General features: G+C 36.7%; 5 protein-coding genes across 5 annotated transcripts; 3 read left to right on the forward strand and 2 right to left on the reverse strand.

Annotated features, from left to right (window-relative positions):
• Positions 1–9,038: 9,038 nt before the first annotated feature.
• Positions 9,039–9,889, forward strand: LOC145005454 (RING zinc finger protein). The gene is given in 2 exon segments (XM_078964538.1): positions 9,039–9,396; positions 9,398–9,889. Coding segments are annotated over 2 exon segments (504 nt in total). The 5' UTR covers positions 9,039–9,210; the 3' UTR covers positions 9,716–9,889.
• Positions 9,890–10,600: 711 nt separating this feature from the next.
• Positions 10,601–13,448, forward strand: LOC145004989 (putative lactoylglutathione lyase, chloroplastic). The gene is made up of 9 exons (XM_078964019.1): positions 10,601–10,936; positions 11,446–11,650; positions 11,755–11,879; positions 11,964–12,028; positions 12,144–12,356; positions 12,447–12,494; positions 12,578–12,685; positions 12,769–12,909; positions 13,149–13,448. The coding sequence occupies exons 1-9, from the start codon at positions 10,804–10,806 to the stop codon at positions 13,188–13,190; spliced, it is 1,080 nt and encodes a 359-aa protein (XP_078820145.1). The 5' UTR covers positions 10,601–10,803; the 3' UTR covers positions 13,191–13,448.
• A 4,669-nt stretch (positions 13,449–18,117) lies between these two features.
• On the forward strand, positions 18,118–20,282 carry LOC145005222 (S-adenosyl-L-methionine-dependent methyltransferases superfamily protein). The gene is made up of 7 exons (XM_078964283.1): positions 18,118–18,357; positions 18,861–18,975; positions 19,067–19,286; positions 19,495–19,582; positions 19,678–19,743; positions 19,860–19,928; positions 20,041–20,282. Exons 1-7 carry the CDS (start codon positions 18,223–18,225, stop codon positions 20,128–20,130), a joined length of 783 nt encoding a protein of 260 aa, XP_078820409.1. The 5' UTR covers positions 18,118–18,222; the 3' UTR covers positions 20,131–20,282.
• Positions 20,283–20,634: 352 nt separating this feature from the next.
• On the reverse strand, positions 20,635–23,643 carry LOC145006458 (putative aldehyde oxidase Art an 7). Its single transcript, XM_078965541.1, has 3 exons — positions 23,052–23,643; positions 22,105–22,268; positions 20,635–21,995 (listed from the first exon to the last, which is right to left on the reverse strand). The coding sequence occupies exons 1-3, from the start codon at positions 23,496–23,498 to the stop codon at positions 20,801–20,803; spliced, it is 1,806 nt and encodes a 601-aa protein (XP_078821667.1). The 5' UTR covers positions 23,499–23,643; the 3' UTR covers positions 20,635–20,800.
• A 589-nt stretch (positions 23,644–24,232) lies between these two features.
• LOC145006459 (auxin-induced protein 22E-like) lies at positions 24,233–27,297 on the reverse strand. The gene is made up of 5 exons (XM_078965542.1): positions 26,760–27,297; positions 25,502–25,719; positions 24,888–24,990; positions 24,643–24,704; positions 24,233–24,384 (listed from the first exon to the last, which is right to left on the reverse strand). Exons 1-5 carry the CDS (start codon positions 27,200–27,202, stop codon positions 24,332–24,334), a joined length of 879 nt encoding a protein of 292 aa, XP_078821668.1. The 5' UTR covers positions 27,203–27,297; the 3' UTR covers positions 24,233–24,331.
• Between the last annotated feature and the right edge of the window lie 44,792 nt (positions 27,298–72,089).

A 72,089-nucleotide genomic window follows, 5' to 3' on the forward strand; every position in this document is an offset into this window, starting at 1 on the left:
GAAGGGGATGATGTTATCGATGGTGGAATCAAGGTTTGTTGGGTTAGAATGTCCCTGTCTTTCAGGTTCTCGGAACCAGGTTAGATCTTTCTCCTGATTGTCTATAGTGACACATTATATTTGGGAGGGTTGAGGCGGTCCTGCTCTATGCAGTAGGCCAAGATACCCGATGGGGGCCAACTGTAAGTCGTAGGCACGGAGACTCAAGAGGAGCAGTAGGGTTGCGACAATAGGACAATACACCCGGTGCGAGCCTACTGTATGTCGTAGGCACGAAGGCCAGAAGGAGTGGTGGGGTTAAGGCGGTAGGCCGATAAACCCTGAGAATTTCAATCCAATGGTTGATTGGATTCGACATATTGATATTCCAAACCCAGGCTGATCGGGCCAGTCATAGATGTTTGTGGTTACGCATTAGCAATTCACTATTATTGTATATAGATTCGGGAGCTGAAGGAAGCATTATCCTGTCAACATAAAAAGGGTTCTTCTCCTAGTTTGTCTCCCGTAGTCCATGTTATCTCTGACCAACCTCCTTAATGATTTCCTGAGCATACAAGTTAATTTGAAAATCATCAACACATATAATGTTGGTAAGTTCATAAGCATGTTTGAGTAAAATGTTTTGTATTACTTTGTAAACACCAGAAAAACCGATATTTTCTAAAGAAAAAAAACGATTTGAATCTTTGTGTCCGATCTTGTATTAATGCATGTGTGTTAATGTTTGAAAATGTATAAAGTGAATGATCCCCGACAATCCGATATTATCTGCTTATAAAACGTTGTGACCTTAACACCCTAAGACCGAGTACCAGTGCATGTATGTTACTGCTTTACCAAACTGTAACTGTATTCCGTAAATTTTATAATGGAGTTAATTCCTCTATGTGAATCGTTATAATCATACTTGATAATGATTGATCCGTCTGTCATGACGTTTTTCAGACGCCGACTTGTTTAAGGTAAGGTTTGTCACCCTAGACTAGCCTAGTCTAACTATAGCAAATAGCTCAGGTGTGGGGTGTCACCCCCATATAGATCTATACACAAACTCCCGCTCTCCCTCCAGGAGACTCTAGTTATAACTACAGGCTACGGTTATACACTCGATAGGTGTCAAACGAAGTGTCTCACAAGATCCTTAACGGAATTTACGCAAATATTGAATTGCACAATGTGTACTGTTTCCATGTATGTTTTAAGTTTACAAATCCAAACGAGTATGTACGTGAATGTATAAGGCCCAACAAGCATGTAAAATGACATCTAAGGCCCATTTATCATGTAATGCATATTCCATGCCCAATAAGCATGCAAAAGGACAACTAAGGCCCACTAAGCATGTAATGTATATTCCAGGCCCAATAAGCATGCAAAAGGATAACTAATGCCCACTAAGCATGTAATGTATATTCCAGGCCCAATAAGCATGCAAAAGGACAACTAAGGCCCACTAAGCATGTAATGTGTATTCCAGACCCAATAAGCATTCAAAAGGACAACTAAGGCCCACTAAGCATGTATTGTGTATTCCAGGCCCAATAAGCATGCAAAAGGACAACTAAGACCCACTAACCATGTAATGTATGTTCCAGGCCCAATAAGCATGAAAAAGGACAACTAAGGCCCACTGAGCATGTAATGTGTATTCCAGGCCCAATAAGCATGCAAAAGGACAACTAATGCCCACTAAGCATGTAATGTATATTTCAGGCTCAATAAAAGTGAGTTTAACATATTTGACTCGGTTGTTATCGTAATGTTCGTTCTTGTTCAATCGCTTTCCAAAATGACATAAAAAGGCCCACATTTTGTAATACTGACATTTTTGGTCCACTAGACTAAAAATTTACAAATTAGGCATGTTTTTGGTAAAATTAACTTTTTAGGTCCCTTAAGACCAAAAGTTTACATTTAAGACTAGTTACAAATAAAAGAACATTTTTAACCAACTTTTTTCAAAAATATCATTTTTGGCCCAATTGTATAAAGTTTTACATTTTGGCCCAAGAGCATAAGATTTATCCTTTTGGCCCAAGTTTGATAAAATTATCATTTTTAGCCCTTATAACCGAAAAATTAACATTTTGGCTCAACTTTGTTTAAAATGACACTCAAGTCCACAAAAGTCCAAAAGTTTACAATTTTAGCCCAAAAACAGTGAAATCCCAATATGAGGCCCATTTGTGAAAATTTACACTTTTAGCCCTTTTAAAATCACAAATGCCATAAAGATTCATATTTATCAAAAATAAATCCTTTTTGGCTCCCTTAAAACCGTGAGTTATATATAACAACCTCACTTTTGATTATTTTGTCATTTTTGGCCCTCTTATGCGATTTTTCTTAGTTTAAACAACCTTGAAATGTTTTATACTTTTTATTTGCATAATAAGTTGTATCAAGTGTTATGTTCTACAAATATCTTCATATTTTATCATATTATAGAGTTTATGAAGTCTATAACACATAATCACTACATATATCATGAAAAACACACATAATGTAACATCCCAAAAATACGAGCCAAAATTTTCATTTTTTTAAAAACGTGTGCTTAGCAAAACATTAGGAATAAAACGTTCAACGATCATATCATTTCACAAAAGATATTGCATGTCTGGAATACATTTTTATAAAAACAGAAACGTGTCAGAGTACAAATCCCCAGGTGATATCATAATGCGGAATATAAGAATGTGTGTGATGTACTGCTACCGCGCCAGCTCCTTCCCCTTCGAAGAAGAGGTACCTGAAACCAAAACTGAAAACTGTAAGCATGAAGCTTAGTGAGTTCCCCCATAATACCTCATACCATACAACATACAATGAATAGCTAGGAGATACGGGCCTCGCCCACACTCCTCTATCTGGGAGATACGGGCCTCGCCCACACTCAGCTGCTAACCCATAGTATACAAGTATCACATAAGCATATCATATAAACACATCTCATAAGCATATCACATAAACATATCTCATGAGCATATCACATAAATGTAAACATACCAAGATAATTATCACAAAGACAATTATCTACCAACTACCCCTGTTGGTGGGCCGACATTGTGACCTTAGACCCACCCCTATTGGAAGGTAACTCACATCAAAGTAGTTGCTGATATGTGTGGGAACTGACTGTTTGCTGCTGTTGCCGTTCCGAAAATCCTCCGACTATAATTCCCACAAAACTCTTTGTCAAATACTGCTAACCGACTTCAGGGTAAAATGACCATTTACCCTTTACCACTCAAGAGACAAGTCAAAGTTAACTGTCAGTTGGCCCGACTCGTTGAGTTGACTTGTCAACTCGTCGAATCCCTATCCCTTTGTCCGACCATAAACCCGTCTCTACTCGTCGAGTTAAGCATTGACTCGACGAGTTCTCCTTCTAAACTAAAGGCCAATAGTCCTTCATCCTACTCGTCGAGTTGTATGAATAACTCGTCGAGTTCATCTTCATCCGGAGAACACTCTAAGCTGTGACTCGCCGAGTTGTATGAACAACTCGCCGAGTTGTTCTTGAGACAAGAAGATTGCCTTGAACTCGCCGAGTCATGGCACTGACTCGCAGAGTTACTTCACGAGTGAGTCTAGCTTCCGACCCGCTGAGTTCTAACCCACGACTCACCACTCCACTCTGCAAGCACGAACAAGGGGAAAGCTCGGGGACTCCCGACTCGACTCGCCGAGTCAGATGAACGACTCGCTGAGTCGGCCACATGCAAATACTATACACGCGATGTTGCTTGAATCCAGCTCATGCTATTCATAGATCTGGGTTTCTAGGGCAGGAATAACACGTAAAGTTTCCAACTTTACGTGTAAATATTCACCAATGAAGGTTTTAGGGCCCAAAATGCACCAAAAGAGTAGATCTAGGGCTTTCATGCAATATGGCTCCATAAAGGCAGTAGATCCAAGCTCCTGGAGCTCAATCATGCCTAGATCTAAAGGCTAAACAACTTATTACGAACCTAAAACACAAACAAGTTTGGGGAAAGGCTCAAAAAGGACTTTCATGGAGCTACAAGGGACATTAAGCATGAAAACAGAGGGAAACTGAGATATACCTCAAGGAAATCACTGAGATAACCCAAATATGCATGGCCTCCTCCTCTTCTTCTTAATCTACTCTCCTTCCCTCTCCAGACCTTCAAGAAAACACACCAAAATGCTTCAAACTCACAAGAAACAAGGCTTGAACTAAGTATAGAGCTTTGAGGGTGAATGGGCAAGCTTGGGGGCGGATAAGAGGGTTTAAATAGGGTGCAAACCCTTGAAATTTAGGGTTTCATCAGACAACGGGGACTCACCAAGTCCAGGATATGGACTCGTCGAGTCGCCAACTTAAACGTGTTCCGGATCCCGTCTCTACTCGGCGAGTTAGACCTACAACTCGCTGAGTCCAAGGCTAAAAATGAAAAACACTAAGATAAATTTTACGTACTAGGAACCAGGTGCTACACATAATCATGCATATACACATAGAACTACACAAAACAACTTGTATTCTCCCCCAAAACATAGTAAAATCCGAAAATAGGGGGTATGAACTCACTTTGGGGTGTTGGATTCAGTTTTGATGAAGAGTTTGGAGGAGATTTCGGCCTAACACACCTCTTGAAGAGATCTTCGAATTTAATATGATTCTAGAAGCATAAACACGAGATTGGTGGTGTTTTTATGGATGATATTAGTGTATAGAAGAAATGAACCAACTCAAGTGTGAAGTAGCTTACCAAAAGAGATGAGTTGATGGATACCTTGTTGAAACACACTCTAGCTCAAGGACTTTTGAAGAAGCAAGAGGTAGAATATCCTTGATGTTATAGAGAGATATGAGATGGATTGTTAGTGATTATGAAGTGGTAAAATAGGAGTGTTGTGGGTATCCTCGGCTAAGGATAAGAAGGAGAGAAGAAAGAGATTAACTTGGTTATTACTTGATGGTTAATACACCATGCATTAATACATGTTGTTTATTAAGCATAGATTACCACTAAGTAATAGTGATGTGTCTAATTCCAAATTAATCACATTTATCTTTCCTTTTTTGTGTTTTTGCATATGAAACCGAGAATGGAGTGAGAGGATGAAAGAAATTTTGATTGTTGGGCTAAAATTAAACATAACCGAAAATATAAGGTCCCATAATGAAGTTTTCAGCCCTTTGGGCCCATATGAGGGTTTGCAGCCCAAAAATGATAAGGAAAAGGGTTTACAGCCCAATAATGTTCAAGAAAGTTATGTACGGCCCAATAAGGCCCACGAAAAATGTTGTGGGACATTTTAGGCCCAAAATGCTATAGCTTAAAGAATGTGGGTCCAACTAGAGCCCAATATAGGGTTCCTTGACCCAAAATAACCAAATTGAGAGTTTACTGGCCCATTAGGCCCAATAAGTGGATCCCGGTCCATTATGATCTTGAATTGGGACATTAGGGTTACATACCCACAATTGAATGTGTGAAGTGTATTGAATTAGGTTTTGAACTTCACAAGTGAGTTTCGATTCAAATGGTTGATTTTGAATGAGCATAGTACATAACATCAACTTAGATTACAAGTTATACAAGATTTGATTACATGAAGATAAAATTTCCTAGTAAAAAATGCTAGTTATGACACCTCAGCAACCCGACTGTCTCGAAACTCCAACAATTGCTACCCTTCCGTGTGATTTAGAGTTGAATAAAAATTCCAATTTTTTTTCCAAAATACCCTTTTCACCGTGCTCTTCTCTTCCTATGTTTGCTCTATTTCATGTGTTTGGTGTTTCTGTAGGAAGAAACACAATAGTTCATATTTATAGAAGCAATATATTCCACTATTTTGACTTATCATGTGTTGGATTGTAGCACCTGGTTTCTGGTATGTAAATCTTATTCGAACATTTCCCATTTTAGCCTTGGACTCGGCGAGTCATGGGTCCGACTCGCCGAGTAGAGACGCGACCCAGGTCACGTTTTAAGTTGGCGACTCGGCGAGTCCATATCCTGGACTCGGCGAGTCGCCGCTGTTGGATGAAACCCTAAGTTTCAGGGGTTTGCACCCTATTTAAACGACTTAACTGCCCCAAGCCAGCCCCCATTCACCCTTAGAGCCCTGTATACCTCGTCTTAAGCCGTTCCTTGAGAGTTTGAGACTTTTGTGGGTGTTTTTGAAGGTTTTGAAGGAGGAAAGAAGTAGATCCAGAAGAAGGAAAGCCAACCAAGCAACTATTGTGTTCTTCCAGCAGTTCCTTTGAGGTATAACTCGTTTTCCCCATGATTCTATGCTTAAAACTTCATTTAGGTCTTTCTTGGTCAAATCCCCAAGCTTGTATGTGCATTATATGTCGTATTAAGATGTTTGGCCTCTGGATCTAGGCAAGATTGAGCTCCAAGAGCTCAGATCTGTTAGCTTTATGGCCCCATGTTGCTTGTTAGCCCTAGATCTACCCTTTTAAGGCATTTTGAGCCCTAAAATTCATATTGGTGAATATCCACACGTAAAGTTGGAAACTTTACGTGTGATTTGTGTCCTAGAAGTCCAGATCTATGAATGACATGGACTGAAATCGAGCAAATCGGTGTATTTGGTGGATGCATGGCGACGACTTGGCGAGTCGTATAGGTGACTCGGCGAGTCTGGTCGCGAGTCACCGAATTGGTCCCTTCATGATGTATCGAGTTGAGCCGTGAGTCACAGGGGGTGACTCGGTGAGTGGGAGCTGAACTCACCCATGTTAGGACTCGGCGAGTCAATGCCCTGACTCGGCGAGTCCAAGGCAATCTTCATAGATCAAGAACAGACTCGACGAGTTGTTCATACAACTCGGCGAGTCTTAGCATATGTGTTCTTCGGATGAAGATGAACTCGACGAGTTGTTCATACAACTCGGCGAGTAGGATGAAGGAGTTGAATGTCAGTTTAGAAGATGAACTCGTCGAGTCATAGCCCAACTCGACAAGTAGAATCAAGGACCCAGGATAATTGTCTGGACAGGGACTCGGCGAGTGGAGATCCACTCGACGAGTCGGTCAACTAAAAGTTGACTCCGAATTGACTTAGGGCTAGACCAAGGGTAAAATGGTCTTTTTACCCAAAGGACAGTTAGCAGTGTATGATTAAGTATATTGTGGGAATTACAGCCGGGGAGTTTCCGGAGCAGCAGCAGCAGTGGTAGGTGATCAATTCCCACACAGACTAGCAGCTATTTCGAGGTGAGTTTCCTTCCAGTAGTAACGGGTCTAAGGCACCAAGGCCGGCCCGTATAGACGAGACGTTAGTATTAGAGTGTGGGCCGAGCCCGTATCTCTTAGTTGAGTTGATTATGATATATGCCAGTAAGATAGAATTATTTACACTTGTTGTCTGTGCGATACTTGTATGATATGAGTTGGCGGTTGAGTGTGGGCGAGGCCCGTATCTCTCCGAGAGTGGAGTGTGGGCTAGGCCCATATCTCCCAGATAGCGAAGTGTGGGTGGGGCCCATATCTTCATGAGTGTGGGCGTGGCCCGTATCTCTCAGAAAGCGAAGTGTGGGCGGGGCCCGTATCTTCACGAGTGTGGGCGGGGCCCGTATCTCCTAATTGAATGTTGTTTGTTATATGCTTGCATGGTATGGGGTATTATGGGGGAGCTCACTAAGCTTTGTGCTTACGGTTTTAGTTTTGGTTTCAGGTACCTCCTCAGCTAGGGGAAAGGAGCCGGCGCGGTAGCAGAATGTCACACACACACTCTCCGGTTTCCGCATTTACGAGCTTTTCTGGGATTGATACTCTGATATTCTGATTAGTTGTATGTTTTGGTTTTCAGACATGGTTCAGTTTATATTATGGATGATCAAATGATGTTTTAGTTATTAATATTTTCTAAAGTAACGTTTTTAAACAAAAAAAAAATTTTGATGTGAAAATTGGGTCGTTACATGGATCCTCAAAAAGAGCACCGAGTATCACTAGAGAAAAGTTTCAATTATTAATTTTTGTTAAACCAATTTCATTTTAGTTTTCAAATATATTTTTTAATCTTTGAAAAATGGGTTCTTAGTTAACGCGATTCCGCTAAAAATTGAAACACAACAATTTCTTTTTCATGTACTTCTCGAACTTCGAAAAAAATGACGTTTTAGGAGTAAATTATAACAAAACCAACCATGTATTCAACTCATCTAATTTACGATTTCTCCAGTTCAAACCAGATCGGACCAATTAAATTAAGTTGAATTTTTTCCATACTTTTTATTATCTTTTTATGTTTTTGTATTGTTCCCTTTCCATCAAGTCCAATTTGGTTGCTGCCCAGATGCTAATCTAAGTTAGATAGCACATTCTTTTTCGCCACATCACCAATTACATTTAAACAATACAACCCGACGTTGACAGACATTCAAAGTCAGTCCTCTTATGTTTCATAATAACTAGGTGTAAGACCCATGTATTACATGGGTTCATTTAAAAAAAAATATGAAATTCTAAACATTTAAGAAGTTTAAATTTAAAAAAAAAAAATCGAAAAATATTGAATTATTAAAATTAAATGTTTTTCTCCTTTAAATTTAAACATATAATTTAGATAAATAAACAAAAGAAAATAATGAGGTTTTAATTTTGAAAATTTGGAATTAGAAGGAAAATCATTAATGAAATTGATATGCATTTATTGCAATTAATACATTTAATCAATTATTATATGAAAATTAATAAAAATGAAAATAACCACAAAATGGCATGTGGAAAGAATTTAATTGAAAATAACATCAAAATGACAAGTGGCAAAATCAATGAGAGTGTGCTACGTGGCAAAAATATTTTCATTTATTAAAGTAGATTTTGACAGAAGATAATTTTGTATTAGTAGTAGAACTCGAAGTTACCATTGAACCCACAATTTACTCCAAATTATTCAATGTGTACAATCCGTACATAAAACCATTAAACCACATTTAACAACCTATAATTTACTCACCCAACATTGAATGTACGAGTCTTGAAAGGAAAGTAAATAAGGGAGAACTCATATGAACCAAAATGATGAAAGGTGAAGCAACATCATACCACACTTCATCATGCAGCTTTGAAAAAGGTACAATTTGATCCCACTTTACCCATTATTTTAGTGCCAAATTTTGATCTTTTCCACCCTTTAATTGCTCCTGAACCCTACCACTTCTCATGCCAAAAGTCCCACCCTTATCTTTGATGTACCAAAAATCTCCCAATGAACCCAAAAAACAACAATCAAAGGATTTTTCAGAGAACCCAAATGCAAAGTTGCAATCTTTTATCAATTGCAAGGTGTTTCAATGGATGTCGAGATCATACTCAAGTTTCAGGGATCGGGACCAGGGTTTGGAACCTTAGTGACAAGCCTGTTGAATTGCAGATAAGGGTGGGCTCGATATTGAAAAAAAGTTCATACACTGAAGCCTGGATCATCAAAGAGGTTGAAAAGCAAGAAGATTTACAAGGCTTATGTTCCTAGTGAAGGTGGTCGTGGTGGTAGAGATGGTGGTGGTGGAACGAGGAGTTTTTTATATTATTATGACGAAACGTGCCATCCTTACATTTGGGTACATGACACATCAGGTGATTTCTCTAGGATGGTAAGACAACAGTATATCAGTCTGGAAGATCTTAGAGATTGTTCCGAGATCAGGATCTTTAGAGATCATATAAAAGGTTCGATATCTATTAGGAAGAAGCCTAGACAAGATTTTTGTTGATTTTTTTTTTCCTTTGCATCTTTTTTTTGTAAGATAAGTCAAGTGTGCATATTCTTGTTAGCTCTTCATTGTCTTGTTTCAATGCGTTTTGCAATAAAGTTATATGATTGTACTGTGTAATGATCATTGTATCATGCTTCTTCAGAAAAGAATATATAGAACTTTTGAATGTTAGTTTTGGTTTTTTTTCCTTATATTTCACAATATTCCGTGTTTTCTTTGGAAGAGTTTGAGCAATATTCAAATAAAAACACACATAATATCAAGAGCAATTCTAATACATTAATGTAAAAATAAACCAATATTAATTATATTTTAGTGTTAACCATTCAAACGAGTAAAAAAAATCAATTTAAAAGGAAACATATCAGATGAATCTGCTTAAGGAAAAACTCAAAATATATCAGATGAATCTGCTTAAGGAAAAACTCAAAATATACGTACACACATGTTCCTAATTTACTCTAAAAAAATGAATCGTTGTTAAAGTTGTAAGCTTTTGTAATCATGTATAGTTAAAGCTGATAATTTTGAATATTTTTTGGGTAAATGAATAATAGTAAAGTTTTCAAGGGATAAATATTAAAAGATATATTTTATTGTTAGGGTTAGGTCGAATGAGTTAAAAAAAACATATATTTAATGTATATAGTCTCATAAATAGCTTTGTTGAACAATAGATTACGATTTCGCTAATATAGTTTTCACTTTTTATATCATTATTTGATACAATAATTATTCATAACCAGTTCGGGTCGGGCTAACTTAAAGAACCGGATCAAAGCCCATAAGAAGCCCATTAAATTTTACATGGGTTGCCCAATGAGCATATCCGGGTTAAGGATACGGATCTTATCCTTGTTAAGAATAGGGCTATACTCGATGCCAAATGATATCCCTATAGAACGATAAAACCTCGTTACTCTCGTCCCTTCATACGTCACCTTTTAGGGGAATCAATCCTTCCCTTCTGACTAGAACAAATTCACACACACACACACACACTTCAGGAACTTTTATACACACAGAAATATCTTAAATCGAAGGATACTTTGGTGTTTATGTGTGTGATTTTGTGAAAAAGGGAGATGGTGAGGATAATACCAATGGCGTCGACCATTCGTCCGTCGCTCTCATCCTTAGCCACTACTCGATTTGGTGGTGGCATCTCCATGGTCAACTCTTCAAGGCGTTTCAATTCGCTTCACTTTGGTTCCACTGGTATGGATATGAATAGGTTTAGTTTTTTGTTGAATTTCAGCCTTTAATTTCTGTGTTTGTGGATGGATATTGGATAGGGCTGTTTGTACTTTGTTTTATATCTCATTGTTAAGTATCGACTTTGCTTACGTAGGTTTACTTTCTGCTAACGATTTGATGATTTATTTTATAGCATTTATATAGTTTTGCTCGTTTTATTCGATTTGTGATTGATAATATGTATCGAGCTTCAAGTTTGAAGAATTTTGAGAATGTTACGACTTAAGAACTCGAGCATAAACAAGGTTGAATCCAAGCAAGTCTTCTAAGTACTAAATAGATATGAAACTAACCAGGATTCGAGCCTAAACAAGTTGTAATCATGTTTATTTGTATTTGATCCTTTCTCGTATGTTTCAACAGCTTAACTTATTATCATTGTAGGATGCATCCGCTCTGTATCATTGTATGGTTCTAGCTTCATGCTCCATTAACAATCTCTTATCTTATGGCTTCCTATATTTTTCCAGTGGGATCACAATCACACCATTTTGGTCTTAAAGGCTGTAAGTTCTTTAGACAAGAAGGAAACAACACGCAAGCTACAACAATTGTAAGCATGACACAAGGAAGCACTACAACCACACAAGAAAACGCCTTGGAGTGGGTCAAAACTGACCAGAGAAGAATGCTTCATGTTGTTTATCGTGTTGGTGATTTGGACAGAACAATAAAGTAACTTCTTGAATCACCACCTTATAATAATTCCAAATGCTTCATGTTTCTTCTGTCTATTCTCTAGATTTTAACATCAATTGAAATGCATTATGTATTTGCAGATTCTATACAGAATGCCTAGGGATGAAATTGTTACGAAAAAGAGACATACCTGAAGAAAGATACACCAATGCATTTCTTGGATATGGCCCAGAAGATTCTCACTTTGTTATTGAACTCACATACAGTAAAAAAAACATCTTCAACCTACTCTTTATAATTCCAATAACCACAATAGATTCTTTGATTTTGACTTTTTTCATGCTTCCAGATTATGGAGTTGACAAATACGATATCGGATCTGCTTTCGGTCATTTTGGCATTGCAGTTGATGATGTGAGTAAAACAGTAAAACTTACACCACTTGATATCTCTAGGTTCTTTCATATTATTTGTTGCAATGTAAGGGTAAAATGGTCATTTAGGGATAATCTTTTTTGGGGTTTTGCAGGTTGCCAAGACTGTTGATCTGATAAAGGCAAAGGGTGGCACTGTAACTAGGGAACCTGGTCCAGTCAAAGGTGGAAAATCAATTATTGCTTTTGTTGAAGATCCTGATGGTTATAAATTTGAACTTATTGAAAGAGGGCCCACACCTGAGCCACTCTGTCAAGTCATGCTTCGTGTTGGAGATCTTGATCGTTCAATCACCTTTTATGAGAAGGTATGAATCTTGTTTTTATATAATTATATAATTATATTTATATCCAATTTTGTAAACTTTATAAACTTTTATCCAATTTGTAAACTTTAGGCTTTTGGTATGGAGCTCTTGCGCCGAAGAGATAACCCTGAATACAAGGTAAATTACATAAAAACAACTAATTTTTTTAATTTATCACATATTTATAGATTAATTGAATAGTTTATTATTTAATTATGTAGTATACTATTGCAATGATGGGATATGGACCTGAAGATAAAAGTGCTGTATTGGAGTTGACTTATAATTACGGGGTTACTGAATATGATAAAGGAAATGCTTATGCTCAGGTCAATAAAAAAAAGTGCATTATATTATTAAATATTATCTGAAATTGGGAACTAATTTTATGGTTTATAAATTATAATAACAGATAGCAATAGGCACAGATGATGTTTATAAAACTGCAGAAGCAGTTAAACTTTTTGGCGGGAAAATTACTAGAGAACCAGGACCATTACCTGGCATTAGCACTAAAATTACAGCCTGTTTGGATCCAGATGGTTGGAAAACTGTAAGTAAAATCCCATAATAGCAACATGCTTTTCACTTGTTTAATAATTATTATAACATTTTACTTTTATTTCTTCTTATTACAACATTGTACTTTGAAAAATCTAATTTTTACTGCTGTAATTTGGTAAAATTGTCAAAGTAGAATGTTCTGATAAGAAAGTATTGAAACTACAATGGTGTGATTAGATTAGATCTACAAAGGTTGAATATTGAAAGTGGAATGCTGTATTTGTGCAGGTGTTTGTGGATAACATTGATTTTGTGAAGGAACTAGAATGAGAGAAATTGGTGGTTGTTTTTGGTGAAGGAAACATGTAGGGAAATGGAAAGCCCCATTTTGTAGATAATGGAAAAGTGGTTGTAACTTTGTGAGAATGGCTAAAAATAATGTATAGACCATTTTTTGTTATGGTGAAGTTAGTTGTGAAAGAACCGAAGAAAAGAGAAAAGAGTAAGAGTAATTAGGCATATTTGGTAAATTACTATGTGTATCAGTTATCAATTGTTTCAAATTTGTTGTCATTTGTGTTGGAAGAATCTTAAGGTGTCTACATTAGCAAATCGTTTAAATAATTAGCAAATCGTATAAACGGGGATGTGAAATAATTTGAATGTTATATGTTTCTTCTGTTTTATTAGGTTCTGTTTGGCGTGATAGTTGAAAAGTTAGTTTTTAGTTTATCGATAACTTATCTCAAGTAAGTCATCAAAAGTTGGTTTATAAATAAATTACTAGGTTTCACCAAATACTAAAATGCAATAAACTCAAAAAATAAGCTAGCTAAAATTTGTTGAAACAAAGTTTTGGTAAGTATAGTTGCATCAAAGTGATTGCCAAATTATTGGCACATCTTGCGATCAGTTTGGTGGTAAGTAAGGAGTAATCGGCTTGCATTGAGGGTTGAAACATCCTTGACAACTTCATTCTAAATGAAGTTTGTAGTTGAACTAAAAGTTTAGAAAGAAGATTATATTTTAAGGTAGATTTTGACAAAGGTTGTCTCACTTAACTTGGAGTTCTTAGACTATGTGCCTCAGCAATGGGTTTTGGTGGCAATTCCACAAGAGTAAAGTGTTTGGTCTTGATTTGGAAAAATCAAGGGTTGCAAAACATTGGACTCTTGGTTGGCTCCAATATGTCTTGCAAAACATTGGTCTCCAATTATTGATATGCTTCGTTCCAAACTTGGTCTTTGAAAAGCTAGAAGCTCTTTTAGGCGGAGGGTTAAATCTTGTAAAGACGGTTCTTGGTAGCTTGCATTTGTATCATTTGTCATTATTCAAGGCTTTTAAAAAGGTGATTGAAACTTGGTTAAGTATTATTACTCATATTTACTATTTGTTATTAATAGCAATTTAATTTTAACATCTAATTATTCATATTTTATTTGTCATATACAATGATATAAGAGTGGACATAATCGAGAGCCATGGTGTTCGGGTTGTCGGGTTGCAATTGGTACCACCTGCTCTGTTGTGGACGCTACCTTCAAATATGACATTATGGATGAGAACTTGGCCTGAAAACTCAAACCGAACCGAATCGAATTAGGCCAAAATAAGCAATTCGATTCAAGTTTCGGGCATCTATATTATGCTTATTCGGTTCCCGGGTTATTCGGTTCGGGTTACCCAAATAAGAGTTTATTTGGTTGTAAATACCTGATCCGAATAAACATTCATCTTCCCTTTCTCTGATCGACAGAAATCAAAATCATGATTCACAATTCTATCATCATCGTTCATAACAAAAAAAAAATCCCCTCGCTCTTGTCGTTTCAAAATCGACCAATATTTTCATCTATTTTCAAACTCGAAATGACTTTTGTCGGTCATTCCTCTTGTTTTAAACTTTCATAAATCAACCCTTCCTCTTGTCTCTAAGATTCACGAATTTCTATTTTGTCTAGTCATGGAAAATTGGGTTCCAACTCAAAAAACGCAAGTAATTAATTAATTTTCACTATATTAATCTACTATGTAAATGTTATTCTTTCAATGTGTTATTGTGTTATGTTAGTCTTTGAATGTTTTATGTTGGTGTATAAAAGCACATTGTTATTTTATTATTCGGGTTATAGAATCCTAATACGTTTTTTTTTTTTTTGTTATATTGGTTGTTAATCATCTTTGTATATGTTATTCGGGTAATATCCGAACCGAACCGATTAATACCCGAAACGAACCGAACTCGTATTGATTAATCGGTTCGGTTTTCGGTTCATGCAATTACCCTTATTCGGTTTTCAGGTTATTCAGGTTCAGGTTGGTTCGGTCTGCTTCCGACCCGAATAACATCCCTATATGACATGTATTTGCATACACATATCGATTTTTATGGGATCGGTGATTTGAATGAGTATGTGTTTCCTTTTTCTCTCCTTTCCTCTCGACTTGTACCATGTGTTTGCATACAAATACCAATTCTTGTATGTAAGGTTTGAATGGATAAAAGAGTAAGAAAAGAAAAGGTTGATGTGATGCATATGTGTCATCGGAGTTGAAAGAGTTGGGAGTCTTGCATTCCCATCACGATTAAAATTATGTTGAACTAATTAAAAATAATAATATGAGTGCAAAAACAATTTGTAAATAATTTTTTTATGCATTTGCAATTCACTATGATCAATCGATCGTTCACACAAATGACAGCTAACACTAAAATTATCAGAACATCATAGGCTTCTTTAATACATAGTATCGTCATATTGGGTTGGGAAAATATCCTTTAACATATAAGAGTTACCAATTGGTAGAAACTCCAATCCTTTAAATAGACCAAAATATGTTGTTTCGTAAGTATTTAGAAAACTGAAACTATATATACATGGTAAAACGATTGTATTGGGGAATGATCAATAACTTATGTCACGAGTAACCAACAAACTGAGTTTCATAGTCCATGGTGAAATGGTTACATCAGTAATATATAAAAATTTATAGCCCTAAAAAATGCCCCGCGATAAATAGTATATAAACTAGTACATATGGAACTATAAATACTTTAGACAGAAAATTTATTTAGTATCCACGATATCTTAGCAAGCTCTATTTAGCATAGATTTTTGTAACTGTTGTATCTCTTAAAAGTTTTTCATGGAAAATAATATTATCACAAATGTTCAACAGTTTTGATGTAAGCAAGAAAAAGTACTATCACAAATATGTAATATACGATTTGTAAGTACAACAATCATTTTGTTAAATTCCAAGATAAAAATAGTTTTATGGTTACACAAATCCTTGGGAAACTATGAATTCCAAGATAAAAATACTTTTATGGCTATATAAAAGGTTAATGGTGTAGGAAGGTAACGAATTTTGATGTTTGTCCATATTTAGGTAATCTTAATTTTTCGTATATATTTAACCATTAAACTTGTTTGATCTGTTCAAAATAAGGTAATATGATTGGTCATTACGGGTTATATTACCCTATAATAAACAAGTCAAACAAGTTTATTGGTTAAATATGTATGAAAAAAAAACATTGTTACTTAAATATAGATAAAAACCAAAGTTTCTTACCTGTTTTGATAATATTGAGTTCTTTACGCTAAGCGCAGGGTAATTATAAGACATATTGATGTGACATAGGATTTGGTCTTGGTGTTAGATCAGGATTGCAGATATGAAGTAAGTATCATTAGTGAGTTCCCGACTTGATTACTAGCTTGCCAGATAACAAAACCATTAGAACACCACATGGACAAAAACCAAAGTTCGTTACCCGTTTTGGTAATATTGAGTTCTTTATGCTAAGTTCAAGTATCATAAGACACATTGGTGTGATAAGGAATCGGGTCTTGGTGTAAGATCAAGATGGTAGACCATTAGAATGCCTCATGGACTGTAACACAATAGCAGGCTCCGACGATAAAGTTATATCAATGTGTATGAGATGGTTAGGTCTTAGATCAACCCAATTTAGTCTTATCTAGTCAGCCGCTAGGTTATATACGCTTAAGGGGCTAGGTTGCGTGCACTTTAGAAGCTTGGTAGCACAACCTAGCCCACAACTAGATAGGCCTGAATCAGGCTAGCCTAAGCCTAACCTAATTGTCCATTGACCTAGATCTATAAATAGAACACCTCCTCCTAAATGAGGAGAATCTATCATTCTCATGCACAAGCCTCTACTTTATACATACACTCTTCCCACCAAGATGGTTCTTCATCCAACAGAAACCATCTTCTCATACAAATCGATTTAACTTGACTATTGTAGTCTGCTCCCAAGGTACGGTCCCTGATATGGTTCTAACATTTTTGTTCTCTGATGGCAGCTAGGAATCAAGTCAAGAACCCATCAACGACACCTACTTCAAATCTGATACCAAGACCCGATAACTTGATTTCATGTCACATCAGTGAGTCTTATGACTACTTGCACTTAGCATAAATAACCTAATATTATCGGAACGGATAAAGAACTTTGGTTTTTGTCCATATTTAAGTAACCATTTTTTTTCGTACATATTTTACCAGTAAATTTGTTTGACCTTTTTATAAGAAAATAATATTATCGGTAATTACTAGTCATATTACCTTATGTTGAACATGTCAAACAAATTTAATGGTCAAATATATATAAAATAAACTTAAATATTGACAAAGACCAAAGTTTGTTACCATTCTAATCAATTAACCCTTGTACAAATCTCGGTTACACTTTGAATTCATACATCATGATATCATATGGCCCTGATGTGTTGCTTTTACCTAATTAGCCCTTATATTTATAGTCATATAATCCAAGCAATCCCTAGAATTAACTTTGATCACTTCCCACATTTCAGGGTTGTTTGTGTAAGCTTATGTTTTTTGTGCTTAAGCTTACAAGCTTAATAGCTTAATAACTAATGAGCTTATTATCTTATTAGATAAAAAACTGTTTGGATTTGCTTATGACTTAAAAGCTAATAAGCTCTTTTAAAAATAATGTTTGGGTTAATTTATTTTTTGTAAAATGACCAAAATAAACATGTTTACCTCACACAAATGGGGAAGAGGGTTACTGGTGTTGTGGGGAAAAAAATAAAAGTAAATACCTAAATGTACATAAATGCGCTGAAGAAAAAATGAATTGGAATGGTTTATAAAAATTGACTTATTTTTAGATAAAATAAACTCGAAAGCTTAAGCTTAAGTTAATAACTAATCCAAACACTCATAAGCCTAAAATATAATCTCATAAATAAAAAGCCTCAAAAATAAGTTAAAACATACACCCACTTCGCTTCAACAAAACCCTGTATTCCGTGTAACCCCTGTCCTCCTCCTTGTTCTAGACTGTCTTAAACCCTAAAAGATGGGAGACGAAGAACAAACGACGAACAACAAAGTAAAAATAGTAGATGCCAACAACCAGCAATCGGGGAAGAAGAGAAAAAAGCAGAAAGAAGTTGCCATCTTCGGCAACTACAGGAACTACTACACTTATCGGGTAAACCCTAATTTCTCAAAATAACTTCGCTTTTTGTTCTTCTATTTTCATTTCTGCAAACGTGTGTATGTATTTATAATACATAAAGTTTGCTATTTTACATTGATGCTAAACTCGTTAGCGTGTGACTTATATCTGTTCAAACTTCGCACACAGCTTGAGCTGAAAGGTATTGACGAGGTTTAAATGTTTTAGGTGTTAATTGTTTAGATGACATTTTTCTTCTTTGGAAAAGGAAAACTGAAGTTTCGAGGTGTTTTGATGTTCAATTCCAAAGTAATTATTGGGAAATCAGATAATCATTTGATTGAACTCATGGATAGTTATAGGTAGTTTTGTTCATCTGTTCTATGCAACGTTATGCTCATTGTTGAATTTTAACTCACTAAAGTAGTATTTGTTTATCCTCTAGTTCTTCAGTGAATGCTTAGCATTCATATCTATACTCATGCATTCATCTATCAGTGCAAATTCAATCCATTTCTGATTAATCCATGTTGCAGATTGATCAAGGGTTGGAAGAAGATCCTAGGATTAAGATCATGAAAAAGGAATGGTTCGAAGGGAAAACATGTCTTGACATTGGTTGCAATAGCGGATTGATAACCATTACAATTGGTAATCTTCAATTTCATGTTTAACTCAGCTCATTGAACAGATTCTATGTTTCTATGGCAATTAAATCTGAATGTAATTTTCTTGATTTCAGCAAAAAACTTTGGTTGCCAGAAAATCCTTGGAGTTGACATAGATTCAGCCCGAATTGAGGATGCACATTGGAATCTTAGGAAAATTGTGAAGATGAGTGAAATAAAAAAGCAACATTCAGGGGATTCTCTTTCACATTTATTTGACATTGTCTCTTTCAAGAAAGATAATTTCGTTCAAAGTTGGTCAACTCCAGGGGAGAAATACGATACCATTCTCTGGTAATTTCATTTTTTCCTTTATTAAATCACAGGACACGACATGACAATACACACAACATTATACTGTATTTTGACTGAGATTGAGACTGATGTCAGTATTACAAAATTTGTAGCCTTTTGTCGCACTCAAAAAGGTATTACAGGGATTCACTAATCTCTTGTTTGTGCAAAAGACGATAATGCCCTCTTTATTTGCTATACCTTTCAGCCTAAGTGTTACAAAATGGGTTCATTTGAATTGGGGCGATGAGGGGTTAATAACATTGTTTTCGAAGGTTTGGAGGCTTCTTCAACCTGTAAGTGTTATGGTCATTTTTGTCATTTTGCTTTAAAATTATTATCGACATTTCTCTTTTCTCTTTAATTTAAAATTTTCATATTTAATTCTTAGGGTGGAGTTTTCATTTTGGAACCTCAACCATGGACATCATATGTGAGTAATCGTCAAGTGTCAGAGGTTTGTATTTAGTTATATCATAAATCTATCTTTCAACGATTTTACAATTCATTTTGTTAATTTGAAGGTGTAATTTTTGGTTATTAATATTTTTTTATTTTCTGTTATATGAAAAGGTAGCAGCGACTAATTACAAGAAGCTTGAGATTTTCCCGGAAAAATTTCAGGAGATTCTTCTGGACAAGGTTCATACTTTTTTTTTTTTTTTTTTTTTTCCCTTTTAACATGCGATCTATTTATTTGATTAAATTTATTGATAGTGAGGTAATTTACATTTATTATGTTTCTTAATTGTAGATTGGGTTTCGTGAAATTGAGAATTTAAGTGCGAGTTTATCTGGAAGCAAAACAGGATTTAATCGACCTGTTTTAGCTTTATGGAAGTGAGTTTAGTTTACTTTTTCTTTTTTGGGCTTTGGGTTTTCCATTTTTGAGGTCTCTTGGAAATCCTTGATAGTTGATGATGATGTATTGTGAATGAATATATACATGGTTCATAGAAAAGTTTATATAATGCCAATATCAGTCCTTCAGTTTCTTGTTTTTGATCCTTTTTACCCTTTCACTTCCCAAAAGTAACTATTGCACGAAAGATTAAATCTTTTAAGAAGCTAGGACGTATGTGTTAGATGACTGAAACAAAAAGTGTGAGATGTGTAGAACATTTTAAACTGTAAATTCTTCAATGGTTATTTTTGGTATCATTTTGTAATTATATTTGATAAATGTGTTAGTTATTTATGAGATGAAAGATATAAAAAATATTGACCAGTTAGTTTGTTATGCCTTAATTCTTTCTAAAAGACATAAGGAAAAAAAAAATATCGAACTAATCTATCAGTTTAGTATGAAAAATATATAAGCTAATGTAGTATCTTGTAATATAATCTGTAAGCAATATTCCCATTCTTTCTAATTAACCAATTATTATACAACTTTCGAACTATGTAAATTACTAAATTAGGCTCGTAAAATACAAAAAATAATATCAACAAAAACTACATTTTCGACTTAATTAGTCAAACATACCTTCTGTACATATCATACGAAAAATCTCTTAATCAATGTGAACCCAAATACCCTTGGCGGGAATACCGCGGAAATTCACAAATAAAATATAGTAACCCGGTGGAGCAATCTTTCCAGACGGCGGCGCCACGGCCATTATCAAGTTATTAGCCACCGTCTTCAGCGGCAGAACCAACAATCTTTGATTCATCGAAAACCCATGAGTCGTGAATGGAGGATAAAGCATCGTCACTTTCACATCTTGAGGATTCGCTTTCCCTCCGTTAAATTTTACCGAAATTTTGAATTCTTTCCCGTACTTCAACACCTTATCTGACGCCTCCGGCGAAACCACCGGCCGGTGGATGGCGAGCGCCGGGTCAAGATAATGAGGCGAAAATTTCTCCACTCGGAGCTCCGTCGGGTATGGAACCTTGTAAAGGTATTTCGCATGTGGGTTACTTCCGGCGACCAAAACTTTCCCGTCCGGTACCAACGCCGCCACGGAATGGTACATTCTGGCGATAGTCGTCGGAGCCATTTCTTTAAATCGTTGACCCATGGGTTTATTCGGTGTGTATAACACAGGAGTGAAATTCGGATCTATAGCGTTTTCCCAACCAGCGACACCCTTCGTTGCGCCGTTTATCATTAAAAGATCGCCGGTGGGGAGGTGGAGGAGGTCGCCCATACATCTTCCCGACGGCATGTCCTGTTCTTTCTCCCACGTCGAAGTCGGATTCATCACCTTCAGTCTATGGCAATCTCGAAGCGCCGGCATAAACACTCTTTTCTTGTTGTTCGTGTGTTTGCTGTCAACCGACGCGTACGCTTCCTGTGCATTACCACCGCAAACCACCACCTCTGCGTGGATCTCCCTTGGGCCGACGATTAACGGGAAGAGAGCAGACATCCCGGAAGGTGGGTAATTCCGCGCTCCGCCTTCCAATTTAGGAAACTGCCGGACAATTTTGCCGGTTCGTGGCTGGAAGGTGATGGCGCGGTCGTTGGCGAAGAGCCAAACGTTACCGTCGGGGAGGAGGAAGAGGAAGGGGTAGAGGTTGTTTTCGATGTACATTCCAGGGCCGGGTTTTCTAGGTACGGTGGTTTCTTGGAGGAATTTTAGGTTGAATTTCTTTGGCGCGAATTCCAAAAGATGTGGAGGTACGAGTTCGTAACTGAAGGAATTCCGGCCACCAACCACCACCGCGCTTCCGTCTTCTAAAATCTGGTTAGATGAATACCTATAACATCATTTCCGGCGAAGGGTCAAATTTGAAACAATTGAATTTTTTTTTCTTTTTTTGTCACTTTCATCTAATAAAAGGGTTATAAGTTGTAATTAGTAATTACCATCTCTTATCAGCAAGAATGTTTTTCTTCTCGACAAAGTTAGCTTTTGGGTCTTTTAACGACAACGATCTAACGGATCTAGAACCGCCTTTAGTTCCGCCGGTAGCCACCAAGTCGCCGTTGGGCCACAGGTTTCCCGACGAACACCATGGCTCTCCGTCCATCTGCAAAATATACTCTATTGCAAATTAGCTAAATACGCTTATTTTGACTTATTTATTTATTATATTTTAACAAAAATTTAGTTGTTTTGTACTTATAATAAGTTTTGTTGGATTTGTCTCTACTCTCTACAATGATTCTTGGTTTATTAAAACAAAAAGTTTGTAAAAAAACAGTTTTATCATTTTTGTAGGTTTACCCACTAAAACCAATCATTTTTGTCAAATTTAAAAGCTTTCTATAAACTAAAAAAAAATTCCGAAATCAAATACTTCTCTCAAACTCAAAAGCTTTAAACCAAAAATATATAAAAATGTAAAATTGAAAAAAGAAAATGACCAAAGTCTAGCAATAATGACCCAAAAGTCGTTAAAGGGACAAACAGAAATACGTAAAAACAATTTTACCATTTTGCATATCCATTAAAATCGAATATTTTTGTCAAATTTAAAGACTTTTACAAACTAGGAAAAAAAACGGCAAAATCAAACATTTATGTTAAACTCAAAAGCTTTAATGAACCAAAAATGCGTAAAAATATAAAATTGAAAAAAAAATTACAAAATTTTAGCATTAATGACCTAAAAACGGTCGAAAGGACAACACTGACAAAAGTTGTAAAAGTTAAGAACTTTTGTCAAAAACATTTTCTAGTTTAGTTGCTTAAAACATTTTTTTTACAACCTAATAAACACCGAATAATTCAGGTCAAACAATTAATAAATCTGTAATTGGATACTATTAGTAAGTCGTTGGAATCAACTATATATAAAAAAACGACGCACGTAAATTGTCCGGCTTTGTCCAGTTTCAACATCATAAGCAATGGCATGTGCATAGCAATCGGGTTTAAAGTTCATCTCAGGCGATTTAGGGCAGTTGCCCGGTGGGCCCAACTCCCGGGCAGATGGTCCAAGCGACGTCGTATCAAACCACACCGCCTTATTGTTCGACATCAACTGGAATTGCATAGCGGCAACACCTGCATTCGGGTTGTCGATCGCCCATGAACCCTTAAAATTGGTCTGAAAATCGTTTCCGGCTGCCGGAATCGGGGGCACGGGTCCCACCGGTATGGCGGGTCCACGACCTTTGCCACCACCTTTGCCTTTGCCGCCCTTGCCGGATTTTCTAGGACCAAGGTTGGCATTTGGACCGGCGGTGGCAACTGAAAATATAAGGCATAGAGGGAGGAGGAGGTGGTGGAGGGAGGTTTTTAACGGCGGAGACATTATTGGAGCCTTTTTTTCAGGTGACTGGAATAATTGTTTGTGTTTTTAATAGGTGAAAAAAGATTGTCCTAAAATAAAGGGAATCCGTACACAAATCTATTGGTTTGCTAGATTTTGGGGAGATTAAAATGGTATGTAATAAGCAATAGATTGATTTTACACTATTAAAACATATTTTTTCACTACACTTTTAAGGTGTTCTTATTAATAATTAATATGTTAAGTATAACTTTAAAATATACATTAGGACCTTTAAAAATTAAAACCCATTTATACTTATATTGAAGTTTATGTTGAGCATTTTCTAGAGTATTTAACTTTAAGTTTCTTTTTAGTTTTTTTTATATATATCTTTTAAAAGCTTACAACAGCTTTTGTCAAACACTTTTATAACACTATCAACTAGTTTTGTAAAAAAAAAAAAAAAAAAAAAAAAAAAAAAAAAAACCATAAAACCATCCACAATAGGAGCTACTTGAGTTTTTTTACACCAAAAAAGTCTTGAAATTGAAAAACAAAAATTAATGAATAAGCTTTTTCAAACCAATGGACAACCATATATATATCGTCAAACCAATGTACACATCTAGCATATAAATTCATCTTTAAATTATATATATATATATATATATATATATATATATATATATATATATATATATATATATATATATATATATATATATATATATATATATATATATATATATATGCAATACGTAAGCCTAAAGATGGGACCCACAAAATGAACATGATCACTTCCCAAGAAAATATAACTATACAAACCATCAGTTAATCTGTTTTACTACTCCTCCATGATACCACATACACAACTAATGACGAACTTTACCATTCTCCATTTTACCCTTCTCCATGGCTCGAGGGGCTGTGAAATGAGAAATCAAACAAGGGCAAAAACGTCAAATATGATCATATGATCAAAATTTGGATTCAAAGATAGAGGATTGATAATGAGAATTATTAGATTTGTGGGGTTCTTGATTCTTCTTCAAATAAACAAGTAAAAAGATTACTTTTGTTGATACTTTTCTGAACAATGGTGTTCTTGAATCAAAATTAAGGGATTTTCTTGATTTTTCTGTGAATATTTAAAATTCCAAGTTTCTTGTATTTAGGACTTTACCTAAACCGGTTGCATCTGAACTCTTCATGATCCGCATCCTCTTGCAAGAACCAGTAAACATACTGCAATAGTCGATAACATTTTAAAAGTCAAACAACACATTTGACCAAAATATATTTAAAAAAAAAGGTGTTTTGACTTTTATACCCCTCATCATGATTCTCTCTCTTCAATTAAAATGAAGGGTATAAAAGTCAAAAGTCATCCGCTTTTCTTTTATTAAATTTTGAGAATATGAAACTTACTCCCAAGGAACATCACCAACAAGCATCAAATCACCATCTTTGTCTTCATAAGTTAGTACATATTCAGGCCCATTAAGAAGATCCATTGGGCTTTCACGCAACCCTAATCGAAAATTTCCAGCAAATTAAACAACTTTACATAAACCCTAATCGCTAAGTTTTAAATTAAAACTTGTGAAATCTCTTAGCATAATTAAAATCCCTTAATAGCATTTAAAAGAACTCATAATATGCGCTAATTGGAAATCACGCATCTACAACTCACACGACTTTCTTTTTCCCATCTAAAAAAATGAAGTCTCGATAAATGATTTCAAAAAATAAATATTTAAAAAGTGATGACAGACTTAATGGGAAAAGACTCGTTTCTTGACTTTCTTTAAAAAGTCATTCTTTTTGCATAAAGTAAAAAAAAAAAAAAAAAAACCATATATACCAACTTTCCCTATTAAAGTTGTTCTTTTTTGATAAAGTAAAAAAGAATCACCCATATAGAGTTAAACAGAATAAAATCATGTTTCTTTATGCCCAAGTCTGTCTCCATTAAGTCAAAAGAAACAACAACTCAAAATGTAACTAGTATTATTAAGAGGGTAAAAAGGTAAATAAGTTACCAAGAGTGAAGCTACAAAACATTTTTTCTAAAGCCGATGAAAGATCCAAGTAGCTTTTATAGATTTTGAGATCCACTTTTCTCAAATATGGAGCTCCATCCATACTAACTTTGACATAAACACATTGTGATCCTGTGTCTTCCTCATTTTTCGTGTTTTTTACAACCATACAATTCTTTCTAAAAGATCGAATTGGAGGCCATCCCACCACCTGTCCCCTGATTCAAAAGTCAAACTTTGACTCTTTAGATCATGTATGTTATCATATGATGAATCAATATGTGTATATGACATATGTATATGTATATCGGCTTTAAGTAATTTATTTCCATTAGTTTAAGTTTCATAATTGATATTATTTGAGCTAAAATTTCTACTTATGTTTACAAAATTACAGATGTCTGCTTTTGAAAGTGATTATTACAAACTAAAAAATCATAATCAGTATAAAAAAAGTAGTCCCTAAGTCTTCGATTAAATTAATAGTTTAGTACTTTGACTTCAAAAGTCAACAGAATTACTTTAATTTCAACATTGATTCACACAGAGCCATTCTTTCGGGAAAAAAGAAATCCAGAATCCATAAAGAAGTATAGGAAATACTATAACAATATATATGAAATTTGTTGTTCAAAACATACAAAAATGTATGTAAGTTACAAAATTAAGTTGTACAAGTTTGACTTCAAAAGTCAAACTTATCAGACTTGCAAATAAGAGAGAAAAGTCCTGAATTTGAAGCTTGCAACCGAATCTTTTTATTTATTTCAAGCACACATTTAAGAGTGATTTTTCAAATGATTATAATACTTGAAAAATCATAATTTGTTTAAATCTAGGGATAATCGGGTAATTTTAGGCTTCTTGAGCGTATTATGTTTTATTAAAACCTTTAAAACTGATTATGGCTATTAAACGGACATCCAAACACCCCTAATTATATATATAAACCAGTTCATGTTACTATTCAGTATTCAATATATAAAAGAAATACTCCCTCAGTCTTCTATTGGAATTATATTTTGACTTCAAAAGTCAACAGAACTACTTTGAGTTTCAATATTGACTCAAAGATTAGCCGTTCTTTCAAGAAAAATTCCGCATGACATGAAATAGTACAAAAAGTAGTATAAATAATGAAAATATTTGTTTTAAAAACGTAGAAAGATGCAATTAAAAGATATAAATATGTTTAGTACAAGTTTCACTATCAAAGTGAAGCTTATCAAACTAGCAAAGAAGAGAGCAAAATTCTTACTTTGAAGCAGCAACTGAATCTTGACCATTTGATGCAGAAATTTGAGAGTGTTTGTCATGTAAATAGTTTTTAGATGACGATGAAACAACAGCGTCTTTTACAGAACTAGGGTTCTTATTTTCACCTCTTGGAGAAGACGAAGAAGATGAAAAAAAGGCACTATTTCTAACAAAATCAACCTCAGATCCACCGTTATCAGAAAAACCCCATGTTGCAGAAGAAGTTTTAATGGTGTCTGAGAAAACCCTTTTGGCTCCTGACACCAGAATCTTCAGGGCAGCTGTACCACCTCCGTTGATGGTGTTTCTCTCAGGCGACTCGGAACCAGGCAGACCGAGTCTTAACTCGGTGGCTTTCAAATTCAAATCTTGCTTGTGGGTTATTTTCTCCATTTCTGCTTCTGATGAGGAAATGTAATCGAGTTCTTTTAAGGACATGGACATTGAAGATGGAAGGGTTTTGCAGCATGAAAATGGAAAGAATAGTGTAAGTATCCAGGTGGAAAAAGAAATGAGATTGCTTTGTTCCCTATTGTTTTAGTAACAATATAATATAATAACTATTTTTCCTATTTTATATAACAAGTACAAAAAATGGTAAAAAATTGGTTGAAAAGTTATATAAGATGGTAAAAGAAGTCATGTAAAACGGTGATGTTATTAATATAGATAAAAAGACAAAAATAATAACGTTCTTTATAAGTTTTTAGGGAAATGAACTTATTTAACTTTTTAGTTTTTCATATCTATATAACTATTTTTTTTTACAAATATAAATATAGGTAACGAACCTTTTGAAAATCTTCACATATGATCATTATGACCGGCTATAACAGGTTACATCTGATCATAATGATCATACGTGAACACTTCCAAAAAATTTGTTACCAATATGTGTACAAAAAAGATAGTTATCCAGTTGTGAACACATTGAAAAGGTAAAAGTAAATTACATGAATGATCCTTGTAGTTTGGGTAATTTGTGTGTTTGGACCCTAACTTTTTTTTTTTAACTTAGATGATCCCATTATGTTTATTTTTGTTGTGCGTTTGACCACTGTCTTACTTCAAAAGACTGTTGTGCCATTTTTCAATTTATTTTTTAATTAATTTTCTTATTTATGTATTTATTTTTAATATATTTTAAAAATTAATACACCCAATATATTTGTATCTCCTCACCGTAAACCCGAAACCACATATTTGTTTCAGGTTTAAGGTGAGGATATAGAAATATGTGAGGTTTATTAATTTTTTAAAATATATAAAAATAAATACATAAATAAAAAAATAATTAAAATAAATTAAAAAATACACAATAGTCTTTTAAGGTAAGATATGGACCAAACACACAACAAAAACAAACAGTAAAAATCATCCAAGTTAAAAAAAATAAGTTAAGGATCAAACATATAAATTACCCAAACTACAGGGACTATTCGTGTAATTTACTTTTACATTTACGGTTTGTTCACATCTGGGTAACTATCTTTTTTTTTTTGTACACATCTAGGTAAGGAACATTTTGAAAGTGTTCACATATGATTGGATGTAACATGCTACAGTCGGTCATAATGGACATATGTGAACACTCCAAAGAGTTCGTACCTAGATGTGTACAAAAAAAAAAAGATAGTTACCCAGATGTAAACAAACTGGAAAATTAATTACCTTATTAAGTCCATTTCCCAATTTTTTATTCCAATGAATAGGAAAGTTGTAAGTATTTTAAAGTTAATAACGAATAGGAAAATTGTAAGTATTTTAAAATTGTAAGTATTTCTTTAAAAATAAACCTAGAGTATTCATATTAGTAAATTTAATAAGAGAGTTGAATGATATGTCAAATCTAGTTATCATTTAATAGATTAAATTATAGCATAGTAAGATAATATCTTAACATTCAGTGGATTTGAAATAAAAGTGTTCATGATTTCGATGGATCGGTTTTAAACCATTGAATATTTTTTTGTTGGTATAATTCATTGGTTATCCATTACTAACCAATTTTAATCCCTTTCAATTGAATAACCAAATATAACTATGATAACTAAAAATAAAATCGCACATAATTACACTAAATAAGACTACAAAGATTAACTTCAAGTTTTTTAACTTAATTTTTATTGAATATTTAATAATAGTAATTAGATTTGAATAATAGTATCGGATTTTTGTTGGATTAATTTTTATATCCAATTTGATTAGATCGGTTTGGTTATCCATTGGATTTTCAGGGTGATCTAACAACCGATCCAATCTAATTGGATTTTGAAATTTTGCATATAATACAATCCAATTGTAATTGGAGATCCAATGCAATTGGTCGGTTTGTAATTGGATCGGTTAATTTTTGCAACGTAACACCACAACTTTGGGCTAGACATTTAAGATATAATAGATAATAATTATAATATAAATTCTCGATTAAGATTATCATTAGTCGTTTGCGTTGCATGTATTACAAAACAATTTTGGTAACTTATTGATAAGCGACGAGATGACAATCCTGATAGAAGATTTTTTAGGAAAAATAATCTTGACGAAAAATGTAGGAGTTGCGAAATGAATCTCGTACATATCAAACACACTCAAATCCGACTTTGTATGCAGAAGTTATGTACTTCTGAAGTTTCTCGTTCACACAATATATCGTAATTAGTAAATTAGAGATTGGGTGCTTATTAGCCTAAGTAATCTAAAAAAAGTGGTATAAATCACGAAAGCGAACTCATACAAATAAAGAACGCCCAAATCTAACTTCGTGAGACTAAGTTATGATTTTTCTAATATTTAAGTGTAACAGCGTTAGCACAGAAACGTAAATTCAAATCGGTCTGTTATTAGAAAAAATAATCTAAATCAGATTTTAAGATCTTATTCATACTTATCCGTCGATATAAAAACATTCGAAAACGGATATGATTTTTCTAAGAAATCAGAAATTTTCGCGTGCAACCGTGCGCCCAGACAATGGACATGGTGCGCGCTAACACTCCGTCAAATGCTTGACACATGTCACCATCCAGAAGCTGCCACATCATCCAGTCTAACCAATTACACGATGCATACTGCTTTGCTGCCCTATAATATGTTTGATTCTTAGTTCATTTCTCCACACCTCTACCCCGATTTTCTCTGAAAAAATATTTCGTCTCTCTATCCCTTTTACTCCCTAAGTTTCCGACCCCTTCGACAAAGCCCTGCGGTGTCAAATAACCGGTGAATAGAAGCTCCTGGATCAGAATTATGCCCGCATAATTCCCGATTTTCATAAGAAAACTACGTAAGTTAAGCTACACTTATTATATCCAAGTGTAACTTTTAATTATACTCATAGTCGTTTTTATGAGCTTATAATTAAGATTTGTCAGTGATTCAAAGTCGTTATATTGATTGATCTACTTATGGGAGTGGTGTATATGCTGGATTCAGCGAGGTGTTTAAAGTAAGATTTCTAAATAGTATACTCTGTATAACAAACGAATCCTACCTTCGATATGATCCTACCTGGTTGTTCCTTACTTGATAGATCTTGATGTAGATATTGTGATTGTTGAGGAATCTAGAATATAATTATTATAGTCATCATGATTATAAAACTAAACTAAGACTTAGTGTGTTATACGTCTAAGTCTCTTTGGAAGTGCAAAGCGAAGCGCTGGCAAAATCGTGAGTCACCCATTTCATTAGATGAATGCATAATCTCTTTCATGAATATAATTTTTATGAAAATAATTATGGAAAGCATTAAATATCTAATAAAAAATTTATATGTGAACTATGTGCTTATTGTCTGGAAAATGTCTTTTATATATATATATATATATATATATATATATATATATATATATATATATATACTAGCAGCGTACCCGCGCAAAGCGGCGGGGTGTGTAAATTTTTTCGGTGATATGTTTCCTCTACAAAAATGTTATGTTACAAAAGAAAGTACATGTCGAAGACAAAATAATCAAACTATGGTGTTATTTGGGAGATGAAGTCATTTTTTATTCCTAAACGGTGGGTTTTATAGCAGACGAGGGAACAAAGAGGTATCTGCGATTGGAGGGATATTTAAATTAACATGCTAAATTTAAGGATATCGAAAAGGGTTCAAAAATTGAATGAATCCGGGATTTGAGGGAACCATATCAAATTGCTGAGAAATATAAGGAGATTTGATGATAAATATTTGAATTCAAAATGTGGTTAAAATTTAATATTATTTTATTAATGGCTAGTTGTACTATCAGCTTCATCATTTGGACGTCTTAAAAAAATATTATTATTATAATCAATCTATTTTTAGAAATAGTTAGATTTCTTTTATAAGATAGTAAATATATATATATATATATATATATATATATATATATATATATATATATATATATATATATAATTACACTCTTATTATTTATTATCATGTAATAATATTATTTATATGTGTCATCGTATATAAATAATATTATTACATGATAATGATAATAAATAATAAGAGTGTTATTTGTGAAAAAAGATAAAGGAAATATAAATACTCTATGTTAATATTATGATAGTGTTGCCTAAAATAGAGTTAGTATTTCTAGAAAGATTCATAATCCGGGTAGTCTTGCCTTTTAGGGAAATAAGACTTGTAAAGGATGTTTAATTCATTTAAGTTTGAATAGTGGGTAGAATCATATGAAGGGTGTATGCGTTAGGGACGGAGGGTAGAACTATGTCATATGACACTATTAGGTGACGATGTACGGTAGCTCCGTACTGGAGTACATATTAGTATTCCTTTTGGATGATGTGACAACCCGATATTTTGAGACAATGAAATGTAACACCAGTCAAATATAGGTAAAAGTTTAACTTTCCTAAAATCTTATTTGGGTTAAATAAAGTGGTAGGAATCGTATCAAGGTTTTCGTGCATATAAAGAACACTAAGATTCGCAGCGAAAATCGACAACACTAATAGACGTAAAACGCGAAGTTTCAATACAATAATTTTTAGCCTTAGGTATCTAAATGAAAGTTTTAGATATCCCAAAACCGTAAGCATACCTAAAAAGAATGCCCAAATCTGACTTCATATGAGGAAGTTATGATTTTTCGAAGTTTCAGACATAGCAGTAGACAGCTAAAAACTCGAAATCGAGATCGAGCGGATTTTTGCCAACATGACCTAAACGAGAATCGAAGATCTCATCAATGGTATTACAACGGTAAAAAGTCTGGCGAAAACAGACAGCTGATGAAGGAATTATGAAATTTTAATGGACTTTTCCTGTCCCGACCTATTAAAAATATAATATTAAAAATAAAGTCAAAATTAGCCGACGATGTCTAAACAAAAGTTGTAGATCGTAGTTTCACCTTCGCGTGGATATAAAGAACGTCGAAAACGGAGTTCATATGAAGGAGATATAAATTTTTGAAGTTTGCTAAATAATTAATATATAAATTTAATTCAAAAATCGGTATTATCCGAAGGGTGAGTCACCGGGTCCATCCGAGTTACGCTCCGGTTCGTCCACGTCGCCCCTATGCGAGACTACCCCGTCCCGTCCCATCCGAAGCCAAGGAAGTCGAGGACTCGGTCACGCATGACGCACGAGTACGCCCCGCGTAACCTCGTACGCCCTGCGTAACGAGGCCTCTCAGCCCCTATAAATAGAGATGCGAGGGTTCCGGGAAAATCACACCATTTCTCTCATTTCTCTTACGATCTTGCCTCGTTTTCCGTGCCCGTGCTAACCCAAAGCCCCGGTCACTTTGCCCAAGTCCTGAAGGTCGTTTGTGCTCCCGAGATTCCCGAGAATCCCGAGGAAATCCACTTCTCGAGCCGAAATTCTATCCGGTTTTCATCCCGCAACCTTCGATCTTACAAGTGAGTTCATACCCCTATAAAGTACACTTTTAAATGTTTTATAAATACTTTTATATGCTTTTAAGGGGGGAATACAAGTAAAATACTCGATTATTGTCGTGTGTTATATAATAAAGTTCATTATACGCTTTTTATCAACGGAATCATATGTGATTTATAACAATTATAGGGAAACTTTCGTATGAAAAATATATCACGATAACATCATAACTTTTGAAATGAAAAGTGTTGTTATATATATATATATATATATATATATATATATATATATATATATATATATATATCAAACACTCTGCTTATGCGGTATGTATATGTGTCCATCTTTGGTACTACAAACATACGATTATTTTGGCACGAAAAACATCAATATTTTGGGATACTTGTTGTTAATAAATCAATCATATGGGATTTATAACTAGTATACAAATGGATTTACTACAAGTTTAGCAGTTTTACTAAACATATTACTTCAAATGACTTTCTTAAACGTTTTTACATGATTAAAGCTCTTTATCAAACTGTCTTACACCCTGTAAGCTTCCTTTCAAACTCGGTTACAAAGGTGTTTTCAAACAGTGGTTTTCCGTATACTTAAACTGTCTTATCAAACAAAATACTTTAAATCGTTTTATAAACTGACATCAAGTCACAAATTCTTTATTAGACTTTTCAACGGTTTTATAAAACTTCTTTTATGCTTTTATATTATAAATTGGATGCCTCTATATGTATAGTTATATAAGAAATGTTTAAAAGACTTAGGAAGGCTATCCACCCTATTTCCTTTTCCTCGATTTGGATGTGGTCTGGTGGGATTTCGGGTACCCGTCCGAAGGTCGTTTAAATATTAGTTATATATATCATGTGTACATATATAGTCATAAATGTTCCATCAGTTAATTATGTTCTGACACTCTTGGGTAGCAAGGGTGTATAAATCGACTTGGACACTCATCAATTACATTCTAGTAAACTATTATAGGAATAGTTTAGGGGATACAAAACATTATTCCTATTACAAGAAATTACACCAGAGTCAGTTCATTCATGAGTCTAGACTAAATGCTATATGAAGGGATACTCTTATAGAGATTCCTCTTACATGGATATATTTATAGGGATACTCTTACATAGATACGCTTACATGAGTAAGTTTACATGAATACTTATACATAGACATTATATGGCAAATTACTATTACATATTATATGTCTAGATACTGTTATATAGTTCTCCTTTCTATCTTTACCTTGTGATACAAACACATCATCGACGAGATAGATTGGACTTTATATCCTAGTACCAAAGGATACTTTACAGGATTAACCATTCCTAGAATCTCTATTAGCTACAGAGGTAAATGCACATCCACGGATGTCTTCGGTTGATACCATTACAAGTATACTTTAAGGGATTAACTATTCCTACACCCAACTATTAGCAACAGAGGTAAATGTACATCTACGGATGTCTAAAGTTAACACTGTTAGTTATCCTAGTATAAAGGGATAATACGTAAGTTAGTTATATTATTACCACTATCTTGTGACTCATCTAGATAACCAATGAGGTGAATTGTATTTGAGTATCCTAGTACCACAGGATACAATTTCTTATATTAATAATAATTGTCGAACAGTCGGGTCTTGGTAGAAGACTACTTTCAAAACAGTCGGGTTTTGGTAGAAGACTACTTTCAAAAACAACTAGGTCTTGGTAGAAGATTTCATCTATACTAATAGGAATCATAGGGATTTCTAGGGTTTACCAAACGGTTTCGATTACTTACAAACATTTCCACACTTATACGAACTTTCTTTCAGAACAATATCAAGTCTTTCATTACAAGTTTTACAAATCAAAAACACATTAATACTTATGAATTCACCAGCTTTTTGGCTGATCTACTCTTTCAAAATAACTTGTATTCTCAGGTCGCAAATAGACAGGTACGACGACCAGATTTTGTGAAGACGGAGCAGTCCAGACTCGTCTTATTTTCTGATTATTCATTTTATTGTTGTATATTATGAAAGAACACACATGACGTCCTCCGCCCCAGAACGTTTCCGCCGTTCTCGGTTTTGGGGTGTGACAGATTGGTATTAGAGCATTGTTTATAGTGAATTGAGTATATCAACCCATAAAAGATATACTAACTATAAATACAATGGGATGAAAAATACTCTGACTTAGAGTTTATACTTTTAAATAATAAAATATTTAATTAAGTATACGTTCCTGCATTCATACTAAAATCAGTGTCACAATGACAAGAACAAAAGTATTACGATTGTTGAATATCACAAGTAAGCTTGGGGATGTATGGTTAGTCTTGGGAATGGGATAGCCTGATAAACTATGCTGGTCCGAGGAGTGATTAGCATATGCCCAAGAATGGTTGTGATGTGGCAACAAGTCTAAAAACTTACCAACACTACCACAATGAGAACAGTATAACAGAACCTAAGTCTAAAATACTATAGGAGTATTTTGTGTTACCATAATTACTTACTTGAGAACTAAAAAGGACCTTCATTACTAAGTTGATAGTTGCTAAGTGGATATACTAAGGTTATATGTAACTAGGATGTCATAGACTTAGAATCTGTGAAATTCTGCTTTACCCCGGTTCCTTGTGAATTTGGAGTTGAGTTCACTTATTCAAAAGCCTATCTTGTTTTGATTACATATAACTGGTATGCACTTTACAAATAATGATGTAACTAATGAAGGTTATCTAATAATTATCTAGATAGTTCGTCTAATAATTATTTCTTTACCCAAATCCTCGTATAGATAACATGGATGGACTCCATCCCCACGAAAACCCGTACTTCTCGATCAAAGGTAGTGTTGGATGGTTCAGAGAAGAACCAAAGAATGATCATCCACTCCCTTTTGAATGATCACCATGCTGAAGACCTATCGTATGATGATAACTCCGAACTCGAAAATGAGAACCTACCCCTAATAGCTCCCAATTCAAACCCTAACCCTCGTCCAGCTCTTCATAGCCGGACGCCTCCTTGGGTAGAATGCTTGGAAACATGGAGTGAAGGGCAAGATCAACCTATGCCGTTTAATGGATACCGAAGCTTCTACCACTCAAGAGAAGGAATCGTAGTAGATATAGTTCTACAAATCCTAATCCGTAGAGTTTCCCGAAACGAAATTCAGGGCAGGACGACTTTTCGACATATCGAAAAGGTTAATACCAATGCAAGAATGCATACCAATCGCACCAAACGCCTTGATCACAAGTGAGAGATCTGAGAGAAACCATGAGACCCTGCTGCAAGCACTAGCTGAAACCCGAGCCAAAGTCATAGAGCTCCAAGTACGCCAGAGGGTGTACGAGAGATACCTGCTTGATATGAAACGTCAACTAACCGAACTAAGGGTTCACCATAGGGGTGACCATCACCAATAGGAGATACCTTACTTCCTTCTTTGTTTTAAAGAACCATGTTCCTGTCTATGTGCTGTGTAGTACTTTCAATGTGACTACCTTGTACTGTAAGTACTTTTAGTAAAGTCTTTATGCTGTCAAGGACTTTTCTAATCCGAATATGATGTATGACCTACAACAAGGTCAATTTCCCCAAACCTATTACATCTTAAGCATTAATGATATCGAAAGTCGGCTAACTCCCGTGTTACTCTTTGTTCAAATACCTTCATTATACTATCATTGGAGTCTATCTAAAACCCCACCTAATCAAGTTATTGGACTATGGTAATTTAACTCCGAAATCATTTTCAAGCCTCTTTTAAAGGTTGGATCATATTATCCACCAGCCTATAATACCTCGGCTTGAATGACAAATGTCTAAAGACCATTCTACAAACATACGTCTACTCTGAACTAGGACTGCATCATAGGGATGTAGGTCAAACCATCATGAACATATTTCTAATCTGTACTAGGACTGCATCATAGGGATGTAGGTCAAACCTTCAAGAACATGCTTCTATTCTTTACTTAAGCGATCGAAGTACATCCAAGTTCAACCATGCTCACTCATAAATTCATTTTCTTTCCATGCAATAGAATCATGTCGCCGAAGAAAAACGATCAACCCATCAACCAAACACCAACTCTTCAGATTGATGCAACTACCTTTCAAGCTGCAGTCTCGGCTGCCGTGTCAGCTGTTCTGACGCACCTTAACGCTAACAACGCGAATGTTAGCGGGATTGTTAACAATAATTCCAATCCAAGTAACAATCAAATACCTCAAGGAGCAACAAACTACCACGATACCCTGAATCTCGAACCCAAGAATAACAAACGAAAGTTCTGGGCTAAATCTAAAGGAAAATCACCACAAGGGGCGAGCAAAAGACAACAACATGTGGCAACCTTCGTAGCCACGACATCTGTACCTCCTACTACCATCCCTTCCGGTATCCCAATTGTCCCTACACCAGCTCGGCAATATTCCAGAAACCTACCAAAATGCAATAAGTGCAGCTTCCATCATCTGAGTGGTTGTCATCCGTTACACTGCTTTAAATGCAACAAGAACGGACATACTACAAATTGCTGCCGGACTCGGACCCAACACATTACTTCAAACACCGATGTCGAAATCTCTCGAATATGCCATCTATGTGACATAATGGGACACTTCAAGAGGGACTATCCAACAGAGAAGGACGACGGTGAATCCGGAGGAGTTTGACCTCAGAATGGAAAGAGGCAACGAAGGACCCTACTATAGTATAGGTTCACTTCCAATCGTCAGCATTATGTATGTCTTTTTAAAACATGTTTAAAACTAGTGCAACTCGAGTCGTATCTTTTGTGAGATCCCGTCAGTAAAGGGGACCCTCGTGCTGCGTATATTTGCCTTTTGTAGTATACTTTGTTTGCAGTAGTATCCTGTAGTTACTCTAAACTACTGTAACTCTGTTAAAAAAATTACACTATTGTGTTTTGTCTGTAACGCCTTCATGATCAAATCTAGTGCCTTTATTTCCAAGTGATTCCGATTTCATCATATGATCAGAGTCTATTTAATCCTCACAATATCAGTTTTGTGCGTAAATCTCTTTCTCCGAAATCATCTTTCTAACGAAACTATCACTTCAGAACTCCGAGTGCATGAATCATGGAAAAACATGAGTTTACGGTTGTAAACTCATGTGTTTAAGGTAGTAAACTCCCCAAGAACATTTTCATGAATCGTAAACTCGTTATGCAAGGTCATTTCAAGTCCCAATCATTTCCTAAGCCATGGAATCAACCCTAGAACCTTCCCGTATGCATTGTAAGACCATTTGGCATCCAAGAACACACCACCCATGAGTTTACGGCTGTAAACTCATGGGGATATGATCATTGGACCTTAAACTCCCCTAAGGACTTATTCTTGAAGAGTAAACTCCATAATTAGGCCCTACACACCCTTAGATGCCACTCGGGTCACTCCCAACACTTTGAATGAAGTGTTTTCGCGTCTCGGAGTGTATATTCTCAATTAATTAGTAGTACAAAGCCTAATTAGATACAAATGTGTATCTTTTCATATTACATAGGAACCTCGCACGCGTTCAAGCCCCGAACTGACGTTTAGCATCCAAACCGACACATTCCACGATTCGTGAGTTCATACCCCTACGTTTTTCCATGTTTTCAATATTTTCAGGGGGGAATACAAGCAAAAGTACAAGGAAATCTTGTACTCAAACTTATGATTTCATTTGAAATGTTTCATATTTTGTATGCTTTTAACACTAGAAAACTGTATTAACCAATCGTTCAACTTGTAGAGTAAACCGTCATATTATTTGTGAAACTCGTTTTAAAATGTTATATTTTATATTTCACAAATGAATTTCCATACCATTATTGTTAAAGGCACGAGTCTTAAAACTTTTAAATGTTCTTGATATCACTCCCCGTAGATATGAGAGTGCAGGAATAATAACATTAAACTTAGAACTGTACCACTCCCCGTAGATTCGAGAGTGAAGGAATAATAACATTAAACTTAGAACTTTAGCACTCCCCATAGATACGAGAGTGAAGGAATAATAACATTAAACTTAGAACCTTACCACTCCCCCTAGTTACGAGAGTGGAGGAATAGTAACATTAAACTTAGAACTTTAGACAGGTCCTTGGTAAAACTCCCCCTAGTTACGAGAGTGAAGGACTAATTAATCAGAATTTTCCGTTTTATTGTCTTTTAATTCATTAATCTTAAGATTAGAGACGCGTCCTTGTAACACTCCCCCTAGTTACGAGAGTGTAGGACTACCCCCGTAACCAGAATCATTCGAGGGAGAACGTGACTTGAGTGTATAGATCTATACGGGATTGACAACCCCGCACCTGGCTGCTAGCTACAGTCGAACCGAAAGGTTCAAGGGTGAAAAAAGTCATAAAAAGATACTGGCCCCTGTTTCGAGCCTTATCCAGTCTATAGTATGGTTATGGAACTCGCAACTTAGATTATGAACACTTTTATACTTACTTATTAGTTTTATATATGTGTTAAAACTAATGTTCTTTTCAAGGATAAACAGGTTTTCAGGAAACATCACACAAACACATAAAGTATGGTAGATACTTGTACATTATTTTCAGAACCGATAACTGACTACAAACTTTTAAGGAAAATAAGGGTTTTTCCTAGGATAACAAACTGTACATAACCGGATCGTATAATAAACGGATAACTAAACTTTACTTATAAGAAAATATGGGATTTTCTTGGATGACAAACTTTTTCGGAAAACCAAAGGAAACTTGTACATTTTCAGAAAACAAACCTTTTATGAACTCACCAGCTTTATGCTGATTTTCAAACTGCTTGTATTCTCAGATCCACATTAGACAGGTGCACAACGATCTTTTGGAGAAGACGGAGCGTATAGAAGACTCGTCTTAACTTTTGTTCATATGATATATATGTATAACTTTTGTAACACTTTGCTTTCAAACAAATGTAATTATTCATATGTAATGTAATGTTTTGTGTTTACTATGCTTAATATGTACATTGGTTATGATACTACATGACGTCCTCCATCCCGGAACGTTTCCGCCATCAGTTTCGGGGTGTGACACATTCAAATATGTTGGTATTTTCCGAAATAATGACAAAATGAAATTGGAAGCTTAAAGAAAAAGTTTTAATTAGTTCTGAAAATTAGTGGATGTCCTATTGAACTCTTCAATTGGAAAAATAAAAGTTTTTAATTCTTAAATATTTACTAAAAATTAGCTTTTGTAATTTTATATTGAACTTTGTAGAGTTCAATACGTTAAAGATAAAAATTTGATAGAGTTGTATGGAATGTAAAAGAATGATGTGGCAATCCTCTGAACGCTATGGAGGTCAATGCAATTTGGATGCTCTTACTGTGAAATGTTACGACTACACCACATTTTAGCATTTTGTAGGGACTTTGCAATATACTCCTTCATACGGATGAGCATTTGATCGCACAAAATCAGATTAGACTGAAAACAAAAGCCACAACGAAAGTATTCAGCTAGTTTTTGCTTCTTATTTTTTACTAAATCGACTCATGTTTTTTTGATTCTCGGTCCGGACCGATGCTCATCGCGGAAAAATCCTTCATGTGAAACATGATATCCATAAGATCCTATGATCTCCTATAAACCCACCTAGTTAAATTGATCCTATCATATTTGGAGAATAACTAAGAGAATATGTTGTTTGGTAATATTAAGAAGTTCAACCTCCCATAACTATTGTCACTATCATCCATTCTTATTAATTTTTGTCATTGCATGTCGTTATTCATTCGTTATTATTCTTACAGAATACGATTATTAAGAACACATTCCGACAACAACACTCTGACAGAAATAAGAATCATAGAAAAGGTATATACCACCCTTATATAAATTTTAATTAGTGAGAATGTGTGATACTGATAATAGTTATGTGAGTTTGAATGTGTAAACATTACCAAACAATATATTCTCTTAGTCATTTTCACAGAATAACATTGTCTACACATATCCGTATAATAGATGTCCATCCACATATGAACTTAACCCGTACGCATGTGTGTGTGTATACACACATTAGTAAAATCTATTCAATATGTTCCTCCAAAAATTTATAAGTATATATGTAATGATGTTGCTACATGTGAGGATACTCAAATGTGGAAATTTGTTGACGAACACATTTTTGCCCAAATCATCGCCAAACCAACAAAAAGTTGTGTTATTTACTTAAAAATGGTGTATCTAATAATCACAACAGAGTCTACCATGCAAAGGAAATCGTATGTAAATTCAATTCCATATACAATTTTAATATTTAGTATAAACAAGCTTCATGGTGGTTGGTGGGGGTGAGGGTGGGGTGTTAAACGCTTTTGAAAAGGTGAAGATTATTTGCTACTCTTCAAATCAACGGCAAAAATCGATTTGAGTTATTTACTTTTTTTTTCCTCACAACTAAATGCACACAAGGTACACTACAATTCCATATTGTATGTGTATTTTCAAAATAATACTTGTTAATTTCATACTAATATTTTGCAGATGTTGGAGTCAACCTAATAAAAGACGTCAATGGTAAGTTCAAGGACACCATGTCACTAGTGATTCCAATAGATGAGAACAACCAAAATCTTGTATGTTTCATATGGAATCTTCATAGGAGAGAATACAAGTTCATAGCTACTCTCATAGATGAGATCAACCAAATATTTTCAGTTAAAAATGAAATCTCCAAACGAGAGAGTACAAGTTCATGGACATGGTTATTTGAAAAACTACAATGATGCAACAATGAATTGGTTAATTTAACATTCATATATGATATGGCATAATACATTGTGATGTCACTTTAAATTGTTTTCCTGGCTGCATATCATGGAATTTGTGGTCACCATTATTAATCAAACTTACACGCTAAGTATGGTAAAAAATAACACAATGGTCACCATCTTTAATCAAACTTACGTTGGCATATAGATATAGTGCAAAACCCGACATATGCATGGTCACCCACAAAATAACAAAATAAGATATACATGCATTATATATATTACATAATTTGATTTTAGAAAACTAAGATCATGCAATCTGTTGCTAAGATGAAGCTCGTATTCAACTATCTTACGAACAAGAAGAATTGATGACCTACAAAAAGAAGCTAATGTTTCGAAATTATGTGATCGATAACGCAAAACTTTCACTCCGATTTAGTGGAACATATTTATACAACTCATCTATCCGACAACGATAAGGACTAAATACATATTTTTTTTATTGTTTCATGTTTATGCTTTTTCAATTGGAAATGATATAAATTTTATTTTATCGCATTGTTATATATTGTTTAAACTAGATTATAGCCCGCGTTAAACGCGGGAAACGCATAAAAAAACATATAATCGTTTATAGATATTGTATAATGATTATAAAAAAAAAATATATGACTATTGGTATTATTGAAATATGTAGAAAATACATTGAAAACGATATATATATATATATATATATATATATATATATATATATATATTATCATTGAAATATCTTTTTGTAGACATCATTTTTTGTTTTATTAGTTGAACGATTTTCCTCGTGTTATATAGTTATGATATATATATATATATATATATATATATATATATATATATATATATATATATATATAAGCATTTTAATTAGACGTTCATTGCATACTAATGTTACCTAATTTAAACATATATTGACAATTAATATACCGTTTTTTCTATTGTATTAAATATTAACAACTATTTTATTTATTCAAATAAAATTATGTAATATAATTTATAAAATGTTAAATGTTATATAGATTTAATTTTAGTATATCATCAATGGAGATTCTTTTCTAAATCATGATTGGTTTATTTTAAATTGATTATAAATATAAATTGCTAGCTTTTATGTTTGTTCTTATTTATTTAGTGTTCGCAAAAATTTTGCATTAGTTTTGGCGCAACTTTGAATAATTTTAGTATATCATCAATTTAATTTGATATATCTGTCAATTATATGAAATATCAAATAATGACATTTCATTACTATTGTGATAATTTAGTTTATATATTGTATTTTCACTAATCTTAACGGTCTTATTTTTTGTAATAACCGTAACGCTTTTATTAAATGTACTTTTTACAAATCTCCTAATATCTTATAATTTTAATCTTACTTTATAATTTTTTATAACTATGTTATTTTCAAGATTGACTGCTTTAATAGTGTTTTTTTTTTTGAGTGTATTCAATTTTATATTTCATTGTACAACATTATCGTTTGTATGTATTCTGAAATTTCACTTTAAAAATGTTTAATGTTTACACCTTGATATAAATTTTTTTAATAAACTCATGTAATAATTATGGAATATATATCTCATTTAATTAACATTCACTTCCTTTATTATATCAAATTTCTCATTAAACGGATATACTTTTGGAAAATAATAATTATAATAGGGCAGCATTATCTAAAACGTAAATGTTTGATATACTTTTGGAGAAAAAAATTAGGGATCATTAAAAAAATTTTATATAAATAAAATACAAATTTAAATTTGTTGAAATTATGGATGAAATTACTGATGAAAATTTATTTTGGAAGGAGTTGTATTTTGTAAGGTATAATAATATTACAAAATTTGAAATATCTATATTTGTTGTGTAAATTAATAAATTTTATTGTTACTATACGAAGATAAAAAAGTAGGTTGATATGATATATAAAAACATAATAATTTCAATGATATTTTAAAATGATGCCAAAATTAGCCGGACTCTTATGACATAAAAATTAAAAAAAAAATCATAATCATCTCTAATATATAAAAGTAACATTTCGTAATTAATGTGAGTTCCTAGGATAGTTAATTTTTGTTTTGTTAAAGGTACCTAATACATTTTCATGTTTATTTGAAAAGTTTCAGAAAAGTAGTTAACTGATTTCATGTAATTTGTGACAAACAAAATCGAAATATATGAATACATACATTTGATATAGGAACAAAAAATGATCGAAAAAAATATAAAAAACGAAAAAAGGTACTGACCTTCTAGCGCACAAGAGCGAATGTTGATAGCAGAGAATGATGATGGAAGTTATAAGCAATATTAACGATGTTGTAGGAGAAGGTTTGAAGAAAAGAATCGATTGAAAATAAATGTGAGTCGTGGATTCATTGATGAATCGTATATGTATGTGATAATTTGAATATGATTTTTCGGTAATAATGATTTCCTAATAAAAAAGATTTTATATTACTGGTTTACTAATATAAACGGATTTATATTAATGGTTAATATTAAGGCCTTGATTGAAATGATTTGTTAGTAATATATTTTTAAAATTGATCATATTAAAATCTTCATAACTGAAAATTCAAGATGTAAAATAGGAAAGCTTTTATTGGAATTAAATACATTCTATTTCAATGAATGTAAGTTATTGATTGATGATTGGAAAACATTTATTGGAATTAAATACATTCCATATGGGGAAGATGATGTCAGCAATTTGATCTAAGGGTGGAAAAAATAAGATTGAAATACAATCAATGGTCCAGATTATTTAAGATGATGTCATAAAGTTTATCTTTTAGTAATATTTAAGATTAATTAGTTTATAATGAAAACATATAATCAATGTTGTGTGTACCGAAGTTTCCTGTTAATCAACAAAGTTGGCGGTGTATGAGGTTAACACTCGTTATCTAAAAAAGAGACCAAAATGGTTTGCTACATAACAATATCAGGTGCTGATAAAATGTTTATTCTAAAAAATTGACAGTTCAAATCTTATAATCGAGAGATTTATATATTTTAAGTGTATGATTTATATGATTCTTTACCCGTAAAAATCCTGAATAGTTCCAAAAAGTCTTTTAGGAATGTAAAATGATGTTTATTTTTTTACTTGATACGTTTAATAAAACTTAACTTAACTTCACCGGATAATCTTTAACAAATTATCTTCTTTTTTTTGGTACAGAAAAAATGTTAACAGAAAAAGAAAACAAAAAATTAAAGCTTTACAGATTTAGCAGTGTCTTTCCTAGTTTAATTTAGTTATTTTTTCCTCTCATTCCTTAAATACGTGGTTATGTTTTAATATTATTTATCTAAAAACAAAATCATATTATCAAGTAGCATTGAATGTAGAAAAAGAAAAGACAATTCAAAGTGGATTGAGAATGGCATTTTTGGTGGGTCTCTTTTCTGGTTTTCACTTTTAGAGCCAAAAAGAAACAACATAAAAAGGTTAGAGATAAGTACCACTGTACTGTAACTTTCTTTTATGTGACCCACAAAGGAAATCACTCATTCATATAGATTCAAAAGCCTACAATCAACAATCACCAAAATACAAAACATACACTTTGCGTGTTTAGTTTTACTTCTTTCTGATAATATTAAGACGGTCTTTAAAAAAACTACTTGATAATTACAAACTACAATTCAAAATTACAAGTTTGTTGCTATAATATATACATAATTGTTTTGAAAATTCCAACTTTGTTGCATTTGAAAATTCCAAGTTTGTTGCTTTAATATATACATGAGTCTTTTACAACAATTGTTATAATTGTTAGCTTTTAAAAGTTTTAAAAGTATAAAGTTATATAAAACAAAAAAATAAAAGCTTCATAAAACTATTTGAAATAGTTTTTAAATTATATGTTTTTATATTTAAAATAAAAGTTAAAATTCAATACTATTGAATAATTTTTTTTTCTCTAGTTCGAGTTTTTCCATAAAATCTAAAAATTAAAAGCTTCCAAAAGCTTGCTAACGGATACGTCTAAAACAATATTAAGGACATGTTTGATAGCATCAAAATAAATTTAAAAGTTTATAAGTTTTAACTATAAATTATGAAAAAAAAAAACATTTTGGAATATAAGTTAAAAATTTTCATTTGAGATTAATAAAAATGCATAGTCCAAAAAAGCTATTTCAATTAGTTTTTACGAGCTTATGGGTTTTATGTATGGGTTTTATGTAATTTCATATGTTTTAAAAGTTTATAATTATTTTTTCCAGTTATTTATATACATATAAAAGTTGTAACTTACCAACTATTTTTATGAAATATATCTTAAATAAATAAATAAATATTTTTATTAAAAGAGATACATTAGGGTGTAACTTAAAGATAAGATTATCATAAATAAATTATATTGATCCTTCTACAACATCGACAAGATATGACATTGCAACAATTCATAGTCATTTTGTATGGAAAGGATGATCAACAACAATATAAGCTAAATATGAATGCTTTTTTTTACTCAACATAAAAAGTACTTAAGAGAAAACTTTATCATTATGTATTTATTTGTCTACTTCTCAACGATACTACCATATTTTCTAAAATATTTTTTAAATATAATTTATCTAGAAAGCATTTAAAAAATCACTTAATACCATCAAACTTGTCTAAATTGTTCAAATTCTATCTTCTATTGTTACAGGGTAGAATGGTAAAATATGAACAATTTTAATAAGTTAGATATTATATAATATTTAAAAAGAAAAAAGAAAAAAAAAAAACTAAATGCGAACAAGATTAAAACTTTTTTTCAGGACCAATATTTGTATGAGAACTTGAGATTTTTTTTTCGATCATTTTTTTTTTCAAAACTAACACCACCATGTTTTTTTTTGTAATGTGCATATAGATGCAAATTTACATATTCACAAATATGCATATATGCACAATGCACATTTATAATTTTCATCTCTTTTTTTTTTGTATTTTTTTGATCTACGACTCGTTGCTTGTTAAGTTATTTTTAGACAAATCAATGTTTCTTAATACAATGGAAATATTAATTTTTGTTATTCATATTTAATTAAGGATAGAACAAAATAACTTGAAAACCAATTTACCCAAACCTTAATTGGTTTATTTTTTATTAATATTTTAGAAGTAAAAAAAAATAATTAAACTGAATTGAATAAACACATAATCATTTAAAATGATAAGTAAAACTCCTATATAGATTGATAACCTAGTGTAATAGTAACACTGTAAACTTAAGAGAGAACTTTGTCCTTACGTATTTTCTAAAAGTATTTTTTAATTATAATTTATCTAGAAAGCATTTAAAAAACCACTAAATAAAAAAAACAAGAGAAAAATAAATTATTGGTTTTGTTCACATTTAATTTTTTTTTTAACCATATACCATCAAACTTGTCTAAATTGTTCAGATTTTATCTATATCATCTGTTGTTACAGGACAGAATGGTAAAATATGAACAATTTCAACAAATTAGATAGTATATAATATTAAAAAAAAAAAAAAAAAACTAAATGCAAACAAGATTAAAACTTTTTTTCAGGATCAATATTTGTATGAGAACTTGAGATTTTTTTTTCTTATCATTTTTTTTCAAAACTAACACCACCACACAATCCTTAAAGCACCGTCTAAGTCATCCACATAGCAATAATAACAACAACAAAGATGTTTTTTTTTTTTTATTGTAATGTGCATATAGATGCAAATTTACATATTCACAAATATGCATATATGCACAATGCACATTTATAATTTTCATCTTTTTCTTTTTTTTGTATTTTTTTATCTACGACTCGTTTAGACGTTGTTTGTTAAGTTATTTTTAGATAAATCAATGTTTCTTAGTACAATGGAAATATTAATTTTTGTTATTCATATTTAATTAAGGATATAACAAAATAACTTGAAAACTAATTTACCTAAACCTTATTTGGTTTATTTTTTATTAATACTTTAAAAGTAAAAAAATGATTAAACTGAATGGAATAAACAGATAATCATTTAAAACGATAAGTAAAACTCCTATATAGATTGATAACCTAGTGTAATAGTAACAATATGAACCCCCCCCCCCCCCCCCCCCCCCGGGTGACATCCCCAATTTTTCAGCCAGAAAAGACCGATTTGTTTATGCTTTATTTTAAAATCAGAGTAATCTTTTAAAGAAAACAGTTGCGGAATTTGTCTAAAAAACAAAATATGATAACCATTTATCAAAACATTTCTTAAAGAAATGTATTTTTCATTATATAATAAAATCTCGGGATATCATGTTTCGATACAAACCCAAAAGCATAAACAGAACAATACATACCTTACAACAGTTATTTATAACTAGTGGTCTATAATCCACAATCTTTCGTCAAGTCAACCATCCTATACTCTTGTAATGCAAAGAAAACTGAGTGGGTCAGATTTGGAAGCCTGGTGAGCATATAGGGTTTTCAACCCACAATAAAATAATTATTATATTCAATCATCAAACCATCAACCCAATTTACCCAACCCCATTATCTCCTTTTATTTCTTAAAGCTTTACCCTAAGAATCAATTATTCCTCATTCATTCATTTCCAAGGATTGACCTAAGGAATTGCCACAAAGTCCATTTGCTACCACAGTTTATACAATAGGCACTATTTACACCGTAAATTTCAAAACAAATTTTTTTCAAATTTTTATAAAACATAATTCATTTAATATTCAGAAAACAACCACATTTAATTATCCAATTCAAGTAAATACAAAATCCCAAGATCTCAAATTATAACTCCCATACGTGTGTACTGATCAAGCCGGTGCCTTCCCGCGATCGTCACTAGTACCTGAAACAAATAACATCAAACACTGTAAGCACAAAGCTTAATGAATTTCCCCAAGATACCACATATAACACATATTAGCCACTCGAGGCTATAACTCTGTGGGTCCGTGCACCCAAACTCTGTGAACCCTCAGGTTCTAACTCTGTAAACATGCACAACATAAATCACATAGAAATAATGTAGTACAACACATAACATATATAACATACAAATACTATATCACATAACTCTGGTTACCTACTCAAGGTAAAGTATAGTGAGAAGACTCACCTCGCGTGTCTCGGTAAGTCGTGAATCCTGAAATCACTAGTGCTCGATCTCCCGAGCTATAGTCCTCCTAAATCACAATACATCTCTAATTAACACTTTCCCAACTAAGGTTGACTACTCTTTAACAAGTCAACTTAGGTCAACGCTGGTCAACGGCCAACGGTTAACTTTGATCGGACTCGGCGAGTCTGAGCGTATATACTGATTTCCCTAGAATCCTCCCTTAACACGTCGAGTATTCACCTAACTCGACGAGTTCCACCTGGCATGAGTTGTGGGGCCACCACGACTCAACTCGCCGAGTCTCAAGAACAACTCGGCGAGTCTAGCTTGACTCAATCCACCTGTCCACTCTGACTCCCCCTGACTCACTGAGTCAACCTTCCCCAACTCGGCAAGACCACTCGCTGTGTGGTCGGGCAATATTCATACTACTCGCCGAGTCTGTTCTTCGGACTCGGCGAGTCCGTGCCATGCAATGACTCAAACTTGCTCATAAGGTCAGATCCAATCCATTAACCCATATATCCAGTCCTTCCAAGCTTATTTAGCACGTAAAGTCACTATCTTAATGCACATACAATCTCTATATGACCATATATGATGCTTTTGTCTCAAATACCACAACTCAAGGTCATAAACTCCATTGCTATATATAAAGCTTGATGAGTGAGGCTCTCTGGACCTCTATGGATCCAGATCCAGAGCCTCAACACAAGAAGGGAACTATTTGGCATCAAATCAACCCAATAATGTCCATAAGAAACCCTAAATCCCATTATACTTCACAAAACAGAAGATAAGCCGAAACCATACCTCTAGATCGATGATCTAAGCTTCAAATCCACAGTATAACAACATCCTTTGCTTCCTCTTGACTAGAACCTCCTCCTTCTTTGCTAAATAACACACACAAGGCCAAGAAATGCTTCCTTTCTCTCTCAAAACGTTTAAGCACTCAAGGGTTTCTCTCTAAGGGTTGGGTGAGCACAAATGACGGCCATAAGGCCATTTAAATAGGTCTCAAACCCCGGAAATTTGGGTTTCACCACACAGCGTGGACTCGCCGAGTCCACTCTTGGACTTGCCGAGTCCGGACGCGAACCCGTGCCCAAAACCGCGATCCTACTCGGCGAGTTTGAGCTTCAACTCGCCGAGTCCACTCACAATTTCCAAAGATAAGCCCAAAATAAATACCTGGAAATTTTGGGCTGTTACAATTCTCCCCCGCTAGAACTAGACTTTGCCCTCGAAGTCTGACTCTGCAAATAACTCCGGATGCTGCTCTCGCATCTCACGCTCCGGTTCCCACGTCATCTCGGACCCCTTCCGATACTGCCACTGAACCAAGACCAAAGGTACCTCCTTGTTCCTTAGAACTTTGATTTTCCGATCTCTGATGGCCACTGGTCTCTCAGCATAATTCAGGCTCGTATCCACCTGAATATCATCTAATGGAACCACTGCCGACTCATCAACTATACACTTCCGCAATTGCGACACATGGAAAGTGTCGTGAATCTGCCCCAACTCTGCTGGCAAATCCAAGCGATAGGCTACCCTGCCTACCCTCGCAACTACCCGAAATGGTCCGATATATCGGGGTCCCAACTTGCCCCTCTTCCTGAATCGGATCACTCCCTTCCAAGGAGAGACCTTCAGGAGCACAAAATCACCCACCTGGAAGTCAAGTTCGGACCGGCGTCTGTCCGCATAACTCTTCTGTCGACTCTGAGCAGTCAGTAACCTCTGTCTGACGTGCTGGATCTGCTCTGTCATCTGAAGCATTATCTCCGTGTTGCCCATAAAACATTGCCCGACTTCTCCCCAGCAAATGGGGGTCCGAAACTTCCTCCCGTACAACAGCTCGAAGGGTGGCATACCGATGCTCGAATGATGGTTGTTGTTGTAAGAAAACTCGGCCAACGACAAATACGTATCCCAACTTCCCCCGAAATCCAATACACATGCTCGGAGCATGTCCTCGAGGGTCTGAATCGTCCGCTCACTCTGTCCGTCTGTCTGGGGGTGATGCGGTACTAAAATGCAGCCTAGTACCCAACTCCTCATGGAACTTCTTCCAGAACCTGGAAGTGAAATGCACATCCCGGTTGGAGACAATCGAGATCGGCACCCCATGTTGAGATACCACTTCCCTCACATATATCTCTGCTAACTTCTCTGCGGAAGAACTCTCACTGATGGCAAGGAAGTGAGCGCTCTTCGTCAACTTGTCCACAATCACCCAAATTGCATCAACTGCCCGAGCAGTCCTTGGCAATTTGGTGATGAAATCCATGGTGATCTATGTGACAACCCGATATTTCAACTCTTTGTAATGGCCTAATAGGTCAAGTATTGTAAACGTTTTTGAGTTACTAAAATTAACTTTGATAATAAAATGTCCAAAAAGTTTCTATTTAAATTCTTCTATGTTTAGATATCATTAAACCATGATCGTACGTAAAAAGAACGCCCAAATCCGACTTCGTATATTGAAGTTATGATTTTTCCAAGTCCAACTTAGCAACAGACAGCTAAAAACTCGAATCGGAGATCGAGCGACATTTGGCCGGAATGACCTAAACGAGAATCGAAGGTCTCGACAATGGTATTTCAACGGTAAAAAGTCTGGCAAAAACCGACGTCAGATAAAGAAATTATGAATTTTTAAAGAAATTTCTTAATCACGTCATTTTAATAAATAAATAATAAAAATAATTTCGGAATTTGCCAACGGAATCTAAACGAAAGTTGTAGATCGTAGTCTCACCTTCGCGGGGATATAAAGAACGTCGAAAACGGAGTTCGTATGAAGGAGATATGAATTTTTGAAGTTTGATAAATAATTTATATATAATTTTTATTAAAAATGTTGGTAATATCCGAAGGGGAGTCAGCCTAGGGCCGAAATACGCGCCGCGTACCTTCGTACGCCCCGCGTACTCGAGGCCACGGCCTCGGATCGTCCACGTCGCCCTATGCGAAGCTACCCGACCCGCCCCATCCGAAATACGTAAGCGATGACGTTGCGTACGCGCTGCGTATGCCAGTACGCCCCGCGTACGGAGGCAGTTCAGCCCCCTATAAAAGGGATGCGAGCCTTTCCGAAAAATTTGGTCATTTTCTCTCTTTCTCTCACGATCATGCCTCGATTTCCGTGCCCGTTCAAACCCGAAGCTCTGGTCTTTTTGCTCAAGTCCTGAGAGTCGATTTTACTCCCGAGATTCCCGAGAATCCTGAGAAAAATCCGTTTCCCGAGACGAAACTCTGCCCGGTTTTCGATCTCGCTATCTTCAAGCTTCCAAGTGAGTTCATACCCCTTTATTCAACCTTTGAAATGATTTTAAATGTTTTAAATACTTTATGGGGGGGGGGGGGGAATACAAGTTAAACACTTATAGTTATTGCTTCGATCACATGTGATTGCATTAATCACATGTGATTAATAACTAGGAAACCAATGATTTTATCACTGTTCAAACTGTTTTACTTCAAAATGTTTCACAAACTCTTTTACTTATCAAATGCTTTTATTTAAACTTTGTTTTACTACTTATAAATTGCATGCCCACATATGTAGATATATAAGTAATGTTTAAAGGGCTTAGGAAGGCCATCCGCCCTATTTCCTTTTCGCGCACTGAGATGTGGTCTGGTGGGATTTCGGGTGACCATCCAAGGGTCGTTACAATATTAGTTATATATCATATATACACGTATAGACATAAAAGTACTTCCATATTCATACTTATCAGCACATCATTAGTAAGTTACCATCGGGGTAACACAGGATCATACTACTGCAATTTCTAGATCAACGAGTCAGTTCATTCAGGAGTCAATACTTATTACTAAGAGAACATATACAACGATACTAGAACAACTAATATTATATTACATATACACGAATACGTTAATAATTGTGATCCACTGTATGGGAGCATGTCTTAATTGTCATGACCCGAGTTGTAGCCAGAGTCTTTTGGAGGGAGAGCGTGAGTTTGCGTATAGATCGATACTGGATTGACTATCCTACACCTCGCTGCTAGCTACAGTGGGACCGACAGGTCTGCGGGTGCCAAACGTCACATGTGATTAATAACTAGGAAACCAATGATTTTATCACTGTTCAAACTGTTTTACTTCAAAATGTTTCACAAACTCTTTTACTTATCAAATGCTTTTATTTAAACTTTGTTTTACTACTTATAAATTGCATGCCCATATATGTATAGATATATAAGTAATGTTTAAAGGGCTTAGGAAGGCCATCCGCCCTATTTCCTTTTCGCGCACTGAGATGTGGGCTGGTGGGATTTCGGGTGACCATCCGAGGGTCGTTACAATATTAGTTATATATCATATATACACGTATAGACATAAAAGTACTTCCATATTCATACTTATCAGCACATCATTAGTAAGTTACCATCGGGGTAACACAGGATCATACTACTACAATTTCTAGATCAACGAGTCAGTTCATTCAGGAGTCAATACTTATTACTAAGAGAACATATACAACGATACTAGAACAAGTAATATTATATTACATATACACGAATACGTTAATAATTGTGATCCACTATATGGGAGCATGTCTTAATTGTCATGACCCGAGTTGTAGCCAGAGTCTTTTGGAGGGAGAGCGTGAGTTTGCGTATAGATCTATACTGGATTGACTATCCTACACCTCGCTGCTAGCTATAGTGGGACCGACAGGTCTGCGGGTGCCAAACGTCATACCTTATTTTTCGACTATACGTTGTCGATGTTACCAGTCGATAGTATGGTGCAATTTATCACATGATACCTTAATATAAATCCGGTTTAAGGTAGTTAGTACAACAATAGTTCCTATAAAACAAAACTACAGTACTACAATAATTTACCCATTACATTTTGGTGATAACCTCACTTAAACTTTAATGTACAAACTATATTTTGTTAAAAGATAGTTACACTTGGGAAATTACACACTTTTACATCAAACGAGCATACAAAACAGTTAAGCCTTGGTAGAGGGCTACTTTAACAGAAAATATAGGTTTTTCTGAGAGATTCAAACTTTTACAAACACTTACATACATTTACAACTCATACTTGCGACAGGCTCAAACGTTTTGATAACAAACATCGACACTAAAATACTTATGAATTCACCAACTTAATGCTGATAAACTCTTTCAAAATAACTTGTATTCTCAGGTCATCAGTAGACAGGTACCGATGCTAGCTTTTGAGAAGATGGAGCGCATTCAAGACTCATCATATTATTTTGATTTACATTATATTTTTGGTGTCTAAAACTGTACAGAACGTGCTTGTATTAAAATTTTATATTTAATGCAATGGATGATGTTGTTTGCTTATTTACATTTACTGTGTTGTGATACTTTACATGACGTCCTCCGCCCCAGAACGTTTCGGCCATTCTTGGTTTTGGGGTGTGACATATTGGTATCATAGCATTGTTTATAGTGAAGCAAGTATATCAACCCATAAAAGATATACTAAACTATAAACCCATTTGGGATTAAAACACTCTGACCAAGAGTCTATACTTTAAATTCTAAAATAGTTAATTAAGTATACTAGTCTGCATTCATACTAAAACCAGTGTCACAACGACAAGTACAAGAGTATTACGATTGTTAAATATCACAGGTAAGCTAGGGGATGTATGGTCAGTCCTGGGAATGGCATGGCCTGATCAACTATGCTGGTCCGAGGAGTGATTAGCATATGCCCTAGAATAGTTGTGATGTGTTAATAAGTCTAAAAACTTACCAACAATGCCACAAAAAGATCAGTGGAACTTAAACTTAAAATACTATAGGTGTATTTTGTGCTATTAACTACATACATACTATATCTTTATACCTCTCTTCTCGCGTAGATTTAAATGGCTGGATTCCATCACGACGACCCGTACTTTCCAAATGAAGGCAACATAGGAAGGCTCGAAGCAGAGTCTGACGATGAACACCAAATTCCGTTGGATGATCATCAAGCTGAAGGCTTCACAGATGGATCGGACTCTGAGCCTGAAGTCAACAACCTACCTCCAGTAGGTCAACCCCCGAACAACAACCCTCGACCAGCTTTTCCAGGTCCTACTCCCTTGTGGGCAAACAACTTGAATCGTTGGAGTGATGAACAGGGTCAACCCTTACCATACTTTGGGGACCGAAGCTTTTACAACGTCAGCGATGGTGGCTCTGCTGACCGAGCTCTGCCTTTCATTATCCGCAGAATAGCTCGTAATGTCGAGCAAGGTCGAGCAGCCATCGACCGAATCGTAGAGATTGATGCCAACTCTGGTGTCAACACAATCCGTATCCGCCGTCTTGAAGAATACATGGAACGGACCCGGAGAACCAATGAAACCCTACAGCAACATCTAGTTGCCTCTCAAGCCGAAGTCCTTTCATGGGACCGGCGGAGTCATTGCCCTCTCGCAATGGTTCGAGAAGACTGAAGCAGTCTTCGAAATTTGTTCATGCCCTGCTGTGAGCAAAGTGAAATACACTGCATGCACCTTTGAAGGAAAGGCCCTGACGTGGTGGAACGGCCACGTTAAATCTCTAACTCTCGTCGTAGCCAACGACATAGGCTGGGAAACGATGAAAGACCTCATGATTGAGGAATACTGCCCGAGGGGCGAGATCCAGAAACTAGAGCAGGAGCTTTGGAGCCTGGCCATGAAGGGCACCAACATTGTCGCTTACACTGCCAGATTCAGCGAACTGGTGGCCCTCTGCCCTAATATGGTTCCCACTGAAGGGAAAATGATCGAAAGGTACATATGGGGGCTAGTGCCTCCATATCAGGGGAACGTCCTATCATCAAACCCCGCTACCTTCGATAGTGCCAAACAACTGGCACAACGACTCATTGACCATGGGGACAAACCCCCCACAACAACAACAACGCTAGCCATCTCAGAACCCTCCAAACCCGCTGACACAAAGCGGAAACTCTGGGAGGAAAGGAAGAAGACGAATCGAGCTTCCAAAAAGCAGCAAATTGTGGCGGTACATGCTGCAATAACCCCTGTTGTTGCTGCTACTACTGCTCCGATAGGACAGTATGCTGGAGGTTTGCCCAAGTGCAAAAAATGCAACTACCACCACAATGGCCCCTGCCATGAAATGCAGTGCTCTAACTGCCATAGGAGAGGACACACAGTCCGTTTCTGTAAATCTCCGGTGAGACCGATCGCCCAAGTCCCCGGATCTGGCACGAGCCCGACCTGCTATGGATGTGGCGAAACAGGCCACTATAAGAGGGACTGCCCCAAGGTGAAAAATGTTGGCGGAGCAGGGAGGGTACTAGCAATAGGCCACGGGGAAGCAGTTGCTGACCCGACAGTGGTGACTGGTACGTTCCTCCTCGATAACTCCTATGCATGCATTCTATTCAATAGTGGAGCGGAGCGAAGCTTCGTAAACCATAAATTTGCTCGCATGCTTAATCAACCACCGCACGCACTCAAAGAACTATTCACAATAGAAATGGCTAATGGAAAAACTGAAAGTACGAGTATCATATACTTAGGTTGTACCCTAACTCTAGATAACCATTCATTCCCAATCGACCTCATGCCAGTCTCAATAAAAAGTTTCGACGTTATCATTGGCATGGATTGGTTAAGCCTTCATCGCGCCGACATCATGTGCTACGAGAAAGCAGTCCGTCTAAACCTTCCGTCTAACGAAAATCTTATAGTCTACGGCGACAAATCCGGTGCAAGTCTTCGCATCATATCAAGTATTCAAGCACAGAAGTATCTGCGTAAGGAATACCATGCATTCCTTGCTCACGTCGTCGACACGAGCCTCGAAACGAAAGAACTAAAGAACATCCCTGTAGTGAGAGACTTCCCCGACATTTTCCCAGAAGAACTACCCGGGTTACCTCCGCAACGACAGGTCGAGTTCAGAATCGACTTAGTCACAGGAGCTACCCCAATAGCCAAGTCGCCCTACCGCTTAGCATCGGCTGAGATGCAGGAACTCTCTGGTCAACTTAACGAACTGCTCAACAAGGGCTTTATAAGACCGAGTTTCTCACCTTGGGGAGCACCGGTCTTGTTCGTTAAGAAGAAAGACAGATCATTACGTATGTGTATTGACTACAGAGAACTCAACAAACTGACGGTCAAGAATCGTTACCCTCTGCCTCGCATAGACGATCTATTTGACCAACTGCAAGGGGCGAACTATTTTTCTAAGATTGATCTGAGATCCGGATATCACCAGTTACGAGTGCTAGAGGAGGATGTGCCGAAGACAGCCTTCCGAACTCGTTACGGACATTACGAGTTCGTGGTGATGCCATTCAGATTGACCAATGCGTCCGCAGTCTTCATGGATCTGATGAATAGAGTATGCCGACCTTATTTGGATCAGTTTGTCATCGTTTTCATTGACGACATCCTGATCTACTCCCGAAGTAAGAAAGAGCATGGCGATCACCTACGACAAGTTCTAGAGACATTACGAAAAGAGAAGCTTTATGCGAAGTTCTCGAAATGTGAATTTTGGATCCGGAGAGTCGAATTCTTAGGACATGTGGTAAGCGAAAAGGGAATCCACGTGGACCCATCCAAAATTAAAGCCAATGAGAACTGGTCAGCACCTAAGACGCCTACAGAAATTCGTCAATTTCTAGGTCTCGCTGGCTACTACCGCAGATTCATTTAGAACTTCTCTCGAATAGCGAAACCTCTTACAACCCTAACCCAGAAAGGCGTGGCCTTTGACTGGGAAGAGAAACAAGAAAGAGCGTTCCAAACACTCAAACGAGCCTTGTGCACCTCACCAATACTATCCCTTCCCGAAGGAATAGAAGACTTCGTAGTCTATTGCGATGCATCGAATCAAGGGCTCGGATGTGTCCTGATGCAGCGAGGTAAGGTCATCGCCTATGCCTCGAGACAGTTGAAGACACACGAGGTTAACTACACGACCCACAATCTTGAACTAGGAGCAGTGGTGTTTGCTCTAAAGATCTGGAGACATTACTTGTATGGAACGAAGAGCACTATCTTTACCGACCACAAGAGTTTACAACACATTTTCGATCAAAAGGAGCTCAACATGAGACAACGACGGTGGGTCGAACTACTCAGTGATTACGAATGTGATATTCGTTATCATCCGGGTAAAGCCAACGTAGTAGCAGACGCCCTAAGTCGGAAAGAATATTCTGGTCGCAAAATCAAGTCATTGTCAATAACCATCCATTCACACTTGTCTAATCAAATTCAGATGGCCCAACTAGAAGCCATGAAACCTGAAAATGTGACGAGTGAATCCCTCAGAGGAATGGACAAGAATTTAGAAGCCAAGGGTGACGGAGCCTTATATTTCATGGATCGGATCTGGACACCGAAACACGGTGGTTTCCGAGACTTGGTCATGACCGAGGCGCACAACACTCGGTATTCCGTCCACCCAGGTTCAGATAAGATGTATCTGGATCTTAAAAAGCTATACTGGTGGCCTAATATGAAAGCAGAGATTGCTACCTTCGTGAGTAAATGCCTTACTTGCGCAAAGGTTAAGGTCGAGTACCAGAAGCCCTCTGGTTTATTGCAACTACCAGAGATCCCGGAATGGAAGTGGGAGCGAATCACTATGGATTTCATAACCAAGTTGCCCAAGACAGCGGGTGGACTTGATACCATATGGGTCATCGTCGATAGATTGACCAAGTCTGCACACTTCCTACCTATCAAAGAAACCGACAAGATGGAGAAACTGACTAGGACATACATTAGGGAAATCGTACGGCTACATGGTGTGCCTATATCCATTATCTTCGATAGAGATAGTAGGTTCACCTCAAGATTCTGGCAATCACTGCAACATTCCCTAGGAACAAGGCTGGACATGAGCACAGCCTACCATCCGCAGACCGACGGACAGAGTGAGAGGACCATCCAAACTCTGGAAGATATGTTGCGAGCCTGCGTGATTGACTTTGGGAAGGCATGGGATACTCATTTACCCCTTGTCGAGTTTTCCTATAATAATAGTTATCACACGAGCATCAAGGTTGCTCCATTTGAAGCTCTCTACGGCCGAAAGTGCAGATCCCCTCTGTGTTGGGCTGAGGTGGGTGATACCCAATTAGCCAGGGGGCAAGCTTCTGACAGTACTCTCACCGGTCCGGAGATCATTCGGGAAACGACAGATAAAATCGTTCAAATCCGTGAACGATTGAAAGCCTCTAGAGACCGACAGAAGAGCTACGCAGATAAACGAAGGAAACCTTTGGAATTTCAGGTGGGAGACCGAGTCCTTCTCAAATTCTCACCCTGGAAGGGCTTGATACGCTTCGGCAAGCGTGGGAAGCTTAATCCGAGGTACATAGGGCCTTTCAAAATTCTTGCAAGAGTCGGCCCCGTAGCTTACAAACTCGATCTACCAGGCACACTTCGTAACGTACATTCTACATTCCACGTATCTAACTTGAAAAAGTGTCTATCCGACGAGACTCTCGTAATCCCACTCGACGAGATCGAGATCAACGAGAGCCTCAATTTTGTGGAAGAACCAGTAGAAATCATGGACCGAGAGGTCAAGCAAACAAAACAAAGTCGCATACCCATCGTGAAGGTTCGTTGGAACGCCAAGCGGGGACCTGAATTCACATGGGAACGCGAAGATCAGATGCAACGCAAGTACCCGCATCTATTTCCCTAATCCACGAGTGTTTTCTTACTTTGAATTTCGGGACGAAATTCCCTCTAACGGGGGGATGATGTGACAACCCGATATTTCAACTCTTTGTAATGGCCTAATAGGTCAAGTATTGTAAATGTTTTTGAGTTACTAAAATTAACTTTGATAATAAAATGTCCAAAAAGTTTCTATTTAAATTCTTCTATGTTTAGATATCATTAAACCATGATCGTACGTAAAAAGAACACCCAAATCCGACTTCGTATATTGAAGTTATGATTTTTCCAAGTCCAGCTTAGCAACAGACAGCTAAAAACTCGAATCGGAGATCGAACGACATTTGGCCGGAATGACCTAAACGAGAATCGAAGGTCTCGACATTGGTATTTCAACGGTAAAAAGTCTGGCAAAAACCGACGTCAGATAAAGAAGTTATGAATTTTTAAAGAAATTCCTTAATCACGTCATTTTAATAAATAAATAATAAAAATAATTTCGGAATTTGCCAACGAAATCTGAATGAAAGTTGTAGATCGTAGTCTCACCTTCGCGGGGATATAAAGAACGTCGAAAACGGAGTTCGTATGAAGGAGATATGAATTTTTGAAGTTTGATAAATAATTTATATATAATTTTTATTAAAAATGTTGGTAATATCCGAAGGGGAGTCAGCCTAGGGCCGCAATACGCGCCGCGTAGCTTCGTACGCCCCGCGTACTCGAGGCCACGGCCTCGGATCGTCCACGTCGCCCTATGCGAAGCTACCCGACTCGCCGTCCCATCCGACCCGTCCCATCCGAAATACGTAAGCGATGACGTCGCGTACGCGCTGCGTACGCCAGTACGCCCCGCGTACGGAGGCAGTTCAGCCCCCTATAAAAGGGATGCGAGCCTTTCCGAAAAATTTGTTCATTTTCTCTCTTTCTCTCACGATCTTGCCTCAATTTCCGTGCCCCTTCAAACCCGAAGCTCTGGTCTTTTTGCTCAAGTCCCGAGAGTCGATTTTACTCCCGAGATTCCCGAGAATCCCGAGAAAAATCCGTTTCCCGAGACGAAACTCTGCCCGGTTTTCGATCTCGCTATCTTCAAGCTTCCAAGTGAGTTCATACCCCTTTATTCAACCTTTGAAATGATTTTAAATGTTTTAAATACTTTATGAGGGGGGGGGGGGGAGGGGGGAATACAAGTTAAACACTTATAGTTATTGCTTCGATCACATGTGATTAATAACTAGGAAACCAATGATTTTATCACTGTTCAAACTGTTTTACTTCAAAATGTTTCACAAACTCTTTTACTTATCAAATGCTTTTATTTAAACTTTGTTTTACTACTTATAAATTGCATGCCCATATATGTATAGATATATAAGTAATGTTTAAAGGGCTTAGGAAGGCCATCCGCCCTATTTCCTTTTCGCGCACTGAGATGTGGGCTGGTGGGATTTCGGGTGACCATCCGAGGGTCGTTACAATATTAGTTATATATCATATATACACGTATAGACATAAAAGTACTTCCATATTCATACTTATCAGCACATCATTAGTAAGTTACCATCGGGGTAACACAGGATCATACTACTACAATTTCTAGATCAACGAGTCAGTTCATTCAGGAGTCAATACTTATTACTAAGAGAACATATACAACGATACTAGAACAAGTAATATTATATTACATATACACGAATACGTTAATAATTGTGATCCACTATATGGGAGCATGTCTTAATTGTCATGACCCGAGTTGTAGCCAGAGTCTTTTGGAGGGAGAGCGTGAGTTTGCGTATAGATCTATACTGGATTGACTATCCTACACCTCGCTGCTAGCTATAGTGGGACCGACAGGTCTGCGGGTGCCAAACGTCATACCTTATTTTTCGACTATACGTTATCGATGTTACCAGTCGATAGTATGGTGAAATTTATCACATGATACCTTAATATAAATCCGGTTTAAGGTAGTTAGTACAGCAGTAGGTCCTATAAAACAAAACTACAGTACTACAATAATTTACCCATTACATTTTGGTGATAACCTCACTTAAAATTTAATGTACAAACTATATTTTGTTAAAAGATAGTTACACTTGGGAAATTACACACTTTTACATCAAACGAGCATACAAAAAAGTTAAGCCTTGGTAGAGGGCTACTTTAACAGAAAATATAGGTTTTTCTGAGAGATTCAAACTTTTACAAACACTTACATAAATTTACAACTCATACTTGCGACAGGCTCAAACGTTTTGATAACAAACATCGACACTAAAATACTTATGAATTCACCAGCTTAATGCTGATAAACTCTTTCAAAATAACTTGTATTCTCAGGTCATCAGTAGACAGGTACCGATGCTAGCTTTTGAGAAGATGGAGCGCATTCAAGACTCATCATATTATTTTGATTTACATTATATTTTTGGTGTCTAAAACTGCACAGAACATGCTTGTATTAAAATTTTATATTTAATGCAATAGATGATGTTGTTTGCTTATTTACATTTACTGTGTTGTGATACTTTACATGACGTCCTCCGCCCCAGAATGTTTCCGCCATTCTTGGTTTTGGGGTGTGACAATTTGTTCCCATTTCCATTCGGGAACCTCCAATGGCTGCAACTTACCATGCGGCCTCTGATGTTCGGTCTTAAGCTTACGACAGGTTAAGCACATCTCAACGAACCACGCAACATCTCTCTTCATACAGGGCCACCAATACTACTTCCTCAAATCCAAATACATCTTAGTGGCCCCGGGATGGATCGAGAATTTCGACCGATGAGCCTCTTCCATCAAAATGGCACGCGCACCTCCCACGAACGGTACCCAAATACGCCCCTGAAATGTCATAAGCCCCTGACCATCGGTAACGAACAGCGATACCAATCCAACAACTCGCTCTCTCTTCTGGTTTTCTGACCTCACTGCCTCAGCCTGTGCTCCTCGAATAGTGTCCAACACCGGAGTCATCACGGTCAAACGCAAACATACACCTCGCAATGGGGCACTCTCCGCCCGACGACTCAGGGCGTCGACTACCACATTATCCTTGCCCGGATGGTACAGGATCTCACAATCATAATCCTTAACCACATCCAACCACCTCCTCTGCCACATATTTAGGTTGGGCTGATCCATCAAATACTTCACACTCTTATGGTCCGTGTATATCGTACACCGAACCCCATACAAATAATGGCGCCAAATCTTGAGGGCGAACACCACTGCCCCCAACTCTAGGTCATGGGTGGGATACCTCGACTCATGAGGCTTCAACTGCCTCGATGCATACGCTATCACATGCCCTCTCTGCATCAGTACCGCTCCCAACCCCAAAATCGATGCATCGCAGTATACAAAAAAGTCCTCCATTCCCTCCGGGAGGGCTAACACCAGGGCCTCGCATAACCTTTGGCGAAGCATCTCAAAGGAGGCCTGCTGCTCGGGGCCCCATGAAAAAGCAACACCCTTCCGGGTCAACCTAGTGAGTGGCACTGTGATCTTAGAGAAATCCCTGATAAATCTCCGATAATAACCGGCCAACCCTAGAAAACTCCTGATCTCGGAGGCTGACCTCGACACCTCCCAACTCATCACTGCCTCCACTTTGGCCGGATCGACCAATATCCCATCCTGGTTAACAAGATGTCTTAGGAACTGGACCTCTCGCAACCAGAAATCACACTTGGAGAATTTGGCATAAAGCCTCTCTGATCTCAGAACTTCGAGGATCTCCCTCAAATGCTCCTCATGCTGCTCCCTAGATCTCGAATATACCAAAATGTCATCAATAAATACGATCATCGACCGATCCAACATCGGCCTGCATACCCGGTTCATGAGATCCATGAACACTGCCGGAGCATTGGTGAGCCCGAAAGGCATCACCATAAACTCATAATGCCCATAACGCGTCCTAAACGCTGCCTTCTGGACGTCCTCATCTCGTACCCTCACCTGATGGTATCTAGACCTCAAATCGATCTTGGAGAACCAAGATGCTCCCTGCAACAGGTCGAACAAATCGTCGATCCTCGACAACGGGTAATGGTTCTTGACCGTCAGCTTGTTTAACTCCCGGTAATCAATGCATATCCGGTGTGAACCATCCTTCTTCTTTACAAATAGAATGGGCGCTCCCCACGGTGAGCTACTCGGCCGAATAAACCCTTTCCCCAGCAGCTTCTGAAGCTACGAGGATAACTCTTGCATCTCTGGAGGTGCAAGATGATAAGGCACCTTAGCGATAGGCGCGACCCCCGGGACCAAATCAATACCGAACTCTACTTGCCTCACGGGAGGCACCCCCGGCAACGCCTCTGGAAAAACATCCGGGAACTCACGCACTATAGGAACCTCCTCCACCGACCTCAGCCTCCTGGAATCAACCCGCGTATTTGACACGTACGCCACAAAACCCTTACAACCCTGCTGTAAACACTGCCTCACCCTAGCGGCCGAACAAAATGCTGATCCAGAACGGGTACCCTCGCCGTACACTGCAAGAACTCCCCCACTAGGGTCTCGTATGGTCACTAGCTGCCGCTCGCAGTCGATAACCGCACCGAACTTGCTCAACCAGTCCATGCCCACGATGACACAAACATCCCCCATGGCAATAGGAACCAAATCAATCGGGAACTCAACACCGAAAATCTCGAGTACGCACCCACGGATCACCTCCGTGGCATATATCGCCTTCTCGTCAGCTATGGAAACTCTCAGAGGCCGACTCAGCGCCTCGCGACTAACACTGATGTGTTGACTAAAAGCCAAAGATACAAAGGACCGACTCGCACCCGAGTCAAGTAATACCAAGGCAAGTACAGAATTCACAAGAAAAGTGCCTACGCATAACATAATATAAGCATAATATTTCAACATTATAATAAATACACGAAAGAATACATACCAGCCACGACATCGGGCGCTGCGCAGACCTCCTCCGCGGTCAACTGAAATGCTCTCCCACGTGCCCTCGGCGCCTCGGCCTTCACTGGCCCACTCCCAGTAGCTCTAATGGCGGCAGGGGCAGATCCCTGAGGTGCTCCCCGAGCTGATCCCTGCAACTGCGGACACTCCGCCTTCCGGTGTCCGGTCTGGTTGCAGTGAAAACATACTGCAAACCCCTTGGGGCAGTCCTTGGCCATATGCCCCTCCTTGCCACATTTGTAGCAAGATCCCGCTCTACACACTCCATCATGACCCTTGCCGCACTTTCCACAAGTGCAACCCTTCTGGCTCCCTAATTTGGGATCAGCGGGCTTGGCCCGCTTGGCTGCCGGCTGGAATTGTGCCGGTCGCCGATCCCTCCCATGAGACTCAGCCTCCTCCCTAGCCTGAGTCTTTAGCTCGATCTCCCTCTTCCGGGAATTTGCCTGAAGCTCAGCAAATGTCCGGTATGAGGAGTTCGCCACAAACTCCCGAATGTCCCGTCTCAAAATACTCAAATATCGACTCATACGTGCCTGCTTAGTGGACACGTGCTCAGGGCAGAACATCGCCCTCTCGTGAAACATCCTGGTAATCACCGTAACAGACTCAGTGGCCTGCTTGTGGGTCAGAAACTCCTGGGCCAAACGCTTCCTCTCCACCTGGGGAACGTACTCATCTCGGAACATGGCAGTGAACCTCTCCCAGGTCACTGCCGCAAGCTCAGCAGGCGAAAAGTGTGCTGTGACAAACTTCCACCAGTCCTTCGCTCCCAAGCGAAGCTGGTTCAGCGCGAACCGTACTCTCAAATGCTCAGGAGATGAGAAAGTGAAGAAACACCCCTCTATGTCAGAAATCCATCTCATAGCCGCCACCAGGTCCTGGGTCCCATCAAAATCCGGTGGTTTCGTGTTGCTGAACTCCCGGAACAGCAACGCGTCACCACCCTGCGGACTAGCAGCAACAACAGCTGCAGTGGCCGCCGCAACCGCAGCCTCAGAAAGAGCGGCATAACGCTCGTCGAAGGTCTCAATCAGTGCGGTCTTAATAGACCCGAACATCTCTGGTATCTCTGCCCTGATGACCGCAGCCACCTCCTCATGAATGATCTGTTAGATCTCCTCATCACTAGCCCCGAGACCCTCCGACATATGACGTGTCCTCACCATGATCAACCTCTGAAATACAACATACAATAATTTAGAATCCGCTCGAGCATACTCACACTCGACAACCCATCCCTCCTTGATCCTTGGTATTCCGAAGATTCTTACTTGGACCGTGCACTGCCCCGGTGCTTTCAGTAGTACGGGCCCAATACTACTGTCCACATCGTCTCAGTGCACACCCCAAATCCTCCTCTTCGGATTCCAAATTCCAAGTACTCTATCACTCTCTAACAGATCTCTCATAAGCTCCTCGCTGCTACCTATTCTCTCTCAAGCATCTCATAGCAGCTCACATCTCCCTAGGCTAAGGCATCACAAATCAGGGCACTCTAGTCCAAATAAGAATACCTAGCCTACTCTAGCAAGAGAATACATCAGATCAATTTCCATAAACATATAATAAGGGTATTTTGGGAAATCACCGTTCGGACGCAGACTGATCGTACACACGTTTCTTCTTTGAATTTCTCTAAAAATCTTTTACTCTTAGAAAAGTTTAGTTTTCTTTTAAAAATATTTTCCAAATCCTCAGTTTGAGTTCAAATACCCCCGAAGGTGTACCCGAATCCCTCAAACCAAGGTTCTGATACCAAATTGTAACACCATAAATGTCAAAACAAAATTTTTTCAAATTTTTATAAAACATAATTCATTTAATATTCAGAAAACAACCACATTTAATTATCCAATTCAAGTAAATACAAAATCCCAAGATCTCAAATTATAACTCCCATGCGTGTGTACTGATCAAGCCGGTGCCTTCCCGCGATCGTCACTAGTACCTGAAACAAATAACATCAAACACTGTAAGCACAAAGCTTAGTGAGTTTCCCTAAAATACCACATATAACACATATTAGCCACTCGAGGCTATAACTCTGTGGGTCCGTGCACCCAAACTCTGTGAACCCTCAGGTTCTAACTCTATAAACATGCACAACATAAATCACATAGAAATAATGCAGTACAACACATAACATACATAGCATACAAATACTCTTTCACATAACTCTGGTTACCTACTCAAGGTAAAGTATAGTGAGAAGACTCACCTCGCATGTCTCGGTAAGTCGTGAATCCTGAAATCACTAGTGCTCGATCTCCCGAGCTATAGTCCTCCTAAATCACAATACATCTCTAATTAAAACTTTCCCAACTAAGGTTGACTACTCTTTAACAAGTCAACTTAGGTCAACGCTGGTCAACGGCCAACGGTCAACTTTGACCGGACTTGGCGAGTGCAATATAGCGACTCGGCGAGTCTGAGCGTATATACTGATTTCTCTGGAATCCTCCTTTGACACGTTGAGTATTCACCTAACTCGACGAGTTCCACCTGGCATGAGTTGTGGGGCCAGCATGACTCAACTCGCCGAGTCTCAAGAACAACTCGGTGAGTCCAGCTTGACTTAGTCCACCTGTCCACTCTGACTCCCACTGACTCACTGAGTCAACCTTCCCCAACTCAGCAAGACCACTCGTTGTGTGGTCGGGCAATATTCATACTACTCGCCGAGTCTGTTCTTCGGACTCGGCGAGTCCGTGCCATGCAATGACTCAAACTTGCTCATAGGTTCAGATCCAGTCCATTAACCTATAGATCCAGTCCTTCCAAGCTTATTTAGCATGTAAAGTCACTATCTTGATGCACATACAATCTTAATACGACCATAGATGATGCTTTTGTCTCAAATACCACAACTCAAGGTCATAAACTCCATTGCTATACATAAAGCTTGATGAGTGAGGCTCTCTGGACCTCTATGGATCCAGATCCGGAGCCTCAACACAAGAAGGGAACTATTTGGCATCAAATCAACCCAATAATGTCCATAAGAGACCCTAAATCCCATTATACTTCACAAAACAGAAGATAAGCCGAAATCATACCTCTAGATCGATGATCTAAGCTTCAAATCCATAGTATAGCAACCTCCTTTGCTTCCTCTTGACTAGAACCTCCTCCTTCTTTGCTAAATAACACACACAAGGTCAAGAAATGCTTCCTTTCTCTCTCAAAACGTTCAAGCACTCAAGGGTTTCTCTCTAACGGTTGGGTGAGCACAAATGACGACCATAAGGCCCTTTAAATAGGTCTCAAACCCCGGAAATTAGGGTTTCACCACACAGCATGGACTCGCCGAGTCCACTCTTTGACTTGCCGAGTCCGGACGCGAACCCGTGCCCAAAACCGCGATCCTACTCGGCGAGTTTGAGCTCCAACTCGCCGAGTCCATTCACAATTTCCAAAGATAAGCCCAAAATAAATACCTGGAAATTTCGGGCTATTACACACTACGCCACATAGTCACCAGGGTTCATACAATTGGCACTACGTCTCATAGTCACCAAGGTTTACATAATAGGCATTACGTCTCATAGTCACCATGGTTTACACAATAGGCACTACGTCTCATAGCCATCAGGGTTTACACAACAGGCACTACGTCTCATAGTCGCCAACGTTTACTCAATAGACACTACGTCGCATAGTCGCCAGGGTTTCTACAATACCACCTTTCATCATATTCCAACTATTTCTACTACCCATGTTCTACTCAACATATTTGTAGATATAAAATACATATACAATTTAAATTATTTAAAACATGTATAAAACATTCATTCAACATCCATTTCAAATAAACAAACAATATATAACACATAGCACGTATTTCATAGCAAATACTTCATATTTATGTGTTAGAAAAATGTAACTACACACTCACTAGATCAGAAGATGATCGGACAGCACTACGGCTTGTAAAAGTAGTATTCTTTGGTAGATCTGGAAGATCTTCACAAAAACCGGCTTCTCGCGGACAGTGCTTCGGCTCGGGAATTTCATTTCTTGGGATCTTCGGGGCTTTGGGTCTCGGGAATGATACCAGGGCTTCGGGATATTTCTTACACGAAAAACAAGCCAATAACAAGAGAGAGAGAGAGAGAGAGAGAGAGAGAGAGAGAAGAATTCTAGCGCAAAAACTCGGCAACACTCGACTTCTATTTATAGCAGGTTGGATACTTGATTTACGTTGGGCGTAAATCCAAGTACAACGGGCGTACGTGAAGCCATTGCATGCGTATGTCACTCGAGTATTGGTCAGGCCAGTTGCAGCTGAGGCGGTTCATGCATCCGAGTACGTTGGGTGTACTCAAATTACGCTCGGCGTAACTCGATTTATCAAACTTTTAAATTGTGTAACTTTCACATACGAGCTCCGTTTTCGACGTTCTTTATATCCATGCGTAGGTGAGACTATAATCTACAACTTTCATTTAGACTTCGTCGGCTAATTTTGAATTTATTTTTATTATTTATTTTTAGTAGGTCGAGATAGAAAAACTTCGTTAGAAATTCATAACTCCTCGTCTAGCTTCCGTTTTTGTTTATCTTTCCGTCGTTGCACTACTGTCAACGAGATTTTTGATTCTCGTTTAGATTGTTTTGGCTAAAACTCACCCGATCTAATATTCGAACTTCGGGCTGCATACCGCTAAGTCGAAACTTAGAAAAATCATAACTTCCTCATACGAAGTCAGATTTGGGCGTTCTTTTTATGCACGCTCCCGGATAAACGTATTCTACGAATTTCGTCTAGATCACTAAGGCTAAATATCGTTCTAACATAAATTCACTAGTTACGTCGTGTTGTATCGTGCCGGTCCCATCGCAAAACTTCGACAGGTCATAACTTCTTCGTTATAACTCAGATTTCGGCGTTCTTTATATGTTCGGAAACCTCGTAACATATACTACAACTTAGTTAAGATTACTCTTTCTGAATAATCTTCCATCAAAAAGTCATTTTTTATGCTCATTGTCTCTAAATTGACTAGCCCTGGTCTATGGGAGTTACAACTATCTCCCCCTTAGGATGATTACGTCCCGGAATCATCAACGAAATAGGACTCATATATTGAATCCATATGTTATCTCTCCATTCTAAGTAATAACCTTGATGCTCAATCCTGCACCTGCTCTTCTACTATGTTGGACTTTCAATCGTAACTTTTGAGTTACCAAGCAACTCCTTATTGAGGAATCCTTCTTCTTCTTAAGATAAATATTTTCCTTTATCTATTATAATAGGCCGATAGGTCATGTTGTAATTAGCTTTCATCGTATAATACAACTCTTAGACTCAAGTCTCTTAGATTCAAATTCCGAAATGGAATATACCATCCTTCATATTCTAATGTGATATAATTACATCTTAAATTGTAGCATTTCTTGCTACGAACTTATTTAGCAACAAGCGTGATGCTATAGGTCGCATTGATTTCAATTTTCTGTCCTCGGTCAGATGCTATTTCGAACTTGGTTCTCGGAACCACGTAACAACTCATCGTAGTCGGACTCAATTTGCTATGACCACTAGGGTCGGAATAACAACCATCTTACTAGTCATTACCGAAACCATCATAGTGACATACTTGAATAAACAGATTCAATTACTAGTTTCTTTGTAACCTTGCGACTTTCCCTGATTTAAGTGTGAGTCCTGTGCTTCCGGTAGCATAGATCTCTACTACCATTCACACCTACTCATACTCATCCCAAGTATTGTCATTATACAAAAATCACACAATCATTTAACACATCAGGTATTAAAACCATAAATATCACATAAATATCAAAACTAGGGTTTATATTATAACTTGAAACGATTACACAAAAATTCAAGTTCACCCTATACTATGCCTCTAATAGGCTACATCATAAGTTGATCCTTGGATATAAAATCCTCATCCTAGATTCACTTCTTCGAGGATCATGTGGAATGCCCTTGGCTGTGGCGGAGCATTTTTCTTTGGGCAGTCTCTAAAAACATGCCCTTCTTCATTACACCCACATCACACCTTTTTGTTGGATGCACACTTTTTGGCGTAATGCCCTGTCTTCCCACATTTGTAGCAAAACATTTCCTTGCTACACTTCCCAAAGTGTTTCTTTTTACACTTCTCGCACCACTTAGATTCATCTCTTACCCTAGATTTCAAGAATTTTCTTTCTTTGTTGATCATTGAAGCCTCATTCTTCCTTTTCTCTCAAACTTCAGCTCTCTCCAGACCTTTCTCTCTTATCCGAGTCTCGACATTCGTAGCAGCCCAGATGGCAGCTTTCAAAGTGGTTGCTTGTTTGACCACTGGACCAAAGTCTGCTGGTAATCCATTGGCAAACTTGTTGACCTTGGAAAGTTCTATTGGAAGTAGATATGGTAATCCATTGGCAAACTTGATTTCTAGTAGATCCTGCTCAGAGCAGTATTGCAGTTTCAGTTGTACCATAAAATATTCCCAAGACATCTTGCTTGCTTCTCCCTTGGTCATAGAACCAGCCAGTAGCTTCCACTAGCTCAATAAACTTGATTTTAATAGAGGAATTGCAAGAGCGGTCTTCTGTCGGTTGCTGCATTCGCAACTTTCAAACATTGTCTCCATCTCGAAGATCTAGTTCATTACTTGTACCGACCAACTATCCAACCTAACCAATCCTCACATATCCTAGTTCTAAAATCATCTGGAAGAATCACCTTACCAAATGAATTTTCTGAGTATCTTTTTTACTACATAGCTAGGGGAGTCCTTGGCCGGTGTATGTCCATGGGTTATACGTCTATGTTAGCAACGTAATTTACTAGACCGCCTAGTATGGACAAGTATTGTCATCTACTATGGTTGATAACCCAAAAAAACCTACTAATTATCTGATCCGGACCTACCATTTCTGGTCATCCAAGAAAAATGAGGAATACGATTCTCCACTATCTAATCTTACACCCTACCGTGGAAATGAGACCTATCCAATGTCCAATTTATTATGAGCTAAACACCTTTTACAAGTCTAATATAACTAATCCAAACTTATATTAAAGGTAATCTACGTCTATTGTAGTTCCTAATATACTTTCCCTGATGACTTTTAATAACACTTTATCACCCACACCAAATGCTATTGGTTGTTGTTTCTTGTCTGCGTAGCTCTTTTGACGATTTTGAGCAGCTAACATCCTTTCCCAGATATTTTTAGCTTCCTAGTGGTCTGATGCACTATCTTCAGATCCGCAAAGTGTTTCTCTCCTACTTCCAACCAATATGATGGCGTATGACACTTCCTTCCGTGCAGTGCTTCATATCGAGGCATCTTGATGCTGGAGTGGTAACTATTGATGTAGGAAAATTCATCCAGTGATAGGTGGTTGTCCAAGCTACCAGGAAACTCTAAATCACATGCCTGCAACATGTCTCCCAAGTTTTGGATAGTTCTCTCACTCTGTCCGTATACATATGGATGACAGGCAGTACATAAACACACCTTCGTGCCTAATTTCTACTGCAAAATTTTCTAGAATCTAGAAGTGAATCGGTTGCCCCTATATGACACAATAGATAAGGGTACTCCATGTATCCTGATGCTTTCCTTTACATAGGTCTATGCCAACTTCTCCATAGACCAATTCTCTCATATGGATATGAAATGCGCACTCTTCGTGAGTCGGTCTACTACGACCCAGATCATGTCATGATATATCTTTGTCTTCAGCAACTTTGTTATAAAGTCCATGGTAACATCATCCCATTTCCCTATGTGTGTTGGTAAGGGCTCCAAATCCCTGTATGGCTTCTGATTTTTTATATCTATTTTTGTTCATTTTACACATTCTGCTACGTAAGTTGCCACATTGACTTTCATTGTTGGCCACTGTCACAACTAACATTTTAGCTAGGA

This window comes from Lactuca saligna, chromosome 7 (genome assembly GCF_052625555.1).
Source record: "Lactuca saligna cultivar CGN05327 chromosome 7, ASM5262555v1, whole genome shotgun sequence".
NCBI lineage: Eukaryota > Viridiplantae > Streptophyta > Magnoliopsida > Asterales > Asteraceae > Lactuca > Lactuca saligna.

Excerpts from the sequence above, each read along its gene's own strand:
- LOC145005222 (XM_078964283.1), top strand. The coding sequence starts at position 18,223 with ATGGGAGACGAAGAACAAACGACGAACAACAAAGTAAAAATAGTAGAT. Across the intron at positions 18,976-19,066 it reads ATTGATAACCATTACAATTG|CAAAAAACTTTGGTTGCCAG; the intron begins GTAATCTTCAAT and ends TCTTGATTTCAG. Across the intron at positions 19,583-19,677 it reads TTTGGAGGCTTCTTCAACCT|GGTGGAGTTTTCATTTTGGA; the intron begins GTAAGTGTTATG and ends TTTAATTCTTAG.
- LOC145006458 (XM_078965541.1), bottom strand. The coding sequence starts at position 23,498 with ATGTCTCCGCCGTTAAAAACCTCCCTCCACCACCTCCTCCTCCCTCTA. Across the intron at positions 22,269-23,051 it reads GACAAAGCCGGACAATTTAC|ATGGACGGAGAGCCATGGTG; the intron begins GTGCGTCGTTTT and ends TATATTTTGCAG. Across the intron at positions 21,996-22,104 it reads ATTCTTGCTGATAAGAGATG|GTATTCATCTAACCAGATTT; the intron begins GTAATTACTAAT and ends ATGATGTTATAG.
- LOC145006459 (XM_078965542.1), bottom strand. The coding sequence starts at position 27,202 with ATGTCCATGTCCTTAAAAGAACTCGATTACATTTCCTCATCAGAAGCA. Across the intron at positions 24,991-25,501 it reads GTTTTGTAGCTTCACTCTTG|GGTTGCGTGAAAGCCCAATG; the intron begins GTAACTTATTTA and ends ATTTTCGATTAG. Across the intron at positions 24,705-24,887 it reads GTTGGTGATGTTCCTTGGGA|TATGTTTACTGGTTCTTGCA; the intron begins GTAAGTTTCATA and ends CGACTATTGCAG.
- LOC145004989 (XM_078964019.1), top strand. The coding sequence starts at position 10,804 with ATGGTGAGGATAATACCAATGGCGTCGACCATTCGTCCGTCGCTCTCA. Across the intron at positions 11,651-11,754 it reads GATTTGGACAGAACAATAAA|ATTCTATACAGAATGCCTAG; the intron begins GTAACTTCTTGA and ends ATGTATTTGCAG. Across the intron at positions 12,029-12,143 it reads TTGGCATTGCAGTTGATGAT|GTTGCCAAGACTGTTGATCT; the intron begins GTGAGTAAAACA and ends GGGGTTTTGCAG.